The 72,089-nt window shown below is 43.3% G+C and overlaps 1 protein-coding gene across 1 annotated transcript; it reads right to left on the minus strand.

Moving 5' to 3' along the window:
• Positions 1-3,633: 3,633 nt before the first annotated feature.
• Positions 3,634-24,155, minus strand: eml2 (EMAP like 2). Its single transcript, XM_080844861.1, has 19 exons — positions 24,025-24,155; positions 19,903-19,931; positions 18,942-19,071; positions 16,104-16,253; positions 14,031-14,100; positions 13,511-13,621; positions 12,744-12,839; positions 10,846-10,980; positions 9,204-9,303; positions 8,667-8,821; positions 7,989-8,114; positions 7,197-7,328; positions 6,738-6,805; positions 6,390-6,478; positions 5,963-6,060; positions 5,712-5,799; positions 5,274-5,369; positions 4,628-4,758; positions 3,634-4,194 (listed from the first exon to the last, which is right to left on the minus strand). Exons 1-19 carry the CDS (start codon positions 24,039-24,041, stop codon positions 4,069-4,071), a joined length of 1,947 nt encoding a protein of 648 aa, XP_080700987.1. The 5' UTR covers positions 24,042-24,155; the 3' UTR covers positions 3,634-4,068.
• Between the last annotated feature and the right edge of the window lie 47,934 nt (positions 24,156-72,089).

Genomic DNA, 72,089 nt, shown 5'->3' on the forward strand with positions numbered 1-72,089 from the left:
TCCATGGAACTTTGCAACATTCTGAGAGGCCTAATAATAAGACTGTTTCTATACAATGTACAATATACGATAGCAAACACATTCTGTGTAGTCCATAGGAAGCAGTGTGTCATCTTTCTTTTGAAGGATATGTTATTCTCTATCATGGGCCACTTGCATCTCAGGCTAACAGTATGGCCTACAACACATCTCATGAAGACCATTCTTGGGACTGTGAGAATTCTTCTGTAACAAAAAAGAAACCAATTATCATACCAGACAAAACATGAAATGTCATCTTACAACTTTTCATCAAACTGAAACTTTTAAAAGGCAAGTTCATTTGTAATCTGGGGTGCAGCCGGTTTGGGCTTTCTTCAGAATAGTAGTGAATAATACTTTGTCCTGCATTACTCAGAACCAGGTCTAGGAAGGGCCACCGACTTCCCTGTGTGGGTTTTAGTTGGAATTGGTTCATCAGTGTTAAAAAAACAAAACCCCATTCAAGGAACCATGTGCACACCTCCAAAAAATGTCTATTGAACCTGAAATTAAATTAAGACGCACCTACAAACACTGCAGAGACGTGACCTAACATCCTCCCAATTTCCCAACTACAGAGCAATTAGACAACAATGGGCCAAAAGACAACAGGATTCTGGGAAATGACAATCAATGCCCTCCCGAGAAGTGTGACTTATGCGTGTGCATTCATGGGAGGAGACTTATTACGTATTCAGTTGTGTGCATGAAAACTGCGGGGGAAGGCACACGTCTGTCTTGAGTTGAAAATGCCTTTAAACAGCAGGCTTAAAATTGATTGTGTTCATAGGGAAACAATGGAAGCAGTATTCCCAGCACAAGTTTTTCTCATTTTGTATCATTTTAAATGCAACCTTGACTGTTGTGATTTTATGTCTCTTTATGTCTTCCTATCCTTTCCCCACTTCATCCACTTCCCTACACTGCCTGCTCCTCTCCACTGCCCTTCCATTCAAATGCTTCCATTTCAGTTGCAGGCGCAGCAAATTATGGTTAGAGGGCGGTAATCATGAGTTGAGCACGGGATCGGGATAGTACGTGAGTTGGTGCGTTTAAGAGCACGGGATTGGGATAGTACGCAAGATGGTGCGTTCAATGTCAAATGAACAGACACAGTGGGGCAGATGTACGTCTGTTGGAGAGTTCAACGCAAACAGTGACTTGGCCAGAAAGAGCATGATGTCTTTGCATTGTGTTGAATACAATAATATTCATGACCTTTGCCTAATGACCATGCCTCATTATGAGACCTATGTATTTTGATGATTGGCCTATTTTATATTTATACAGGTTCTTTTGTTCAATCCTCTTTAGATGGTGTAGGCCTTCTTTACAAGTAAAACACAAATTAAAATGTGTTCTGTCTATGTGTGTCATGTTTGGATGTGTAATTTTGGATTTCCCCGGACTTCACTGTTTTTTTAAACCCTGTTTACAGCTGTGCTGCTGCTAATTCTTGCTAAGAAAAATATCTGTGTACACAACCTGACACATTGCACACATCAATGCAAAGAAAGACTGACAAGATTAAAATGGAAAGAGCATCTCCATGATTGAAACACTGGGATCTATTTCCAGACTCCGTCATTTACCGAAATCAGAGCCTATTGACAAAATCCCTTTTTGAAGACTGGCTCAGTAATACAGCAGCTGTACTGTACCCCCCATCCCCCAAACAAACACGCACACACACACACACACACACACACACACACACACACACACACTTCTTTATTCCCAATGCTAATATTAAAACACCGTGAGAGCTTGTAGATTAGTGTTCCCACACATAAGGGCACTACCCTGCCTGCATCCATTCAGCTGTTGCCAAGCAACCAATCACCCAAAGATATGTACTTCCTCTTTGAAGATTAAATCCTGTAAACTAACCCTTGTGCTTGAAGTGGTGATGCTTGATGTGGTGTTTGGAGCATGAAAAAAGAGAAAAAACAGTGCGGAAGTTCTTGGGTTGTATGTGAATGTCACAGAGTCTGCTTGAAGAAAAATTGTTAAGGAGGACAGTTGAAGGTTGAAGGTCAGTGCTTATATGGTACAGTACAGTTTCATGACAAAATTAACCCCTGAAGCAGAAATGTTTTAGTATTTGTGGGGTAGAAATGTTAATGTAAATATAAGGAACCACAATCAGGAGAATAATAATATTCCACTGGAAAGTGGGTCCCCAACCAACCACCAACTGGACACTACCTTCATATTCTCCCCAACCAACCACAAACTGGGCACTTGCACTATGCATATCCTCAGTATGCATAGCTTGTACAGTCTAAATGTAATGTTGTGAACCCAAAGATTTAGTCCAGGGCCTTCTTAAGTCCAGGGATCAGTTCAGGCAGTGTATCCACACATTCTTTGAGGTTCACTGTCTCAGTGATCCAAAATGTCCTCTCAACCTCTCAAAATTTCCATCCACCATCTTGTCCCCCTTCCGCAAAATTCAAACCTCTCTGTTTCCGGGTACCATTTCAAGACACCACGGACAAACATGCTGTGAAGTCAGATTAGTGTCAGTTGGTTGGAGTTGTGCTGCCACTCAGCTGATGACTTTCTTCTTGCTAGAAGCCAGGTGTGTTGACTGTAAACTAAAAAGACGCCTACACTACCTGCGTCTGATGTCAGAGAGTGAGTGAGTTAAAGAGTGTAAGAGAGAGCGAGATATTTTAAGACTGAGTAGCAGAAAGAGAGAGAGAGAGAGAGAGAGAGAGAGAGAGAGAGAGAGAGAGAGAGAGAGAGAGAGAGAGAGGAAGTGGGACACTCCAGATCCTGGAGTTACAGGAATCAACAGGTATGGGTCAGGGGCCAGATGGCTTTAGCCCACAACTGTACAGCTGCAACAATTCAGCCCCCACTCACTTAACAGACCCACCCACTCACTTAGACTTAGCAATGGGCCCTTAACCTCCACAAACATGTGTACGCAAGGTCAACCCAGAGTCTCTGAGCTCCTGACAGACGTTCTCAGAAATGAGGGCCTGGCTTGCTGTGGACACAGCTGTGCTGTGAACTCTATGAAACCTGCGACCCTAAGTACGCCAACCTAGTCCGCATGGTCCGCTGGTTCCTGAACACGCCAGCCCTCGTCCGCACGGCCCAGTGGCTCCAGCCGCCAGCTCCCATCCTCAGAGACGCTGAGTGCCGTTTCAGGTGTTTCCTGCGGCACTGAGACCAGCAGATGATATTTCAAGAAACAACAAAAAAGACTCACACGCTTTAAGAGCTAATTGCTGCAGGCACCCGTATTTTATAAAAGCTTTATTTCTTGTTTATCCTTAAACAAGCTATATACTCATCTTGAAATTATATTGTTGTTATTGTAATTTGTTTAGTTTTTTGACCTTACCTGAAATTGCAGCACCAACAAATGAACCGCTTCTGACCCTTCAGGATGTAGGTTCTTCCTATGTAGATTGAGGTTCTCAAATCCTTGTTGTTAATGTGGTCGCAATATAGCGTGCTTTATTCGACTCTGGTGTGGTCAACTAAAGTCAGAAGAGTTTTAATAAATAATACTAATGACTGACTGAGCACAGGCAGAGGGTCAGTGTAGCCTTTAAAGAACATTCAAACACAGCACACTTCAGGTCCCTGTAAAAACTTTATTAACCAAACCGAAAAGGCAAAGCACAGCTTAAGCTCAACTTCTAAATATTGAATGCAAATAAGGTGCCACAACTACATTCGTCACTTCTGGATATTAAAATACCATGGTCACTCAATTATATTACTGCATCACATGTATATATCTCTATCGGCTTCTGCAACACAACAGCAATTAGCAGCTAAAACTGGAATTTCTTAAATAGCCTTTAAATAGTGTGGATTGTCAGGACTGTCATGCTTCTCTTCCTGATCCAGTGCTCCCTCTGGTGGCGCTTCAGCAGAACACTCATACAGCTACACAGGCGCTGAGAGGACTAAAGGGTGATGGGGGGGATTAGGCACAGCAGTGCTGCCCTCTACTGGGCAGGAGGCTACAGTGAAGATGCAGCAGATTTTCCAGGCTAGTGCTAGCGGTAGGGCTAGGTTAGGCTAAGCTAGCCCCCACTGCAGGATGCTTGTGTCCTTCCCTCCAGTAGAGATGAGGTGACTGTCGTCATGTAGAAAGGCAACATTGGTTACGTGGCTGCTGTGGCCGCCATACTGATGGCTGGGAGCCTGAAAAGAGGAGAGAAGAGGAGAGGAGAGAAGAGAAGAGAGGAGGAGAGATGAGGGGAGGAGAGGAGAGAGGTGGAGAGGAGAGATGAGGGGAGGAGAGATGAGGAGAGGAGAGATGAGGGGAGGAGAGAAGTGAAGAGATGAGGGGAGGAGAGGGGAGATGAGGGGAGGAGAGAAGAGTAGAGGAGGAGGAAAGAGAAGTGGAGAGGAGAGAAGAGGAGAGGAGATATGAGGGGAGGAGAGGAGAGGAGAGGAGAGGAGAGATGAGGGGAGGAGGAGGAGGGGAGGAAGAGGAGGAGGAGGAAAGAGATGAGAAGAAATGAAAAGAAGAGACGAGGAAAGACATCAGTAACGGTGTTGGGGTTTGCCAAATAATTAGTGATAACTAGATTTTGCCTTCCCCTGTTAAATAAAAACAGGTGTCTTTTCTCACCCTGGGCTGGGAACAGGGGCTGGAGAACAAGTGCACTTTGCCAAAGTCGTCGGCGGAGGCCAGTAAAGCACCATCGTGTGACCGGCACACGGCGTTAAGGTCTGTTCCGTCAGCACCGTCTGGCCAGATGCCTGTCAGGGTGAAACATATGGAGGAACCATGTGGTGAAACAGAGAGGAACAGTGACGTCAACAGAAAGCCCACCTGATGAGCGTGATGAACCTGATGGCTTTCCACAGTTTGCAATGACACAATCAGTCAATCAATCAATCAATCAATTTGTTGATTTGATCAAGAGGGACATCAGGCCTCATTTCTACGATCCTCACAATGGATATTATGTCATATTGATAGTCAAAAAAAGATCATTAATCATTAATTATTGATTGTTACTAAAGTAATTATTTAAAAAATATCAAAGTAACATGCAATCTCAACATTGTATGTTGATGCCTGTGTTATCCTGGGGACTACAATTCTTTCTTGAAGGTGGATGATTAATTAATTAAATTATAAGATTAATTTCGGCCTGTTAGAAAAGAAAACCAAGTACATGATCCACCTTGGCACTGATTTCTACCCCAGTATTACATGTAAAAACACCTTGCAGCCAAACACACTCTGTATCCCACGCGCGGGGACTCACCGAACACACCGAATCCCAGGACACAGGTGGAGGAGGCCCACTCCAGGTTGCGTACGGCATCCATGCTGGTGATGTGTTTGCCACTGGACGCTTCCCCTGGAGAGAGAGGCAGGGGCAGCAGGTGGTGTTATTAGTGTGTGTGTGTGTGTGTGTGTGTGTGTGTGTGTGTGTGTGTGTGTGTGTCTGTGTGTGTGTGTGTGTGTGTTTGTGTGTGTGTGTGTGTGTGGGTGTGTGTGTCTGTGTGTGTGTCTGTGTGTGTGTCTGTGTGTGTGTGTGTGTGTGTGTGTGTGTGTGTGATAGAGATAATGTGTGTGTGTAGGGGTGGGGGTGGGGGGCTGTTTCTGAGCGAGAGAGAGACATAGAATGAGTGTGGATGTGAGAGAGAGACAGAATGCGCACGCGTGTGTGTATGTTTAAATGTCACTGGAAAAAACTCACAGAATAGAATCTCGTAGTCTCCTGAGTTGGTGACAATAAACTGGCTGTCAGCGGACCAGTCCAGATGGGTCACAAAGCTGGAGTGTCCCTGTTGAGCAATATTGAGACATACACACACACAAACCAGGAAACACACACACACGCACACAGTCAATGGAACACAGATACACATACACATTTCATGAGCACTTTATGAACACAAACCAGAATGGGAGAATAAGCTTAAGGTGTCTGTCTCCATGGTTACTCACAGTGCATTTTCCCACACGGCTGTACTTCCTGCCGTTCTCTGTCACGGAGTAGATGTACACAAAGTTGTCGTGGGAAGCCACAGCCAGGTACGCTCCATCTGACACGGAGAACACAACACATACTGACTCACAATACGAGCAGGGGCAACAATGTATACTAGTAGCACCAGAGGTGCGTCCAAATTAGCAAACTATGGCAAATATTGTTTGCCTTCAGTTAACTAACATACGTGGACGCTGGACTGAGAGTTATCGTCTGATCAAACTATTTGGAATATTTACACAAAAACGTTCAACGTTAAACATTTTATTTCAAGTTCAAAGAAAATATGTGGGCCTATGTTTGTTAATATGAAGGCACTTCAACTTGTGGTTGTGCCTCATGTCTGTGACTGACAATGCTAACGCTAATGCTGTCCTGCCGTACCTGGGGAGTACTTAACATCAGAGATGATCTCATTGCCATCAGTGTGCACAGACACCAGGTCCCTGGTCTCAGTGTCCAGCACCACCCACCTGCAGCATAAGAAGAGCACATGACAAGTTAAACTCTGACCTCTAAGAGGGGTCCTGCAAGGTACTGTCTGAGTGAAAGTGCTGATTGTTAGTAGCTGATATTCAAATAGCTCGTAGCTACAAACGACACAGAAAAAGCTATCCTGCTTTATCTTGCATATTTAGTCCCAAAGCTGATGGCTTAAAAACACATTTCATAGTTGTGTGTAGATGATATCTCTGATTCTCTTGAAATAGATGAGAAAAGAAGAGAACCAACCGTCCAGTCATGGTTCCCACGGCCAACACAGCACCACTGGGGTGGAACCCTGCAGAACGAGCGGGATCCTGAGGAGAGAGAAGAGATACAGTTGATCAGTCTGAAGCAACATCAAAGACCACTGGCATAGAACACGTCAGAACATTAGCATCACTCTACAAAGACCGTTATCTTACCTCACACAACCTTCATCAAATGAACATGGCATTTACTTTGAAATATACGGATCTTCTAAACATTTAGGCCTGTTGTATTTCTTTTGTATTTAATGTAAATTAAAAATAACAGAACTGACTCCTGCCAGCGGCCTGCAGTAGTATCCTTACTACAGGTCTAAGAGCCTGATCTCTCTCTGGGGAACAGCCACTGATGGCAGCAATAACTGGACATATAACTGTACGTGGTGTGGTGTATTAGAGTGCGATGCAAGCATAGGGATGCGGCGGGTGCATTAAGCACCTCGATGGCTTTGCTCCAGAGGGGCTGGTGTGTGAGGGTGTCCCACAGGTGGACCTGCTTGTCCTGGCCGCACGTCACAAACTGCTCCAGGCTAGGATGCACGTCCAGACCCCACAGCTCGTCTGTGTGACCCTGAGACAGGAATGGAGCAGGAGGAGGAAGAGGAGTGAGAGAGAGAGGAAGGCCAGAGGACAGGAGGAAAGAGAAGACACAAAACAGCCAGGAGGAGAGAAGCAAAGGAGGAGTAAATCAGGGTAAGAATGAAGGATACCAACAGGAGAAAATGGAATGTAAAAAAAAAAAAGATACAATGACATTTATCAATGACATTAACAAAAGTTATTTTAAGCATTAGTTACCCAGAGTGTTATTCCCTTAACAAACTGCTGCAGCTGCTTTAAACTACCTAGGAATGAACAGGAAGTGGTAAGCAGCTAGCAGCTTTGTGAGCGTAAAGTGACTGCTTTTGTGGATAGAGCTGTTTGTGAGCGTGAAGTGACTGCTTTTGTGGATAGAGCTGTTTGTGAGCGTGAAGTAACTGCTTGTGTGGATAGAGCTGTTTGTGAATCTAGAGTGACTGCTTGTGTGAATAGAGCTGTTTGTGAATCTAGAGTGACTGCTTGTGTGGATAGAGCTGTTTGTGAGCGTGAAGTGACTGCTTGTGTGAATAGAGCTGTTTGTGAGCGTAGAGTGACTGCTTGTGTGGATAGAGCTGTTTGTGAGCGTGAAGTGACTGCTTGTGTGGATAGAGCTGTTTGTGAGCGTAGAGTGACTGTGATACTGTAACTGTACCTGTACGATGGGTGAGAGCGCCCCAGAAAGGGAGCCCTGCAGGATTGCGTTACGGGTCGTGCCCACAAACAGCTCCTCCTGTTTCCCCTCAGCCAAGGAGCGCACTGGCCCAAACGCCTCAGGAACCTTAAGGACACACACACACACACACACGCACACACACACACACACACACACACACACACACACACACACACACACACACACACAAAATCTGAGTCTGCCAATATGTACACCGCTGCTTTTTGTATCAAGGTCAGCAATGTAATGATATGTGCTGAATATGATCCATAGCAACAGGCATCACCACAGTAACACAGCACAGTAGAACCCTTTGAACAAAGAGGAACAGGCCATTCTTCTCTTCTGCTTTTCTCCTTGAAAGGTGTGTGTGTGTGTGTGTGTGTGTGTGTGTTTTAGATGTTTTTAGGGACATGAGTTTGTCAGAACTCAATCTCTCTCTCTGTGTATGTGTGTATGAGTGTGTTAGTTGTTTTTGAGCATAGGGGTCAATCTCAGTTCAATTTCTGTGTGTGCGTGTGTGTGTGTGTGTGTGTGTGTGTGTGTGTGTGTGTGTGTGTGTGTGTTTCTGTTAGCTGTTTTGAGCACAGGTGTCAATCTCAGCTCAATCTCTGTGTATGTGTGTTAGTTGCTTTTGAGCACAGGGGTTCATCTCACCTCAATCTCACTCTGCTTGTGGTACTCGTGATCCCACTGAACCACACGGCGGTCCTTGCCCCCGCCTGACACCAGCGTCCCGTCCTTCAGCACACACAGGGCAAAGATCCCGCCCTCATGAGCACCTGTGACCGCATAACTGATCTTGTGCCCACCTGTCAATCAACAACAGATGCACCAATCAAACACCACAATGAGTGTAAATTCACTTCCATGTGAGAATCTCAATACACAATGTCAAACTACTAATAGGTAAGTTTGTGACTGTATGAGTTTATAAGAAAATGGACAAAAAGGGTGAAATCTAACACCGTTAAAGGTTCTTTGTTTGTACTGGAACCTAGAGAACAGTGTGTGCTATGAAACAAAACATATGTTTACATGGCACCATTTTTTTTTAAATGTTTCCTTGATCTCCTTATTTGCTGGGTTTGTACCTCACTTGTTATGAGCTTTGGATAAAAGAGCCTTGCATTTGACCAAATGACTGAATGTGTAAATGTTGAAAAAGGAAATGTAGACTTGTCTTAGTCAGACCTTTGGCCCAGATGTAGATGTTTCCGCTCGAGTCTCCCGTGATGGCGTCTCCATTTTCAGCAAATGCAACACACAGGACGTACTTGGGCTTCTCGTGTTTCTGAAGGGGACAGGAACAGGACGTTGTTATAACTCTCACATTATTAATATAAAAGCTTCTGCAAGAAATTCCATGCCTGATGTAGAATGCAAATGTCCCTGACGACACAAAATATGGGATTTATGACATCACAGTAAAGTACCTCCTCTGTGACTGTTTTAATTGGACAAAGCTGGCGGATCAGCATGTGCCTCTCACTGGGATGGATAAAGATCCATTGCTTTTCCTGTCCGAGACTGCATGTGTTTTCACTTCACTTGAGCCCAACACAGCTTATTTCACAAATCACTGCCTCCCAGCTTAAAGAGGTGTTAATGCATACAAACCAGCCGCTAAATGCCTGCATTGCTCTATCGCCAATGAAAACCTGCATCATATCTGCGCTCCACAATGGCGTATCTTTGTAAGCCTTCAATGATTTAGGCGGGCACAAGCCTCACAGGGCCTGACGTGATTTTGGCTCTTAAAGGGAAACTTCTGGACTCAGGTGTGTCTTTGTAGGGATGCTTTCCATGCTGTCAGACCCTTATAATAACATTTACAAGCCTGTCAGTGGCGAAAACAAGTGGTTTACTCTGAAAATCTGAATCAGAATCAGATTTATTGTCAAGTAGGTTTACACCTACCTGAAATTTGCTCTGGTGTATGGGTGCATAGAGTAAACATAAAAACATACACACACCATAATATAATAAATAATACAATACACAATAGGTACTACACATAACATAAAACATAGAAACACACTAAGTACTACACATAAGATAAGTACAGATAGAACACAGTATATATGGATACAGATATATATAAAAAAAAGAGTGTATATAAAAAAGTAAAGTGGAAGGTAAAATGCAAAAATGCAGGGCAAGAATGCAAAAGTGAATGTGCAATGTGCAATGTGCAGTGTGCAATGTAATGTAATGTGAGTTAAAATAACACAGACTTGAAGTGTATCATGCTTGCCCCATAAGATTGCCCAGGACCGATTTCTATCTTTTTTGTCCTTATAATAAAGGTTTAGACCCAAAAAGGTCTTGAAATAGGAGAAATGACAGTCTGGAGACAATATGCTGGACAAGACAATGAGTGTTCAAGGCAACAGGCTTCAGCTACTAGATTTTCCTGTAAGACCCATGCCTAACTGTGATGGAGTGCCGTCGCGACAGATGAGTATGTGCTCTGACTGCCATGCCATTGAGCCTCATCAACTCTTTGGCGTTGCAGTCAGAGTGCAGGTTAGATACCATGTAGACCTGGGTTCAAGGCCATGTGGGGTGACTGCTCTCTCCCTTCACTACAATGCACATATATTGTGGTATTCTATTTAAATACTTGTACTTCTGTTGTTGGAATGTGATGTTTTTTATTTCCACATTTGTAAACAGACCACGTAAAAAAATGTCATACCATTAATGCTGTCGTTTGTACCATCCTGTCTATGGACCCCACCCACATTTAGTCAACTATTTACCACACTTGTCTCAAGACATCATCTAAATATACATCTGGCTACGTGATCCTAGAGGCTAATCAGGAGCGTACCTCAAACAGGCCTTGTCTCTTGGTGAGAGTGCTGCCCTCCATGGTCCAGAAGTTGATGTGGGATTTCGCCCAGGTGACGATCAGGTTGGCCTCCATTGGGTGGAAGGCAGCTCCCAGCACGGAGTCATTCGAACACTGAGGCATTCAAATACAGGAGTGAGTGGTTTATGAATATGGTCAAATACAGGAGTGTCTTATTGATTATGTTCAAATACAGGAGTGAGGGTCTTATTGATTATGGTCAAATACAGGAGTGAGTGTCTTATTGATTATGGTCAAATACAGGAATCTCTTATTGATTATGGTCAAATACAGGAGTGTCTTATTGATTATGGTCAAATACAGGAGTGTATTATTTATTATGGTCAAATACAGGCCTTCATACACCATCTAGCACCCAGCAGAACAACTCCTAAGACTCAAGTCTGAGGTATAAGTTAGATACCAGGTACATAATTAACCGATTAATGGATTACTAGTTGAAGCGTAAACCCACATAAACACTGCATAACACATTCAAAAGGCAATGCATGTTTGTTCATGAGGATCTTATGTTATTATTCTCAGCATAACAAATAATTCAAGAAACAGCACGGTATTGACCATTCATAGATAGTCATGCTTTGACTCTTGCTTTGATATTTTTTCTTTATGTCCATACGGTGTAATGTATACTATTACATGCAATTTTGCTGAATACTGACAAAAGCTCTCCATAAATGTCGAAACATCTTTTTTTAAACAACTTATTTCATTGTGCGTAGGTACAGTTCAAATAAACTGTCGCCGACATTTGTGACTAGTGTTTTCGCTTTTGAACCTATATGGCTAGGATGCGTGTTAATGTTTGGTTTCTGGAGTTACCCTGGTGGCCTTTGGGAGTAACTGCTGCACCCCTCATGAGGTAAACAACAGATTTCACTCTGATCTACCATCCAGCGAGTCATCGCTTCTCTGCAGACCACGCCACTGCAGAGCCCACCTTATTGCACTGGCAAATGGCAAGCGCCATGGCAACAGACACATAAAACACTTAGACATTTCAATTAACTGACTGTCTGCTGGAAGAGATGGGGAAAAAGCCACCTTTAGGTTTTATGGCTTCACCTGCAGAGAGCACAATTAACACCCCAGTGGCCTTAACCGCTCGCATGAAATGAATGAGCTCTTAGGACAGAGTGTAGGGTGTAGAGTTCCTGAATGTTGTTTAAAATCTTAATGATACGTAATGGCAGCAGTCTAATAGCAGTTATCTACTTATCTGAATTGTTTTTTTTCATACTGTGCTCACACTTAATTTCCTGTTTATGGCTTGTTGTGATTGCACATATTACCTCAACTTAACACCCACAACTTAACAACCAGAGACAGTTGTGGTTTAACAGTGTCTTATAGTAGTATTATCCTCAGAAGGGAATTGGCAAATATTGGCAACTACACTATGCAACCTGCTGCCCACTTAGCTGATCTTGCTGTTGATGGCCTAAACCTAAAGCCTTATGAATTAACTACTTTTTAATAAAATGTCCAGTCCCCGCTCCTGGTGAAAGATTATTGAGATCTGAACTCAACAACCAATCAAATACATCCCTCATCTGTGTGCTCCTGAAGCAACGTTATTAATAATCATCTTGAATAGTGTACTGCTCAGTCCAGGCCACTTTGATTATTTCCCGTTGACAGAGCAGGGACTGAGGACAAACACCAGAGATGTTTTTGAGCGCACATACAGAAGAGAGCTATAGGACTGTGAAGAGAGATTAGTAGAGTTTGACAAAAAGTCTATTGGACTAGAATCGAGGACTACACCTTCCTTGCATGAAGTAGAGCTAATGAGAAAGGACAATAATGAATGGTTGAGTGTAATGACTATGAAGTGAAGTATGTGAGTGTCGGACCTTCACGTCAGCCAGCTGCTTCTCCTTCTGCCAGTCCCACACAGACAGGATGTGGTCGTTGGCATCGTCCACAGCGCACAGGTGTGCCCCTCCGTTCTACACACACAAACACACACACACACACACACACACACACACACACACACACACACACACACACACACACACACACACACACACACACACACACACACACACACACACACACAAATTAATGAATGAATGTCAGCAAGGTCATAACCCTTCAATACTCCCAGTAAACCAACAGAAAGCGGATCAATACAGACAGTATATATTCTATACAGAGGTCAAGAGGCTGGCACACTGATGAGATGACTTTCATTTAATCAATCAATACATGTCATTTTCCCCTACCATTACTGCAGTTGAATGAGGCACAACACCAGCTAATGGACACTTAAGATCATCTTCTCTTGTAGAGATTCACAAGTATCTACCAACCTGACACATCCATCAGCACTGAACATGCAGGACATGGATTTATTTGTAGATGAATTTAATTCATTAAAACAAAGCAGTTCTGAAGGGACGGTGTGATGAGAGTGCTTTTAGATTATGCCGTCACATTATACACATCTTGGTTGTTTGTTTTTACGGGCAGGAGAGACGAAAGGAAATTGCTTAAAAGGCCTGAAAGTACTGTAAGAGAGTCGAGAAGCATTTTTATGACCTAACAAACTACCTATAGCACCTCTCAAACACAAGGTAAGTGCATGTGTAAGTGTGGAGTGTGTGCTCCCGCGTACCGATTTAGAGAAGGCCACACAGGTGACAGCGCGGTCAAACACGCCCGTCCCGATGACATGAAGGGTATTGAGGCTGACCGAGTCCCACACGCGCACATGAGGAGCCAGCGCCTACAGATACATCAGTAATAATGCATTCACTTATACAACACTTATACAGCAATAATATATTTACTTATACAGCACTTATACAGCAATAACACATTAACTTATACAACACTTATACAGTAATAATATATTAACTTAAAAAACACTTATACAGCAATATCACATTAACTTATAAAACACTTAGACAGTAATAATGTATTAACTTAAACAACACTTAGACAGTAATAACACATTAACTTAAACAGCAGTCATAATAAATTCAGCAGTGACTGTACACATCTCCCACATCCCTGCTGCTGTTTTTCTGCCACCAATGCCACAGGAGGTTTATGCAAGGCTTGAATGAATGTGATGAAAATACCACAATTGATGAACATACCACAAGTGATGATAAACCACAAACAAAGATTACCTTGCCATCTTTAGAGGTTCCGGCAACTTGTCCCGTCGCTATGGTGACCATGTCTGGGTGGATGGCCAAGCTAAAGAGAGAGACAGGGTCAGGGTCAGAGGCTGAAAAAGCCAAAGCTTTCTTAATGGTCGCACAGGGAATAGAATCTGGCTTGCATCCACTCAATAAAACAAACAGATATTGTCCAACTTGGCCTTTATAATAAACCATGTTCTGAGCCAACATACCCAAGCATTTAAACGACTGAGACTGAACTTTAGCGAACAGTAAATATTTGGGAGATTGCAGGAAATGCATCTTGCAAGTTGAGTTGAACGATGAAACTGGTGAAATGTGGACTGCCATCGTGACATCTTATAATGCATGCCGTGGCTGTTTCTTTAGGCCTGTGCTACACAAGACCCTGTGATCCTGTAATCACAGACTAATTTGTCATTCCTTTATCAATTCATCTGTGTGTGATCTTGGGGAAGAATGAGGGTGTATCTCTGTTTTCACTCTTGGGAATGTTTTGGCTAAAGCCACTGTGAGAGGGGAATAGTCTATCTTTATATGACATGAAAGAAGCTCAGCCCGATGAGAGCTTAGGACTGAGGCTTGGCAAAATAGAAATTTTGCCTGGAAACATTCCATGCATCCCTGCTAAACACCATCTCATTTGGTTGTGTAAACGGTAATGCTCTGCCAACTGTTCCTGCCAGCTCTGCACAGGAACAAACACAGCTCACCAAACACACATCTCGCCCTTGACAACCTTTTTTTTTTTTTTTTTTACTTGGCTCCATGTCACGATTGTCATGTTTAAAAGGACATTTTCTAAAGCTCCCAGACTTCCCCTGGTGGGGGACTGTTCCTCCTTTGTGGGGTGTTACGCAAGTGTCTGGTTTTTGCAATGTGGATGAACACCACAGGGAGTTGAAACCGCTTTTAAACTGAGGGAGGAGGAGATCTCCAGCCCTGAACTTTAACCTCTGACACACACAATAACGCTTACTTCTAGGGTTTTCAGTTAGCCTAATGAGTGCAAGCTGACTGCTGGGATACCCAAACATAATAATAATCCTGTCTATTTATACTACCGGTATACTTTGGGCTAACGTGGCCAGTGCCTTTGAACTACACTGTAAACCCAAACAGTTCTACTAAATTATTAACATTATGTATTCAGTACTTAAAACCTGGTATTTAGTTGACCCAACTTTAAATGTATACGTTTTCTGAGCAAGTGAAGACGTTTTAATTGTATTTGGGATGTATTTGTTTGAGTAAACAATGCCTGATAACTCGTATTTTTTTAGTATCTGACTTCCTCAACGTCTTTGAGAACACCATTGCAGAGTTCTTGTGATGAGAGATGGAGACAGCAGACTTAAGGTAGTGGAGTCGTTTAGTAATCGAGAGGTCGGAAGCTTTCTAGTTCGATTCCCCACTCCTCCTTACCAAGTGTATAAGTGTGAACCCCTAAACTGCTCCTGATCTATAAATGCAAAATTCCTTGTAAATCGCTTTGGATAAAAGCGTCTGCTAAATCACAGATGTATATGTACATCTGGCAACACTGGGAAGGCGGTTGACCAATGACAGTTCTCTCTACAGTAAGACCTTGTGCAAGAAGTTGGAATGTAAGGGAGATACCCTTTCAAAAACTTGAAAGGGGGTAATAACTAGTTTGTGAAAGACCCAGAGAAACACAAATATCCGACGAGGCAAAATCCTCTGAGATTTTGAAATAATATGAGTTCAGAGAACTTAAAAATTATGAAAATGATAACAAAATAAATCAGTATAGCCGATGTATCATTTCAAAGTTAAGTTTACTTAAAAAAAATTCTATATGTACTCATATTATGTAATCGGTTACATCAAAAGTTTTAAGTACTCTGAACTTGTTCAGGTTTACAGTGTGCTGGTGACCGTCAAATAACAATAACAATAATAACACAGTTTCACTTTCATCTAGCCTTCTGGGTGCCACTGAACTGTCTGCTATTATGGTCCATCAACCTAACCCTTAAAGGAGGAGGAAGAGGTGAAGGAGGAGGAGGAGGAGAAGGAAGAGGAGGATCATCTCACCACTTCACGTCGTCGTTGTGTCCCAGGTAGTGGCGCTGCTGCTGCTCCTCCACGTTGTAGAGCACCACCACGGAGGCGTTGAAGTAGACGATCTCGCCCGTGGGCAGCAGGTAGAGGTTGGAGCGGCAGTCTCGGCCCCTGTACCCATATCTGGGCCGCAGGGAGTTAGGGAACACAGAGCCAGTCTCAAGGGAACAGGGGAACGTTTGCAGCAGGGTTCCAGAATGGAACACAGGGCCAGTCTCTAGAGAACAGGAGAACGTCTGCAGCAGGGTTCCAGAATAGACATGAGGCATCAAGACATGCTTTGAAGTTCCTTCATAATTCATTTTTTTATCACATTCAAATCCTTTTAACTGTGTTTCAGCCTACAGCTGGAAAGCAAATGTGCTGATAAACACCAGAGTAGATTCAACCTCCACAGAACCATCTCTTAAACTATTAATAGTAATAATACAATATTTCCCATAATTCACAGTAGAGTTCTAAAAAGGGTTCCTCAGACACATTTCTCGAAAAGGAAGACCTTCCACACTACAGGACTATACTATTAAGTGATGCAAGACTGACATGGCATTGAAACAGCATCTCTATGACATTTAAAATATGTCAACAAGCTGCTGAGAGTCATGCATGTTCAACAGATGCCTTACAGCATCCAAATCCCAACGGATATAGCAACCACTCTAACACTCTATTTTGACCACAACAGACCCTGCAGTGAATGCATTACTTAGCAATGCCACATATGAGCTTTAAAATGGTGTGGCGTTAAAATGCCTACTTTAAGTGCCACACAACTGAGCCTTGATAAAAAGGGTCAAAGTGTACCATGGCCATGTTAACTGAGCAAGTGCTGGGGGCTCTGTGGATTTTCAGAGTGCACTGCATGCATGGAGTGGTTTTTGAATGGTTCTTTGATTCAATCAAGCCTATTTGATTAGATTTTAAACTAGTTTAAATGTATTCAGTTCAATGTGTTGCATGCTTTTAACATAAGAAGTGCTACACCACAGCTTAACAATGTCCACACCTAACCCAACAGATGAAAAAAAAACAAAAATCAAAAATTAATGTTTTCATTGCGGCTTTGTACTTTTAACTACTTAAACATCGTCGTGTGAACAACTGTAGGAATCCGGGAACCTGGAGAAGACAGAAGAGGAGAAAGACACAAGGGGCCCTATCTTGCCGATCAGAAACGCAAGTAGGACGGCGCCAAGCGCAAGTAGCTGTGTGGGCGGCTCTATGGCGCAGTTACTATTTTAACGGCGGAAAAAACACACTTGCGTCCAGCGCAAGTGTCAAAAGGGTTGGTCCAAAGGAGGTTACTCAGCCATAGGTGTGGTTTGGGCGTAATATGCAATAAACCAATCCGAGCGTCATTTCACATTCCCTTTAAGAGCGAGAAGCGCATAGTCCATAGCGGCTTGTTATTTTGATGGCGGAATTACCTGTTGGAAGACCGGAGAAGTTCACAGCCAAGGAGACCGACGTGAGATTTACACACATTTTTTGGCCATATATAATTACAAGGAAAATAAAGTATTTACCACTCGAGGAAATCATTGTGATATCCATATCCAAGATATTTTAAAAATAAGCATACATGTAGCCTACACATTGACCCAAATGATTCAGGTTAATTGAAGCTGCGTGACATTTGATTTATTGTATGGCTTTGTAAAAAGCCGGGAGATAGATATATATGGGGATGCGAGAAACCCTCCAAAAGTAAGCAGTCAAGCAAGCATGTCAAGATATTGCCGTGATTGTTTCTGCAACGGGGCACCCGAAAACGTTGCCGTCCGGAGACGTGGGACATCCAAGCTGGAAGGTAACACACGTTCTCGTGCCTTCACGGGAGGTGGATCTGCCTCGACCCAGGATCTGACGGCAGCAGAGGACATCGCCACGAGTACCCTCACGCCTGAGAGCGTGCAGGGATTTGGGGGCATGGAAATCGGCACCCAAGCCAGTGCACCAGCTGACCAAGGTACATAAATAAAGTCCACATACACAGAGATGAGTTTACAAGATTTATAATAACACTGGCATTAAATAAATGCAACAAAGCCATACAATAAATCAAATGTCACGCAGCTTCAATTAACCTGAATCATTTGGGTCAATTGTGTACGCTAGATGTATGCCTAGTTTTTAAATGTCTTGGATACGGATATCACAATGATTTCCTCATGTGGTAAATACTTTATTTTCCTTGTAATTATATATGGCTTGCCAAACAATTGGTGTCAATCTCTCGTGAAGACGACAGAAGTAAAGTGTAGCCTACAGGTCCTATACTGTGCGGGCAAGCACATGCGCCCTTAAAATAGTGTTCTGAATACGCGTTACAGACTTTAGACATTGCGCCTCACATTAGACCAGCTTTTTTTTGGTCAATGGCGCACGGCGCACAGCGTTGTTTTGAAACTGCAAAATACCACTTGCGCCAGAGAAACGCCTTCTCTGTTCCGCCCCCGCCCATGTCGACGCAAGTTCATTTCGAAGCGCGCCTCTGGAGGGAAAATCGCGCTGTGCGCCGGGTGCAAGATAGGAATGATACATGCGTCGGTGACAATGTCAATTGCGCTGGGTGCAAGATAGGGCCCAAGGTCTAATAAGCTAAAACTTGTGTGACACTTTATTTGGATAGTCCACCTGCAGATCTAATCTGAGCATCTGTAGATAGTCTTTACGGGACCATCAAAATAAAGTGTGACCAAAACTTGACACATAATAAAGTACCATTTCATCTTTAAAAAACTTAAAGCAAAATAAAAATCTTAAAACAAAACAACAGCAACTGTGTTGCCATAAGCGTCTGAAGGATACACCCACTGCAGTTTGAGCTTGCGGTCAGGCAGCGCCATCTTCTGGTCGAGGCTGTATATGTCCCTCAGGTCATCAGGGATGTGCATGGTGACTGGACGGCCACGCAGAAACATGCGCACGTATCCATCATCTACATTATGAGAGAGACAAGAGAAAATATCTATGGAAGGGTTCTGTAAAAAACACTTCGGTAAAATGTAACAGACAAATAAATGAAGGAAACACAGAACGGGGAATTGCTCATCATTTTGCCCTCCACATTAGTGGTAGTCAAGTTCAATTGTAATTATTAACAAACTAAACTCCTAAATTCATCAATCTAAAATGGCCTCTGCATCTCCTGAAGGTGTAGCCCCACAATGGGCATCTCTGCACTGCGTGAATTCTCTGAGCTGTTTAGGTTAATAACAGTTTAGTTGCGTATTGCTTTTTAGATTCAAGGCCATTTCAGCTCCAAAGTAAGAGCCTTCCATTTTCAACATCAAATTTGACCACATAAAATCTCATTAGGAGGGGAGGCAGTGCTGCTAGACAGGCCAAATCAATTTGGGAAAATCCATCGCTCTTTCTCTCGCTCTCTCTCTCTGCCTGCCTCTCCCCCTATTTACTCCATCTCTCACTCCCTCACCCCTCTCTCTCTCTCTCTCTCTCTCTCTCTCTCTCTCTCTCTCGTACTCAAGGTCTTGGCAGTGACCCCCACTATACAGAACTTCCCATAATTCCACTCTATCTGCTGACTACACAGGGCCTTCCCGTAATTGTCTCATTAAAAATGAACATGAAACGACCTGAATGCACACAGCAGCTTCTTGTTTCTGTAAACACAGAAGTCACAAACACAAAGGCTCTCTCGTTCCCCCGCGCCTCTTTTTCCATTCTGTCCATATCCATCCCATCATCCATCACTCAAATAGGCATTTAGTTTTGGCTGGAATGCACAAATGGAGGACAAAGAGCCTACCTGCGTTCAGTGTGCATTCTTTGGTCTTGCTGAAAAAAGAAAAAGAGAAATCACATATTAATGCACAACATTCATTTATTGCATGTTTGAAGTATAAGGAGAACACATTACGCCAAACTTGGTCTCACTTTGGATTTTGGATGGTCCCCTACTGACTATCTACAGAACCTCTGTTTAGACTATCTACAGATGCTCAGATTGTAAACACACAATAAAAGTCTGTAACCTACAATTTATGGTTAGGGTTAGGGATTAGGGTTGGGTTTGGTTAAGGTGATGTTCAGTGGACAATTGTTAAGACTGACCTTGAATTTCAGCGAGCCATCTGTCTTAGTAGGCGGACTATCCAAATAAATTGTTGCCTCAACAATTTGAAACCGTTTGCATTTTTTATCAGTACACCAACTGTATGTCAGCACCTTTGCTGGTGAGTAAATTATTCATTCACTTCATTCATTTTCTCTCTGTCTCTCTCTCTCTCTCTCTCTCTCTCTCTGTCTCTCTCTCTCTCTCTCTCTCTCTCTCTCCTCTTCCTCCAGACCATCCTGTCAGTTGTCACTGGATGGAATTAATGGCGTCTCCATTCAAAGAGACAGGAACCACAGTGTCAGGATAATTCACTGTACCTAATGTATCTAAGGTATCTAGCTCAGCCAAAGGTGGAGGAAGAGTCATACCTCACTGTAATTATCTTATAGCATGTACTTCTACATTCTGTTTTCATCATAAATATAGAACAGACATTTGTATTATTATTATTTATTTGTATCAATATTATTATTAAAGGAGATTAAAAGGTATGTATTTAGTATATACCTGTGTGTGTGTGTGTGTGTGTGTGTGTGTGTGTGTGTGTGTGTGTGTGTGTGTGTGTGTGTGTGTGTGTGTGTGTGTGTGTGCGTGCGTGTATGTGTACTGTATGTGCCTTGTGTGGGCAAATGTGTGTGTAGCCATATGTGGCGGCGCATCTGAAGCCCTCACTTGGCAGACAGCATCTCTCCTGATGCTGTCTCTCTGCCCTCCTGTTGCTGTGCTATCTGAACTCTGATGTCATGGTGACAGGCTGACTGACAGGTCGTTCCACTCTGCCTCCGACAGCATTTTGACTTGCATTCTGCAAGAGCCAGCAGCACCCTCAGTGTGCCACGGAATGCATTCTGGACTATCAGGACCACCTCTCCCTCTCTCTCTCCATCTCTCTCTCACCCGCACTACCTCTCTCCATTTATCTCTGCTTCTTTCTCTCCATCTCATTAAATCATTCTCTCTCCCTCCCTTTCTCCCTCACAGTCTCTCTATCTTTCAGCCCCCCCCCCCCCCTCCCCCCCGCCTCTCTCCAACGGAATAAACAAGACATCACATTAGACTGTTTCAATGCTGTGCCATACCCACAGGGCCTGATTGTGATTTGATTGTCTAATTAATCTCATGGCTCTAACGATCACACAGGGACATGAGGGACACGTGAGGATAAGGGTAAGCATAGGGTTATGGGACGGATGGAATGGCCCCTAACGGAACTTAAACCACGAAGTGCATATGAATATGAGGCTCCATATGGCCCCCATTCACTCCCTCAACAAACACAGACACATAGTGACACGTAGCTTATCTCTCATCTCTTTCACCGCCTTAGGTTGGTTATGTAGGTAGATACCACACTATGCGATCGGCAGAGTGCACCGTCTCTCATCTCTCTCACCGCCTTAGGTGTGTTGTGTAGGTACATACCACACTATATGATCTGTGTGTTATGTAGGTAGATACCACACTATACGATCGGCAGAGTGCACTGTCTCGCCTTCTACTAGGCCCTCCATCTAAGCCAATCCATAGGAAAGAACAGCCATCATCACACACATCAGGGAGAGTAGCAGATGATAGATAACTTCTCAGGAACCATTACCATTGAAGTGGGTCTACACAGTCGAACTGTACAAGAGTAGCTGTATAAAAAGGATGAAAGCAATGACATTAATCTGCATAATTGATGTGCTAGTGTCTGCCATTATGGATAACCTATCAATGCTAAAGCTTCCCATCACTGACATCCATTTGCTCCCGTCTGACAGGCAGAAGAAACAGGGCAGCTCGGGTAAAAAAAAAAAAAAAAAACCTGCACTCTCATTAGACATGAAGTAAAATCTTTAAATGACAGCCTACTCTCTCGCAGGGGCTGAGGGCGGAGTCCTCTGAAACAGAGTTCACAAAGGACGTTTTGTGTCCTGGTTGTCCCCCCCCCCCCAAAAAAACCGCAGTGGGACGACTGCAAACAGACTTGATGCTAACGGACGCTAATTGAAGTACGTGTCACACTGGCATAATGGATTCCCTTTAAAATTCCTACGAATGAATGCAACTGTGGCAATGTTATTTGTCATGGTAAACAGTCAGTACAAGGCCATTTTAAGAAAAGCCATACTTGGGTTTTACGTATGACATCTCAGCCTTCAGTCTTCGGTCAAAATCATTCATCCAGTCTTCCGTAAAGAATTACAGTCATTGAGAGAATGGACCTGGCATGGACCTGGTGTTCCACAGTCAGACAATTACTTGGTAGTGCTTCAAATTCATTTTCGAAAGTCAATCACATTTGCTTCCATGCAAACAACAGATCCCTAGAACAGGGTGAAAGCCTGAAAGGTGATTACGTAAGAGGGGCTTTATTTTTTCGTGACATAACTGCAGAGCACTGCGGCTCCAGGCCACTGCAGCGCCAGGGCGACCACATAACTCAGACAGAATCAGTGAACACGATCCGTCTTTACAAAACCACATTATCAATATCACTGCATTAGAAAAGCGCCATTTCATACTGATAGAAAAACATGACGTTGTAAAAAGGCTGCCTTTCTGACAAAGAAGGACTGTGGAGGAAGCGCCCTGAGGCCGGATGCCATCAAACACTTTGTGGCTTTAACCTAAATTATAGAAGGGTTTGACTCTCACAGCAAGGACAGCACAGGCATTTTAAGGGAGTCTCACGCGATGCAGGCTAACAGAGTGATGTAGCACAGACAGGCCCACACATCATCACAATAATGAGCACTGAGAGGCTGCGTGATAAAGTGGGCTTTTGCACAGATTGGGGAAAAAAAACGTGTGTTCTTCCTTGCCAAGGGTTTGCCAACGCCCAGAGCCTTCTAGGGCATTTACATGAAAACCAAGAATCCTTATGCCTTCTCAGCTCTCTGCCTCAAGAGCAATCAGCAGTCTGGTAACACTCAAACACAAACACACACACACACACACACACACACACACACAAACATAAATACACACACACAAATAAAAACACACACACACACACACAAGCCAATATGTCTAATGCATGTCACTGAGCAATGGTGCAAATCAATATCCATTCTGCGGTGCAGGACGAGCCCAGTCATGCATCAGACTGCGGAACCTCCCCATCAACCAGCTAAACCCCCCCCCCCGCGGGCGTGCGCCGAGACCCCTAACACGATGGAAACGTCCCACATTGTGTTCGTCTGACATCCATTTTCCTGTCTTGCATGCCAGTGTTGTTTTCTCCAGCACCTCTAAATTAGTTCCAGACACGGAAATCAAAAGATCACCCCTCCTTTTGCCTGTTGACTCACTGGCGTAATGAAATTACTCTCCTGGCATAAACAGAGGACAAAAGCCTGAGTTGCTAAGAGATAGAGACAGAAGGCTTTTTAACATTCCGCACACACAGCTGACGGTATAGGGTCGGATACATTCACAGAGCTCATTGCATGGCAGGAGTTTGAATGAACATTCCCATAGACTTTGTAATGAAATGCTAGCAACTAAGTGATTACAGATGTAGACTGAAGTTAAGCACAGAAGATGAAAAAAATGAAAAAAAGTTTTTTCTTTCAGAAAGCTGCAGCTTGCAAAACCAAAACCAAAAGCCATCACTTCCCTAGCTTCCCTAACACGACTAAAGCAGTGATTACCAATCCCCTAAATTCCCTAACACGACTGAGGGAATGATACCAACCCAACCCAGAACTAAACACCACACCAGCTGCCCTAAAAAAAAAATACTTTCTTCCACTTAAGCTCTACCCCAGACTTCCTGGAAGAGTTTGTTTTTAACTGCAAAGTGAAGAAAACCATGGATGCATTTACCTCTCTGATCTCTTCATGGTGAGTGTTCCGTTATGCAACAGCGAGGCGACTAACGGGAAGAAACTCTTGCGTTGAGGGAAAAAAAAGCAGACAAACCGGAGTTCCTGGTTGTCAGAGCTTCACAACTTCAGCTGACTGTCTGAACTAAGTGAGAGCGTCCTCAAGCCCTGCTCAGCTAACCAATCACAGGGCACTTCCTGAGTTTGCATGACTGCCCCTTCAGAGGAGGGCCACACCTTCCTCCTGACGCTACACTGTGTAACATGAAGCATGGAGCGGCCCTGGGCACGGGAGCAGCACAGAGGGGGAAGGGCTGGACACACACACACACACAACACATGCCAGAGACAGACTTTTACTGATGAAAGGTGTCTACGTACAAGATACCAGTTGGGGCCAGGTGCTGAAGATATGTCAAAATAAAATGGATAAAAAGGATTGTTTTGCTTGATGAACAACTGAACAGCCAAAACATTTCTGAAGGCAGAAAATGCAGAGTGCGACTTTAATCCTTTTTCCCCCCCCCTGGTATACACACACTACCAAGCACATAACAGCTGACTCTTGGCCACGTCTGGCCGGGTTCTGGCTGGGTTCTGGCCCAGATTAGGTTACTGTTGACCAGACAGCAGCAGACTGGAGCCGATCAGACTCTGCTCTTGTCTACAGGCCTGCCATATGCCTCACACGGATCCATCATTACAGGCCATAAAAGCTGAAAAGCTGGCTTCATCTTATCTCTCTACCTCCGTTCTCAAATAGTGGACAGGTGAGTTTTCTTCCTGCCTGCAGGATAAGAGAGCCTGCCCCTGCCCCTGATAGCATGCCCCTGTCTTAGCAAACACCTGGATTGATGTTAATCACAGAGCAAGCAGAACACAAGACCTCAATTTTGCCAGTGGCTCTTTAATTGAACCACTGAGCCTGCACAAACAAGTTACAAACACACTATTCCTGCTTGACTGTTGTCAAATTTGACACCAAAACCCAAGTTGTTTGCAGAGACACACAATTAAGGTAAGTAACCTGAGTGTTTTGTTTCTTTTAAAGCTTTAGTGCTTGCGGGGTCAGTTATCCCCAGCACTTTTTTGCATTGTCTGTTCCACTCCACCCACACACAGGGGACCTTAAATAATTCACACTCGGCATTTCCACCCAAGGATGGTTATTTTCTGCCCTCAGGGGAAACCAGAGCAGGTCCTGAGGGTGACGTGCCATCATTAAGCCAGAGCTCTTCAGCATAGCAGTGGCATCATAAAGCCCCTACAAAGTAGTAGTTCAGCAGCCATTTTGTCAGCAGTAAGAGACAATGTGCCAAATAGAGCACTGTGAAATATCCTAGGCTATATGACATGGCAGTTATGACATGAACTGGATCCCCTATATTTATGAGTGGATTCAAAGTTTCTGGTTAGTGCTGTGTTGCTCGTTACCTGCAAAAGTACTCTGTTATCTAACTGTGGGTTTAAGTTCAAGTTCAAGTCTTTTATTGTCAGATGCTCAAAACAACAGAGTCAGACTGCGCACTGAACTTCTTAAGACAAAACGCCGCACAGCAACCTAACATAACATAACATATAAGTACTCTTTGTCAGGCTTTACTCAGGGATTAAACCCGAGTAGCTGGATGTGGGGAACCCGCGCTTTAGCCAAGTATGCTAGAGGACCCAAATGCAGGATGATGTTGAGAGTTGGTATTTATTTCACACAAAAGTTCCAAAAAACACAAAAGATACTTTAAACTGCGAAAAATCCAAAAACACAGGAGATGGAGGTAAAAGGCTAAAGACTACAAACTTAGGAAGCTACAAAAGGTAGCTCTCGCTCTTAAGGCGGAAAAAACTGAAAGCAAAAACACTGATGGCTACTTGAAGAAGCACTCTCCCAAAAGCGGCTTAAGAACCACAGCACGACACCAACCTGAAACCAGCTGTAGCTATAGGCACCTGAGTGCAAAAGAGGGCTACATGTCCTTCGCACAGACTTACACACCGGTCACACGTACGCGTTGGAATGCGTTGATGCATCAGGCGACACCTATCATTTAGGATTTTCTGTCCTCGGCACTGAACTTCTTAAGACAAAACACTGCACAGCAACCTAACATAACATAACATATAAGTACTCTTAACATAAGTGACACATATAATATACATAATAATCCTATACTGACGTGGAAAACTTAAACATTTTAAATATACTGAATATGTGGTAATAATTGGTAGTGCAATAATACCGGTAGTGCAAACAGTATTTGAAAGTGACAATGTGTAAAGTGGCGATTGAAAAAAAGTGGCGAGAGTGAATCATGGTTAACGTAACTTGGTATGGTAACAAAAGGTTTCAAATGCTTTATGGAACAGGGTTGTTTAGTTTTTTTCTAGTAATTTTCATGAGGAAAAAGCTTTATGTTAGCACAGCCTACATATTAAGTTGGTCCCTCTCAGGTCTCCATCAGGCAAGACTGTGACCTTAGTAAAACACACAAACCTTAGCAGTTCGGTGCCATCTGGGAATCCCTATGGTCCTGCATTGAAAGGTCATAGAGATGCGTGTACAGACGGAGCTGAGACTCTCTTTGCATATGCACCAGCCGCACCGTGTGCCTACAAGAATTGGAAGGTGCGTGTCCAGCCAAAATGACACAAAAGCGCAACACGCACCAAATGGTGTCTTTTTGGACGCGCTGCCGTGCACAAGTACAGGAACGGCAGGTATACGCTCTGATTGAGGCTGAACGTTAGATAGCAGTTTGCACACAGAAGTCCTGAGATGCTGAATGGCCAAGTTCCTAGTTCAGCCCCGATTTGGCCTTCCCTGACTCCAGGACTGAGCTGAGACTGTTCAGGCCATAGCCCCGGTCCAGCCTCAGAGATGGAGACCCTTTTCCCCGGACACAATAAGGGTAACACCCCATAGTGGAAATGCCCCATACGGCGACATCTGACTCTGGTACAGTTCTGGTGCAGGTCTGGCAAATGCCTGGGCCAGACCTGTTTCAGTTTGTGGCTTTACACATGGGTGTAACTGGGAGGTGTATTTATAGATGGGTGTGATATCTATTTACAGATGTAGGCAGTCTAGTGTTTACCTTTCTCTCTCTTTCCTTACTTTAATTCTGGTTTGACGGCACACTCCGCTGGATCCACACAGTCTAATGTCCATATGAACACATTACATGGAAGGTCACAGAGTTCCACTGAAGCTAAACACCTAAACCAGCTCCCATGCAGACACAGAATGACTGGAAACATTCAGCCATCTGCATTACAAAATGCAAATAATATCACAAAAGATTCCCATCTCTATTTATTCCAGCAAAGCAATCTCTCTGTAATAGGACCTGACACCTGGCCAGGGGTAGAGTGGTGGATTGGTTATCAGATTTCCGATAGTAAGTCCATCCATCTTCACTTTTAAGTGGGAAAAATCTATTTGATTCTACTATGCAATCTAACATCATATTATAACTGGATGGGACTATATAGGACTAAAGTCCTATCAATCATACTGTAAGTGTTCCATTTTTCTATTAGCTACAAGATCCTGACTGCCACGCTGATTCAGCATTGTAACGACAACCACGTGATGGATCTCTATGGTGACACCTAGAGTGAGGTTCAGGGTTGAGAGGTACCTGTTTTTGTTCCCTCCGCCGGAGCTGCTGGAGGAGGTGGTCCTGCTGCGCGGGTCCGAGAGGTCCCTCCGGGAGGTGGACAGACGCTCGGTGGACATGCTCTTCCTGCAGAGTCACAAAGGGAAAGACAGCAGGACACAGAGACGGCTGTGAGATGACTGCTACACAGGCAGAGGAGATACAGGACGAAGGACAAAGGGACGCCATGCTGATAGATAGCTGCTTTAAGACAGCTGGTTTGAAAAAGAAAGAATGAAACAGGGCAGAATAGTGACAGTGCAGTTGTGTAACAAGTAAATGCACATTCATGTCAAGGAAACCAGCGCTTGTGAGAAAGCAGAAGTGTTGCTGAAGGTTTCTGATTGTTTTTCTTCGCTTGAAGAGATCTTACCCTTACTATCTGGCACATAAAGCACTGTCCTTTATGAAACTTTGCATTGCCTGTCAGATTTTACTTGCAGCAGCCTGCAAGGCTTTAAGGTAGAGAGTAGGGTGTAGCCTAGTGTTAACACATTGTACACAAGAACATTAAACAGCTGAAGTTCCAAGCCAGAAACATTATATTTCTTCTATATTTATATAGAATTATTATTATATTTCTGTTACTTCATTTAATGTTCATATACTACTGGGTTGTGCGCAAGGGCGTAGGTTTGGTCTCAGCATTGGTAGGGACACTGCCCGGCAGACCCCCCCACCCCAACCATAAATTTAAAAATGTAGTTGATGTTATATTTAACAGGCAAACTTTATTAGAATATATTAACATTTGTGTACTAAATTGTGGAACTTGGAACTGATTTAAACATAATAAGAATAATAAACCCTTAGTTTAAATAAAAAACTAAACGTTCTCCACATTTCTTGACATCACATGTTTTTGTTGTCCTTTTTGGATATCCCAAACATGAGCAAGACCTCATCTGAAGCCCTGATGGTCCAGCTGCTTCTTCCTCAACCTGCACTACATCTGCACTGGATTTCTTAGTTTCCTGAATGCATTTCAAAATATTGCCTTTAAATTACCTAATGAGAAGTGCATTTGTTTGTTCTGAAATTAATTTGTAATATGTAGGTAATTGGTTCAGGTTTTATGGAACTGTACTAAGCCCATCATCTGGATTGCAGTGCAATTAAATAATGTATTCATATGTATATATATGAATTATATGCTACATACATTTGGGCATCCCAATTTATTGCACCTTTTTACTACCTTCAAGTATATCATGTATTCTCAAAATAGCCAGTGTGATTGATTACATTCATGGGTAAAATTGTCTAAACAGGGTTGGGTAGCTTATCCTTCTGGCTTCAACAAGACGAGATGTAATGCAAGAAAAAGTTACATGCCGTACACACTAACAACTTTCAAAACATGTTTCCATTGTACAATGGGTGGCGATGTAGGGTTAGCAGCTTCGCAATGAGGGTAATTTTCCGACTAGCTAACTAACAGCGACCTGGGCTTTTTGATAGCTCTATGGATAGCTCTAAGGGTGGAAAAAACTTCTGGCATCTCTTTTTTATTAAGGTGGCTTTTCCCTATCTACAGCACACAAAAGGGTCAAAATATCAATGCTGAGACCAAACGAAATACTGATATGAGGCGTTATTATTTCCTGGCGAATTTAGTAGCTTACCGTATCAAACTCTAGCAGCACTCTTTCAGGATTCACGTAGTGTTTCTGACTCTGCCACTTCAGCCAATTAAATGACAGCATCTTGTCTCACAGGCTCGAGGGCGCATTGGAAGATTTAGAAATGTATTTCTAACTCTTCTGGGCCACGAACATTGTATTGATAATAATACCAATGAGTTTGCAAATATATTGTGCAAAATATTTTTTTTTCTGAAATTAACAAAATAGTGGTAGGGACGTTTTTGTCTTTCCCAAACTTTGGCCGTGAATAGTCCCTACCGACCCTATGCAAACCTACGCCCTTGGTTGTGCGCAATGTTAAGGATACTCAGACCAGTGCACCTTTCCAGGGACGTGCACAGGAATTTTGAAGGGCAGTTGCTCTGCCCTGGAAAAAAGGGGCAAAACTTTTTGTCACTGCCGCTGCCACGCCCCCATCCCCTGAACGCATATTTTGCCAATATAATTTTAAACTCTCACAAACTGCCGCTGCCAGGCCCCCGTCCCCTGAACGCATATTTTGCCAATATCATTTTAAACTCTCACTAACCGCCGCTGTGCACGTCCATGCACCTTTGCGTCTTTCATAGTTAATGAATAGTCTGCCATAAAACAGTTAGCGGTATGTCGATGGAATTGCCTTTAGTATTCACTATACGGACCCCAACAAGTAGGCTAAACCATACTGCAATATTTGTGGTCTCCCTGTGCCCTCTACTGGCCAAATATGGTTAAAACAATACTCTGACAATAATTACATTCCTTTGAATAGCCTATTATCATCAGTGCAGTGTATTAATACCAGCCATAGTTAGAAAAATAGTCTTGAAATTGTGCATATCGTGGGTGATTACCCAATAGGTAGTTGATTGGGTCATACAGTTATGGCTGGATTTAGATGGGTAAAGAGAGACTTGTGTATATTCAGCCTGAAAAGATGCGTAGAGAACGAAATATGCTTAATGTAATGAAATGCATGCACAGAAGAGAGAGCTATGTATTGTAGTCAGGCAAAATGAAGGATTTTAGTTTTTAATGGAGATGGACACAATAGTGCCAAACTGCAACACCATCGCAATGATAGGACTCCATTGTGTCCATGGTGGTGCAACGGGAAAAGGTTATGGAAATCTAAGCCTCATGTACGTGACAGGCATATTTGTTTAGTTTAAACATCCTCTTCATTTTCCTAAAACCCTGATAAAAACTAGAGGGGCACTCAGAGAGCGCAGGCCTCTGTCATGGCACGTCAAATGGCACATCTTACAACGCTAGCGGAGTTGAAGCTACACTTCTGGAGACGGCCTGTGCTTTGGATCGGCGCCATAACTTCATGGAGCCTTCCTTGGCCCGTGCTACACCCTCTCCACATCAAAATCAGGCCCGTTCATTTTGCGTAATTATGCTGACAAACAAACAAACAAGCCACACCAAAACATGACCTTCTTGATGGAGGTAAAAAGATTGCACTGCCAAGCATCACCCCTTCTGGCCAAACTGGGGAGTTACAGCCTCAGACAGGTTTCAAGTCAAAAAAAAAAAATAATAATTAACGGATGTTGGTTTTTTGAAGAACTGCTTTCACCTTTTGATGGACATCAGTACCTCCTTCTTGGGCGAGGAGGGAGAGGAGGGGTACCCCCCAAGTCTCTTCTGCTGGACGTAGCCATTGCTGACAGGCTTGGAGGGTAAGGCTTGCAACAGCTGGCGGACTACAAAGGCAATGGAGATAAAATGTAATAAATATCCATTGTTTAATTACAACAATGACAAGAGGTCTTCCTAGTAATCATGGACAGAAACTGCTAATACATGAACCAATGCAAATACAAACAAAACCACATGGCCTGATAAGAATAATGAAAACAGGAGTTCACTCTCTTCAGTCAAGGATCACATGATATGGTTTTGCCACCCAAGGTGGCAGTGACCCCATCCCGCCTGTCACCTTTGACCCCTGACCTTTGGTGGGAGTAGCCCTGCGTGGTCCAGGATGCGTCTGATCCTCGCAGTGCCCGAGCCTGCGCAGCGCATCTGCTAGCGCAGCCTTCAGCAGCTGGATCTCGTCCTCCTGCAGCTGCAGCCGCTGCTCCAGGTGAGACAGCCGGTCATCCACCTCCATGGTGCTCCCCCCAGACAGGTGATCATCTGAGAGACGGAGGGAGAAGGAGGAGTAAAGGAGGGGGAGAGAGATAGAGAGATGGAGGGAGCAGGAGGAATGAAGGAGGGGGAGAGAGATAGAGAGATGGAGGGTGAAGGATGAATGAAGGAAGGGGAGGAGGGTTAGAGAGATGGAGGGAGAAGGAGGAATGAAGGAGAGGGAGAGAGATAGGGAGAGGGAATGAAGGAGGGGTGATAGATGAAGAGAGGGAGGGGAGAGAGAGATAGTGAAGGAAGGGATCAGAGACAGAGGGAGGCAGGGAGAGAGAGAGTGAAGGAAGGAGAAGGAGAGAGGGAGAGAAAGAGAAGGAGAGAGGAAGAGAATGAGGGTGTGGGGGGGTAGAGAGAGGGAGAAAAAGATAGAAACAACATGGAGTGAGGGAAGAAAGAGGGGTGACAGAGATGGATGGGAAGAGAAAGAGTGGGATATTGGAGAGAGGGGGGAGGAGGTGAGCAATGGGGGACAGAAAGGCAGAGAGGAGAGAGTGGATGCATGAGGTGGAAGGATAGAGGAAAGAGAGGGAGGAGCGAGGAAGTGTAAAAGGCAGGGGTGGAGGAGAGGGAAAGGGCGGGAGAAAGGGACATTGAGAGGGAGAGAAAAGAGAGAGAGGGTGGAGGGAGGGGGGGAAAGACAGAGGGAAGAAAGGACAGTGGATGAGGAGGGAGGAAGCATTTTGCATTTGATAATAGGACTTTCATCAATTTGCATCTGATGTAGCAGTGAATTTGCATGGGATTGCATGTTTGTAATCCACACGGAAAATAACCAACTACTTTCCCTAAGTACCTTAGGTGTAGCTCAGCAGAAGCTAGACAACGATAAGTATCACAAGAAAACTTTAAAACTGGTTTCTCTTTAGTATATACATTTTGTAATACATGAAGTGCACAACATTTCATAGAAACACTTGAATATCCCACTAGTACTACATGCTGTTACAACACGCACACAATCAGTGATCTGATCTGACTGAACCCTCTGCACTGTGGCTTCACTAAAGCACAGGAGGAAAGAGGGAGACGAGTACATCTCAAGGTGAACCTGCCACATAAACTCCAGTCCTTCCTCTCCCTCATTTTAAATCAATGACCAATCCCTCCCTGCCCCCACCCACCCTAGATGAGACAATTAACGAGATAAGCATCATTCAGTGCTGGTTTGTCGTGCTCGTTTGTGTCTCACACACTCTGAAACGCCTTATCTCTCCTCCCTGGGGAACAATTAACAGCTGGGCTAAATCTCTCCGCAGACGAGCCACCAACCCAAAGCTCAAACATCTTCAGGGCATCTCAGCAGGATGTGGTTGTTTAAGCTGTCATGCTCTAATTTACAAGTCAATTTGAGATGTGAGACTAACTGTGCCTCCCATAGGGGCCTAATGCTTATACTAGTTATCAGAAATAGAATCTCACTACAATATACTGTAAATAAAATGCTTCACATTACTGATGCACATAAAGAAATATTACACAGCCCTTCTATACAATACTATGAATTCTACAATACTTCTCCTTCCTTCCTTGTGTATTACATGTAGTAGGAATACAGATGGGCCAGACCAGTGAGGTGAATGGTAAACATAGATGCTGAGAATACAGCGGGCCACTGCATAATGAGGCTGCCTGATTCTCTTACATCAGCCAGCAGTCCGAGATGCAATCAGCCATGCTGACGTATTCAACACCGGAGCAGCATCTCGGGGCAAGATCGTTTAGGTCACCCTGCCAGCAACTGAACTAGCTTGTGCATTCCAAAAAAAAAACCTACACATTATTCAGAAGCCGTCCGTCTCAATCACAGCAACAGATTGTCGAGTGACAGCAAACACTTATTATCACTTTTCCAAGCAGAGCAGCTATCTATCTGGTCCCCACACACAGAGCACACACACATACACACACACACACACACACACACACACACACACACAAACATAGAGCACTACTGGAGCTGCCTGCCGGGCTCTCAGACAAACTGTGCATATCTAATGACTGAGTGTTAAGCATCTGACAAACACACACACACACACACACACACACACACACAGATCACAGCCTCGATGAAGGCAGCAGGTGGTGGTCATATGAAAGATTAACGATGGCTGTGATGTGAAAATGAGGATGAAACCCTATCAACAAGAACAGAGGACGGAGGGGAGGAGGAAGAGGAGAGAGGGAGGGGAGGAGGAAGAGGAGAGGAGGAGTAAGGAGGGAGAAAAAGGAGTGTTGCCCCGGGATGGCGCTCCACAGAGGAGAGGACAAAAGGAGGTCTGCGAGGTGGAGGCACGGGCGGAGGCTGGAGGCTGGATGTCCGACACCTGCTGAAATATTCATCTGCCCTCTCCACCTGCTTCACTTCATCTTACCTGCCATGCCAATGAGGAATCAGCTCAGTCATCCAGTCAGTCAATCCTCCCGCAATCTCTCTCTCTCTCTCTCTTCTATTCTCTTTCTCTCTCTCTCTCTTCTCTCTCTATCTATCTCCCTTGGGTCTTCATTTCAGAGGTTCAAGAGTTCCAGTAAGGGGTGCTGCTCCTTGCCGGACTTCCCTGGCAAACAGGAGGCGCCTGTGGGCTGGACCTCCCCTCTTCTCCTCCCACTCTCTCTGCCCCTCCCCTCACCCCCCCCCCCCCCCCCCCCCTTCTCATGTTATTCATTGGAGAAGAGTGGAGCGTGCTCAGTAACAGAACACCCTTCCCTTGAGTCAGCTATCGATGCAGTGGCTGTTATTACCCGTGCTGCATAGAGGGGGGGGGGGGGGGGGGGGGGGGGACGAAGAGAGAGTGAAAGAAAGAGAAAGGAGGGACGGATAGAGAGATAGAGAGAGACAGAGAGAGAATGAGAGTGGGAGTGAGATAGAGAGATAGAGGAAGTGTAAGATTGTTGTGTGTAAGAGAGAGTGCTATGAGAGAGAGAGAGAAAGGGGGACAGAGAAAGAGTGAGATAGAGAGGGGGGGGGGGGGGGCTGGATTGGCATGAATCCAGACCTGCTCGATGCAGTAGCCAGGCACCACCAGGAAGTGCAAGAGCAAGGCTTCTGATCAAACTCTTACGTCAATGACACACACACACACATACACACACACACTGTCTGTATCCCACACACACACATACACAAACAAACACACACACACATACACAACAAACACACACACACACACACACATACACTCACACTATCAGCACCCAGCCACCCACACACACACACACAAGCACACATGCAGGCACCCCAGTGCGAGTCAGCAGAATCTCCAGCAATGTCATTGTTGTGAGTTTTGATGAGACAGGATGATAGCGGTTTGTCTGATGGCTTGAATCTGAAACCTGCAGAATATAGCCAATTGTTTGACTTTTTATTCTCAATAATAAAATCTGAATGACATGTTAGCCTACATTCTATTTCAAATAACTAATAAAACCGAGACCATTTCAGTATTACAGTATCATAGAGTATGTAATATTGAAAATCTAACTTAAATCCAAACTAACCTTCCCATGGAGTGAGCAATGAGGATAAATACTGTGCACTCGCACTTAGGCTGCATAAAGTCATTTGACATGTCAGATTCTACTCAAAGTCAACCTTGCATATAGGTACAAAACTGCTCCTTGTTTTGTTGATTAAAAGCAGGAACATTTTCCTGAAAGAGCTTACATTTTCTTGTAAGCGTATACTGTAAGATACATTTGTATTTACCTTTATGACTTTTTGTTCTAATAGTCTTCAAACAATCATGTGGAATATGAGAAGACACTACTTTAAAGAGGTTTTTTCGTCAGCACTCTTCCCAGCTCGTAAGTCTGCCTCCCTAGTAGCCAACCATCTGCCATGGTAACCAGTCACTTATGCACAGGTGGTCAGTAGGGTTCACCGGGATGGCAGGTGCCTCTAGCCTGGATCTGTTCCGCAGAGCAGCAGTTACCAGGAAAGGGCTTAGCCAGCTCCTGTGGCTCCAACTGTTCCCAGTTTGGGTATCACTTACAGCTCAAGCCTTGGAACCAGGCAAACACCCATAAACAAATCCTCCAGCATGTCTGTACTGGAGCTTCTGCACTGAATCTGACTGAACCCTGACCAACATGGCTGCTATAAACTGCCTCTGCTTCAGATTGGCTCTGGAAAGACTATTTCATGACAAAAAATTATCTTCAACAGAGTCCACCTGGCCGCTGATAATGATCCTCACCAGACTGGTGTCAGACACCAACCTTCCATGTAGAGGAAACAGGCTAATAGCCTGACTTGCCTGAAGCATCGTTGCCCAGGCCGAGGTATCCACTGGGGTTACAGTAGTATTTTCTCGTGAGGTGCAGGTAGCTGCATATGTGATGGAGGCCAGTGAGGACAGAGCGGTTCAGCATTTAAACATCACTTCACTTTCACTCTTTAACAGACATGCTAGTGACAGACTCAAGCACAGTGTGTTTTAGTCTCCTTGGTTGGCACGCCCACCTCTCATGCCCATGGCTGCGCGTTCAGGTCAGGAGCTAGACAGTGCGTGCGTCTCTTAACGCAGGTCACACAGACACTGCAAAAAAAAATAGCCACCTGGAGATCAATACATCTCTCTCATAAAGAAAGAGTGGCAGGCGAGGGAAAGGTGAGATCCCACTCATGGTTTAATAAGAGCACACAGCCCAGGCAGCAAAGCTGTGTTAAGCTGTGTGTCTCTTTTGTTTATCAACAGGTTTTGCAGCAGCATGGATTTGAACTGGGTGGGCATATAACATCACAAGACAATAAAATCCAAATTTTCAATGATTAAACCTGAATTAGTCTGCTGCACTGTAATCTAGCTAAATCTCGCTAAAGTGTAAGCGTTAAGTGTTAAAATGGGTTGACAAAGAACATTGCATTAAATAATGAGGCCTTGTGATTTCTTGCATGTATCATCCAACAAATATATTAACACCTTTCCATTACATAACACCTTTCCATTACAAAAACCACTGTAGGCTACAGGGCAGTGTTACGCAATAACAAGCCAGCGATTTAGACCTTGCATGTACACACAAAACATGTGCAGAGCATTTTTTGCAGCAGGCCTATCTAAACATGTTTCATAAACAGCATTTAGACAGACATTTCTCTTAAATAAACAGGAAACCACTTTATCACACACACATACAATACACACACTAGTCCTTCATGCCAACATAGCCTACCTTCTCTAGCAGTAAGTGGACGATTTTCTGGCCACTGAAGAAACGCACTATTCTCCATATTGTACAGTCTTTACAAGCGCCAGTTGCCAATAGACGCAATCAAGATCATAACATGAAACATGTTTGACTCAGCCATTGTGTTTTACATGTATGCAAATGTAGCTGTCTATTAAAGTATCTGAATGCCTCCCACACATCACAGGGATAAAGTTAGCTTAGCTTGCATTAGGTACGATACAGAATGAAACTGTGTTGTCTGACATGGACATTTTTATGATAGCCTAATAGATTGTGTGACAGGCTACAATAAAACTGCACAGTTGTCCTGATATTAACACGTCTTGGTGGTATGTTACTGAGTTAACTGATATTATCAGGAGATAATTTGCATTGATAACGTTACCTCTCGCCTTATTTATGAGGAAATCCTGTCTCAACTAACCGTTGCAATATTGAAGCAGGAGAGAGGCGTTATCCAGGCTTCCACACGATGCGATCCTTTCCGACATATCTGTCAATTTTATCTAATCCCTCTTCCTCTTGCCGTTTCCCCCTATCCCCACTGTCCGTCACTTTCTCCACATCCACAAAAGCCAGCTAGGCTACCGTCACAGCACCTTCTCACATACAACCAACCAGCCAACCAACCCCCCAGCTGCTTCACGACTCAGTAGCGCTACCTGTGAGTCCGTTGCTATGGCAACATCCTCACTATCCAAGCTACCACTTTCATCGAACCACAGGCGGAATGCTTGGCACGCGTTCGGCACAATGACCTGTGGCTGAGGGGGATCTGGATAGCTAAGCTCTCAATTGCCAAATAGATTATGAAGATCAATTTTTTTCAAATTACGGAAATATTTAATTTAATGTAATTTAATACATTAGATATACGTCTACTCACTGTCTGTGATGTGAGGGTATCAAATGGCCACTGGTCACCACCGAGTGGTAAACTGATAGCGATGCTCTTTAATTCCCCTTTGTCCCATGACAGTAAAGTGAAAAAAAAAACACATGTGCCAGGCCACTGAACACAACCCATTGCAGTGTTTAGCGCAAGTTACTTAACATGTTGTAGCAAAATAATCTTGTGTGGCCTAATTATCATGAGGCATGAGCAGGGGCGGACTGGGACAAAAAATCGGCCCGGGCATTTTGAACCAGACCGGCCCACTAAATTCGATAACACACCTTTTCAGTCCTTTTGGTCTCTCGAATGTCTACACCAACCAGGCTTTTAGCTAGCAGGGCATCTGCCCTATAGTCTTCTAAAAATTAAGAAGAAATGGGACGCCCTACTTTTGGGCAGGACGGCCTAAAGACGCCCTATTTTTCTCCCGTTTTACCTGTTAACTTCTCTGAATGTGACAAAATTCACAGTTTCAGTCGCTTCAGTGCTTAGCAAAGTCTAGAATCATACATATGCCCTGCCAATTAGAAAATAGCATTGCTGTATTCCCGCTACAACAACGTTACATCATGATTCCAACGAAACATTGATTCACGGGCTCGCAGAAGCTCCAGAAGACAGCTGTCTCACCGCACGTCACTGAACCTACTACTTTATGAGTTCAACAAGAGTTTGTGTGTTAAGGTGGTGGTCAGGGGCGGACTGGGACAAAAAAATCGGCCCGGGCATTTTGAACCAGACCGGCCCACTAAATTCGATAACACACCTTTTCAGTCTTTTTGGTCTCTCGAATGTCTACACCAACCAGGCTTTTAGCTAGCAGGGCGTCTGCCCTATAGTCTTCTAAAAATTAAGAAGAAATGGGACGCCCTACTTTTGGGCAGGACGGCCTAAAGACGCCCTATTTTTCTCCCGTTTTACCTGTTAACTTCTCTGAATGTGACAAAATTCACAGTTTCAGTCGCTTCAGTGCTTAGCGAAGTCTAGAATCATACATATGCCCTGCCAATTAGAAAATAGCATTGCTGTATTCCCGCTACAACAACGTTACATCATGATTCCAACGAAACATTGATTCACGGGCTCGCAGATGCTACAGAATACAGGTGTCTCACCGCACGTCACTGAACCTACTACTTTATGAGTTCAACAAGAGTTTGTGTGTTAAGGTGGTGGTCTTAATTAATCTAAATTCAATACAATACAATATACATCATACACTTTAAAGTTGTGTAGAAAGTTGTTACTTTTTCTTAAAGTTGTTACTTGAATTTTGTACCTTGTTACCTAGTTTCAGTTACACTCACTGTTATTATTAGGGTGACCATATCCATAACACCAAATAACACCAAAAAGGAGGACACTATGCGGAATTTCGGAATGCGGAATTCCGGAATCACGGAATTTCGTGGTGCTGTGAATAATTACATAGGACTCTGGCGTGCTCCCCTCTACAATACAACTTTGTGTAGTAGAAACAGGTTTATTTGTGTTTAACCTCCAGCGGGTTGATCAAGTGCATTAAGTGTTTGCAGTGGAATAATCATACATTAAAAGAAGTATTTGTAAGTGTTTGTGTGGTTTCTATAGAATAAAGAAATACAGAATATAACATAAATATACATAACTCGCAATCTGTACTAATTTACGTAAATATATAAATATCTGAACAAAATACACAATAACCTATCAGTTATGAATAATGTATAATATATAATTCACTATTATGCACATCAGTGTATCAGCAACACTGTAATTGCAATGCTGTCACATTACTATACCACAAGGTGGCACTCTAAGACCACAAATGGCCTGGCAGTCTGAACTCTAAGCTACCAGCAATATCAAAACAAATGGATCTCCGTATTAGCGTCGTATACAGGCTAGAACAAGTCTGCGATAAATTACTAGTTATAGCAGCTAGTGCTTGTAAACATTAATATAAAGAAAGTAAAGCTAGCAGATACATGAATTACACTTACATTGTCGTTAACGCACACGGCAACACAACGTTAATTGTATGCTAGCATGATACAGTGAAAGCATGTCCACTCGTATTAGCAGCTGGCACGAGAAAGAGGAGGAAAGTTTGTGCGCGTTTACCTTGACTACTTATGTCAATGTCACAGCAACAGAAAATGCAGAAGCCATGCAAGGAGTCTCGACTGCTTTTTGATATAAAGTCGTGTTCTTTTGCCCACTCTGGATTGAAAGACGTCTGGCGTTTAGGCACGTTTCTTCTATGTGTGTTAACTGTCCTTATGTCAATAACAGTTTCTGTCAATGTAGCCAGCAGCATATGTATGACGTAGCCAGCACATGGAGCCTTTTTACATTTTTAACCAATGATATAGGGTTAGAATTGAATTTAAGCCAATCAGATATTAATCAGACACAGCTTTAAGCCAATCATGTGTTAGACTGCGATCCAGGCAAATATTCTAGAGCGCAGCTCTTTAGGCCCAGTGCAACTCCAAAAAGGAGGACGAATATGCGTCCGGTTTGATGCTGCGCCGGACGCCGGACAGGGCATTGGAAATCCGGACTGGCCGGCATAAATCCGGACGTCTGGTCACCCTAGTTATTATGTATTAAATTACTAAACATATAAATAAATCAGTGTAATTGCTCCAGACTTGTCTTGTATTTACAATGCAAACGAACTTGGCCATAGAACATAGGTCCTAAGTCAAACATATTTTAGAGACGTTTTAATTCATGATCAGTAAGCTTACCGTAGGTCGTTGTATCGTATCTCCCTGGCTGTCATCCACGGGAGCTGATGATGGCCCTGCCGTGGCAAACATTTCTGATATTTTGGCACATTTGGCAGCGTTGGCTTGAAAAGCAAGCCTCTTCTTATCTCGCGGTTTCTCTGCACCCCCTTTTCGCTTTCTCTCCATTTTGGACTGGAGGATTCTAACGAAACGTGCGTTTCTGTGCATAGACCAAGCTAAAGGTAGAAGGTGTTTGGTGATATGATTGGACGAGCCCCTAGTCACTAAAGAAGACAGCCAATGGGCCGCAGACTAGCGTGCACCTGTCAAGCCATGGGCCAGGCTGAGTTTGTTTACCGTCCTAATGCATTATGTAGGCAGGTCCAAATCGAAAGGTGTTGGTGTTGGGTCAGCCCAGGGGATGTGATTGGGCCAGCCCAGTGTCAATAGGGCCGCTGATGAACTACTTTCGTGGGCCAGCCGGTTAGACCATTATATGGGAAAAAAAAAAAAAAATTGAGTTTGTTTACCGTCCTAATGCATTATGTAGGCAGGTCCAAATCGAAAGGGGTTGGTGTTGGGTCAGCCCAGGGGATGTGATTGGGCCAGCCCAGTGTCAATAGGGCCGCTGATTAACTACTTTCGTGGGCCAGCCGGTTAGACCATTATATGGAAAAAAAAAAAAAAAAAAAAAAAAATTTTTTTTTTTTTTTTTTTTTTTAAATCGGGACTGTCGGCCCATATTGCACGTCGGCCCACCGGGCAAACGCCCGGTATGCCCGACGGCCAGTCCGTCCCTGGGCATGAGCCCTTTACGACCATGCCATCCATTGAACATCATAACACCATGCAGTATACTTTCTAACCACTAGGCGGCGGTGCTTTAATCATCATTTGCCACAACCTTTGCAATCCCCCTCTAATGAGACGTAATGATGCAGTTATGGAGCAGTGTTCTGGTGTTTTGCCAGGAAGCAAATACATCCAAATGGATGCTTTTATTCCTGTTTTGGTTTTCATAGTTAAATCTTCCTCTCTGTGTTCATCTGAGACGAATTGGCACGACATGACCTACGATAATCGTTGTGTTACCAGAATTTTTAAAGACCCATAAATTAATGGGATGTTCAAAATCTATACTTCCAAGCTTAGTAGGCTATTTATCAGTTTTCCATTACACAGACTTAATATACAATGATAAAAACATTGCTCTTGAAAGCTATAATACTATATTTCATTTCTACTAATCAATGCCACTAAAAACTACACACTGTGCCTTTAAGAACTGTCTAGCGTTCAAAAGGCATACAGTGCTGTCACTATTTGAAGGGTGAAAAGTTGCCTTCGGTTACTGAGAATAAGAACATTTGTGTGACATCGCTCCCTTAAATGCTCATTCCATTTGTCCTGCTGTGGCCACAAGGTGTCACCATCAATCTGTTCTTTGGCTAAAGTAGCTGCTCAGTCTGTTGTACGGTGTACAGCAAAGTAATTGTATGATTACCAGAGGCAGCTTCCCCATACTTTGAACAGATTCAGAACGTAACCGGACTTAACAGTCCAGATATTATTTCCTTGTCTGCTGTGATTCCACTCGGTCCCAACAAACAGTTGGTATAATAGATAAGCTGGTTCAAAAGCCCCGGTAACCACCTAATTAATTGAGTTTTTTTGAGTACAGTAGAGCTGACAGGCGGACTGCTCTACAAACATTAAGTAATGGCACTGTGAGAGGTGATACAACCCACTTATAAGACTCTGCACCTATCACACTAAGGCTAATTATCAGTGCAGTATCAAGCTTTAAAACATTGGTGTAAGGTTTCCTGTGGTTCCCTGACAGATAGACCCCAGGGTTGAGCATCATGCAAAGACCCCCCGCAGTTCAGACCAGTGGGAATAAAGGCTTCGCACATACACATCCCTCCCCCACACACGCACACACACACACACACACACACACACACATAAAGACACGTGAGTCGTGGGCCCACACACATTTATCTTTATTTGTTTCTTCGTAGTGAGTTTGTTTCTTTCCTACTTCATTTATTTACCCCTCTCTCTCTCTTGCTCTCATCACTTTCAGTCTTGCTCTCTCTCTCTCTCTCTCTCTCTCTCTCTCTCTCTTTCGCCATCTTTCTCTCTCAGTTAAATCCATACTTTCAGCCATCTGTTAGAGAAAGATAGCCAGCCAATGGTTGAGAGTGCTTCTTGCCATTCCCTTCCCAAATCCCACATTAAGACTTATCCTCTTTTATTATGAAGTTGGGACTCTTGCAGGCAGCTACGTCAGCGGACATATAGATAAACCCCTCGTGCCAGAGGACGGACTCTCATTGTGTTGCTTGGGCTATGCTCTGATTAGACATTGTGTGGGGGATTTGTGCTTTTGCAGGGACAGTGAAGTGCTTCTTCTTCTTCTTCTTCTTCTTCTTTTTCTTCTTCTTCTTCTTCTTCTCTGTAATTACACAGCGTAGCAAGCGGTGGGGCCATTATGGTCTCTGTTATTTGGTGAATCTAAGCTGTTGTGTTCCATTCCATCCCATTTTATTACGTCATCCAAATATACAGGCAAGTGGAGAAATACTGTGCTTAAGGAGTTGTGTCACCTCTAAGCCTTAAAGCTTCTTTTGCTGATGGCCCAACTGAGCATTCCCTTGGAATTAACCCTAAAATGATAACTTTTCATGTTATTTGGGACACATAGAAATATTGCATACTGAACTACAACTCATTTTACACTTCATTTGTAGCACAGCTGGTGTGTGTATACCATGAGTAAATAAAAGGCCTGTACAAACAAGATGGAAGAACACTCTCTGCTCTGCATGTAAAATTTGTTTCATAAAATTACTTTTTTTTAAATGTATTTATAACTTTAATCAAACTAAAACTCCACCGTGTCTTAGGTACTTATTCTGCATTGGAGCCGTGTGAAACATGTACAAGCATTGTGCATTTTAGTAGCAGCAGGCTACAATATGGATTAGGAGTTATGTTTAGGAACTTCAAGATGGCCGCCATAAATGCTGATTGTGTGTGTCACAAAATATGTATATATTTAATATGGTGTGATCACTTCTGGTAGCCTTTTTTTTTTTTTTACTGTAAGTTGTTATCTACAAATGCAGCTAGCCAGAATCCCATATGGATCAGGTCTGTTAAACATACAGTAATCACACTTATACAATACTTCTATAAATCTGAGGTAAAGAGCTTGCAAATACTGTATATTTCACACTAAAATGGCATAATGCCCTTCAACATGCATGGAAGGTTATACATAAAACAGATATTTTTTCTATGTTACTGTATATGAAAGTGAGCATAATTGTCTGTGTTAAGACACTGTTATCATATACTGCATACTATGTAATGTGTAGAATTTTACAGACTTTTCCATATAGGATGTCACTATGAATGTCAGTTTTTCAGCCTGTTTGTTGTGTCAACTTTTCAACTTGTGTGTTGTGTCAACTTTTCAGCTTGTGTGTTGTGTCAGCTTTTGTTTAAAGGAATGAACAGTCTCAGTTAGGTGTACATTTTTACAAGTACAGGAGCTCCTTGAATATGGCTTCCATGACTTTTATGTTGTGAGCCACTTGCTCTCTGACCAGTGTGAGATGAAAGCTACTCTGTTGTGCGTAAGGGCATGTACGCTATTAATATTATCACTCAACATCTCAGCTCAGCTTTCTCTTTACCAAGCAGAATAGCCGTACAGAGGCAGAGAGCCACTTCAGAAAACCACCAGTTTCTGCGATCAATAAGATCAGTTCAACAAACCTCTCCACATTTACACCTTGTGGTGTTGAGGCATGTGATGCTGCCTTGAGGGGTGTATGGGCACTGGGCAGTCAGTGAAAGCCTCCTGCCATGGCATTTCCACTTTGATCAGAGAATTTCCATAGACCCATCACCTTCTGTGTGAGTCGATGAGTTTCAAACGCAGTTTGTTATGGTATCATAAGAGGGCCTTGAGGGCCTCAAAAGAGATGTGGCTGATGCCATAATCAGGCAAAAAACAAACAATGCCTGATTCTTTGATTGTTTTGTTTGTTTGTGTGTTTGTTTGTATATTCTGCAGGGGTGAACCAGTGTTTTATCACCACTAACTGACTAAACTGGTCAGCTGCCGTCCTGTTTCCATCCTTGGGGCATGGACCTCATCAGAGCAGTTAGGAGTTACCACACATTACCCCTCTCTGTGTTGATCCAGAGGTGTATGTGTCATAGTTTGGCTAATGTGAAAGTCCTAATTAATTGGAACTGAATGCTATCTATAGTTCTAGCCACATAAGCTCTCTCTCTTTTTTTCTCTCTCTCTCTTTCTCTCTCTGTTTCTCTCTTTCTCTATCCCTCTCTGCCGTTGTCTTTTTCATCTATCCAAATCTCTTTGTCCCTTTGTCTCTCCTTCCCCTCTGTAATTTCCTCTTCTACTCTCCCTCTCTCACTCACTCTCTCCCTGCCTTGGTTAGATAATGCCGCTGCTGTGAATAACACACGTGGTACACCCTCTGCCTCCCTCACCCAGTAAAACAAATAAAGTGATGACTTAACAGTAACTTATCTGCAAACAAAACTATAACTTTCCATGGGGGTATAGCTCAGTGGTAGAGCATTTGACTGCAGATCAAGAGGTCCCCGGTTCAAATCCGGGTGCCCCCTGCCCTTTTCCCATGAGTAAACAGCGCACAAGTAGCATGTAGTTAGCTGGCAACATTTGTGATGGACACGTTTAGGTGCGAGGGGCAAATGGTGAAGTTAGAGTGTTCGATCCCGACTATAAACTGATTTGCCTTGACTGCAAGATGCGCCGCTGCAGCAGGCTCTTGTTCCCCTGTCTCTATAACGTTAAGCTTCTCCCCTCTCTCCAGAAATACTTTACAGAAACAGATGTGAATCTCTAATAATAGAAAACTGCCTCAAATGTGAGCAACCCGTAAAGAAAGGTTGTTTTGACGGCCTTTACTAATCGCGTTCTCTTCCCGCTTCTACTGTACCTTGCCTCTACTCCATTTCCATTCTCCCATTCGATTCCTGTCCATAAATACTATACAAAGCTCCGTGACTTTGAGATGATCGCTTCATTTATGGAATGGAATAGAAGGGCTCTGTCTGCTAGCTGGCAAGAACTATGAATATATGAATGAAGTGTCGTATGGTCTTTAGTGTGGGCTGGTATTCTCCATCTCGGTCTCCAGGGAAAGTCTGTGCACTCTGCCAGAGAGTATTTTCACACATTTAAGGTATACATGTGTACAGTGTTTTGTATAAAGTCCTAAAAAAAAGTGTTCTTATTCAGTGCTCAGTACTTTTTATATTTATATTTAATGGGTTTTCTTACATTATATGTGGCACTGGGGTCCACTGTGGAATCCAATCCAATACATAATTGAAGCAGAGAGCTCATCGCAAAGCCACTGAGCTTGTTCCCTTGTCTATTAACTGCAACCACCAAAACACTTCATACATACTTGCCCCAAAAGTGACTCATGCTGCCATAATTATGGCATATCCTCTCTTCTATTAAACTACTTTATCATCCAATGTGCAATCAACTAAAAAACACAGAGAACTTAAAGCTTTCAAAACTGCATATATAATGTGTTGCTGTATCCTCTAGTTTTGACCAGTTTAGTGTTGCACTGCAAAAAAAAAACCCTCAAAATAGTAAATATGAAATTCAGCAAATTCCTCAAGACGGCTCCATGTTAAATGATCTGTGGTATACTATACTGTAGTACAAAAAAGTGTGCTGACACCTATCGTTCCCAGTGTAGTAAGTTGAAAACAAACAAAACAAAGCAGAAAACTCAATACATTTTCAGCAAAAATGTTGAATAATCAGCTGTCAAGTTTATAATTTAATTTAATATAATTTGTCTGTCAAAATACAACATCTTTCCATCTACAATAATCTAACCTTTGTCCTCTTTTGAACTGAAAGTTAACTGTTTGAGAAGAGTATCTTAATGTTGGCAAAAGTAGCTGTAGTCATACAGATTTTTGCTATCGGTGAACATTGACTCAGGCATTGAATGCATTTTGTATCTAAGCAATGGAAAAGTATCCACAGTTTAGATTGCATAGTCTTCTGATATGCTGAATGTGTAAAGTGTTTTCAAAAGTGGACATGGTATTGAGACAATTGTGAAAATGATTGGAAAAAACTGTAGTAACGTCAATTTATTAAGGCATTAATGAAACTGGCTCGCCTTGGAAACAAGGTTTCGCACGAGCCACCACTAACAGGCTTCCATCAAATGTTAGCATAACCCATTGATTGCCAAGCATGGGCCTAGTCTATTGTATCCTAGTCTAATAGTGTCTTGGTCTAGGCTAGTAAAATAACAGACAAATTGTTCCATACGGTGATATTCATTTGATTTATAGCAACAAAATAATTAACCCTGGATTCAAGACATCTTTCTTTATCTCTTTTACACACACACAAACATTATGAATCCTTAACATCTCTTTGAACATTGAATGTTAGAAAAATATTAGCCTCCATTATCTCTGCCTTGTCTCGCTAGTGGTAGCCTCTTCATGGTGACCAACAAAAATGTTTTGGTGGTATAATGTAAACAAAATGCTACAGATACTACTTAGGGGGAAAAAACTTTAAAACACAGCTAGCCTATGCATTGAGCAAAACTACAATCACAAATAGATGATCAGATGTGTAGAGACGTGTGATACTTAAACATTTCGGAAATGCAGATTATTGACAATCGGGACGTTTGACTGGACCTGTACCCACTGTTGTGTGTGTGTGTGTGTGTGTTTAAGAGAGAGAGAGACAGAGAGAGGGTGAGGGAGAGAGAGAGACACAGAGAGAGGGGAAGAGAAGGTGGACATCCCACTAGTAGCCTAATGCAGAGCCTTGGCTGTTGCATGCAGTTCTATGCAATACATTTTCTGTAGGTTATTTATAAGTTAGCTCATAAGCAAAGCTTATCTGATGTTGGTAAAGCCATGGAGGTATTAACGCCACAATGCCCCTGCTCCGTCTCTCTCTAATAGTGCCAATCTCTGTGGTCAACAGGTTGCCACACCACCCCTGTACCGTCTCTCTCTCTGGTGACCAATAGTATAAGATTGAGACTGGGCCTCTTGGAGGAGGGTAAGACAGAAGGACTTGTTTGGCCGTGTTGTCTTAAAGCCTCTGGGGTGACTGGTGTCAGATGAGCTAACTTGGAGAGGAGCCTCCCAAACATTTAGCACTGTCTGTTATCAACTCTGTAGAGAAAGAGGAGGGTGAGGGGCTACTGAGAAGAATTCAACCCCGTTTCACCCACTGAGTCGCCTTCAGACAGACGAATTAACCCACTCTGCCGAACATCACAGAGCTCACAGAGTGATGATGTCCGCTGCAGTAGTCATCAGATCTCTATCATGACTCCCCCACCACCAACCCCTCTTCAGCCCCAAACACTGCTCCCCTCTGCGTGGCCTTGTGATCTGCATTAGTCTTAATGTGATCACAGCGAGAGGGAGCCTCGCAGACCAAACTGTGGCTGGGGGCCAGTGCTTGGACGCTGGATGGGTCATTGCCCAGGCCAGGAGCTCGTCACACTGCATAAGAGCCCCAAAAACAAAGCTGGCGGTAGACGTAAGTGAGTCTCTGATGTTCCTGCATATCTGTGAAAAAGCCTCACCATCAGATAGTCGTTTATAAGTGACCGGGTTACAATCTCTTTCTGGCCTTTAGCAGTCACGCAGCTCCTTAAATGTTACCCTAATGCATATCTGTGAAAACGCCTCGTGGCCATTTAGACATGATTAGCACAATCGTACAAAAGCCTGTGAGAGCAGCCACTGAAATGAGATAAACGGCTGCGATGAGGGTGGCCATTTTGTCCTCCTTTACTGCTGCTGCTGGTACACATGAACACAGAGAGCAGAAGCAGTGAAGAGAGATGTATGGCCGATGCCTTTCGCTGGGGGATGTAAAGCATAAATGATTGTGTGTGTTTGTTCACATGTGTGTGTGCACCTATGTGTGTGTGTGGGTGGATGCATCGGTGTGCATCTGTGTGTGCTTGTGTATGTGCTTGTGTGTGTGTGTGCTTGTGTATGTGCTTGTGTATGTGCTTGTGTGTGTGTTTTCACACGTGTGTGTGTGTGTGTTTTCACTTGCTTGTGTGTGTGTCTGCGTGTGTGTGTGTGTGTGAGTGTGTGTGTGTGTGTTGTTTTCTCTACTGGTTTGTACACTAATTTGTACAGTGCATGCGGCTCATGTGAGTGCTCCACTCTCATAAATGTAAGCCTGTGTGTGTGTCTGTGTGTGTGTCTGTGTGTGTGTGTGTGTGTGTGTGTGTGTGTGTGTGTGTGTGTGTGTGTGTGTGTGTGTTGTTTTCTCTACTGGTTTGTACACTAATTTTTACAGTGCATGCGGCTCATGTGAGTGCTCCACTCTCATAAATGTAAGCCTGTGTTACTCAATTTAGTCACAAAGGAGGAGAAGCCCACAGCATTCAGCAGAGATTTCATCGGTTGAGCCGGATCACAACAGACACAAAAATTATGAAAAGAAACCTGACAATATGAGTTACACGGGTGATCATGTCAGACTAACTGACCGAAAAAAAAAACTTCACATTGCCATGGAAACCTTGTGTACATTTCAGGATGCTTATTTCCGGACACAAAACGGAGAAGGAGAGCTTGTCAGACATGGTAATAGAGCCGAAAGGCAGTTTTATACACTGTTGGAAAGCAACGTAGCAGGCGACATGGTGAAATAGTTTTTTAAGGAATGTGTTTTGATATGCTAAACATTCTGACTACAGGAGACTTGTTGAATAGAAACAGAACTTCTGCAATCGGAAAGTAACGTCACTTTTAAACAGAGGCCAAATGAATCATTTCATCTGGATGGGAATCTAATGAAAGCTTATGGAAAATCATCTGCTTTGTGTTTCACTGGGGTTCGCTTTCTCTGTTTCAGAATCATTCTTTTCCATCACGACACTATTTTGATTCTAATCTCTTAATTAGATCAAGAAAGCGACTCCTTTTTCAACTCTGGCAACTAAAGATAGAGGCCTGTAGATAAGAACCGTTGCAGTGCCAGAATGGCTGTATTGTTCAAGCGGGTTAAATACGTTCCTTAAATAGCAAGGCAAGTATAAATGACAGCCATGACAGAGTGAAACATCACAATGTGAAATAGATTCAAACAAAGCAGTGGGTCAGTTTGGACATGATCTGGCCGACATATGGCATGCATCTGGCCCACATCTGGCATGCATATGGCTCACATCTGGCATGCATGTGGCCCATATCTGGCATGCATCTGGCCAACATCTGGCATGCATCTTGCCCATATCTGGCATGCACCTGGCATGCATCTTGCCCATATCTGGCATGCACCTGGCATGCATATGGCCCATATCTGGCATGCATCTGGCCCAAACGTGGCATGGCCAGGGTGGATCTGAGTCAGGGGAGAGTCAGATCTGTGCCAGAGTCAGGAGGATATATGAGGAGGCTGCGAACTTGAGCTTAGGCAGGGAGAAAGAGCCATGTTTAGTCTGAAGATGCACACCAGGTTCACTTTGTAGGAAGATTTTATGTTACAACTGGCCTGAGCAGAAGAAGCTCATTCTCCTTCTCTCTCTTTCTCTCTCTCTCTCTTTCTTTCCTTCTTTCTCCATCTTAGACTCTTAGACATTGAGACCGTCACTTATCCAAGACATAAAAGACACGGCGAACAAATGAATTCCTTGACAACATACATATACCTGACCAGGGATGAGAATTGATAAGAATTTAGCAATTCCGATTCCATTTTCGATTTCTGCTTATCGATCCGATTCCTCTTATTGATTCTCATTGGGCAAGGAAAAGAGTACAAACGGGTTTATTTACATACATTTTCTGTTATATAATATTCTCTGAATAGATGATGCACAGCATTTACCGTATGTACTGTATGTATACATTAACATATTTTTAATAACCAAAAACAAACCCGAGAATAGGTCAACAAACTCTCAAAGTTGGGTCCAGAAACCCATAGCCCAGGGATCCTTTCTGTTGATTGGGTGCCAGGGGGGTCCACAGAAAGAAAAAAAACATTAGTTTTGACTATAATTCCAACCATAAGTAACTGAATGTATGAAAGATTTGGTAATGGAATTCATACGATTTTTGTAATAAAACATCTAAGCTCAAAAATCTTGATTGGAAAGCCTGGATTACAAATTACAAATGGCAGGAAACGCACACACAATGCATAATGCATTGCACACAAAATGCACAATGCATTTCAATAGGAACATACAAGTGCTTTCATTTTAGCAGGTGCTGAGTGCCGCATGTTTAATCAGGGACCTGTTCAGTCCTGGACTCAGCTTTTGTTAGTGGTGTGTTAGGGGAAAGGGTGCATTAAGCTGATGAAGGATCGATGGCTCTCTCGCCTGAGTAGAGGCTGTTTGTGCCTCAGCAGCCAATTAGGTGTCATTGCAAACATCCCACAGACACCTAGATAGACTGACAGCCACACACACACACACACACACACACACGCACACAAAAGTTCTGATCTGCATAGCAACAAGCCAGGTTGACACAGTTAAGAAAAGTTGGTATTCAGCATTTTTCATCCAGTAGAACAAGCACTGGCAAGAGAGAAGGGGGGGGGGGGGGGTAATCAAACGAGAGAACCCTGTCAGCTTTTTCTTTTAGTTGGCTCCTCTGACAAATGGAGAAATATAGGAGGCATTGCCTCAGATAAAACACGGAAGTTCTGAACTTTAGAGACTTCCTGCTGGCATCTCTACTAGCGTCTCGTAGCAGAGTAGGCTGGAATGTGATAAAGGCAATGGAGAAATCAAAGGCCATGATTCTCACAGTGCTGTTTGCTTGGCTCAGGTCAGAGGTTGTTGTAGCACATAAACGATGTGCCAGAGAGGACACCCTTTCATATGTGGGATGTTCGGGCAACCAGTCTGTAGTCAATTACGGCAGATGGACATGACTTCTTTGGTACCGGAACAAGGCAGGATGCTTTTAACAACCCCAGAACATTTTCTGACTCAAGCTAAGGTTGATGAGGCGCTGTAGAAATCTCTCGTCACTGGTCAGCACAGACTGATAGGTCTACTACTGCTACCATTGCCTGGGCATTCGCCTGTCCTATCTTCTCTGAGCTTCAGCGAGCTTAATCCCCAACACTGACTGAGGAGTGAAGTCTGGCTTTTTATGATTTCCTCACATCAAAATTAAAACCTTCTGTTGAAAAGAAAGTCAGGAAAAGACATGAAACTTGAAATGGTGCTTGTGCGGTAAAATGCACACGATTTCGTTCATGTAATCTCACTGCATGAGACATGTGAGTCAGCATCAGAGTCAGGTTGGGTCCGTGGATCTTCTGGCCAATCGATTTTCGTTTTAAAACCAGGAAATGGAAAACGGATAACGAGCCGTCTCCCGTCTCGGAGTCGGAAAATGGGAAACGAGGAACGTGTTAGGCTTTCTCACGGCAAGGACCCAATCGCAAACCAGATTGCAAAAAACTCAGGCTTTTCTTCCAAAAACAGAAGACAAGCAAAATATCCAAAAAGGCAAAAACAGAATTCCAAGGGCAAAACACAGAAGATCGCAAAACACGATACCACTCGGGAAAAGACAGAATTCGGGCATAGATCTGCATTGAAAAGAATTACAATCCGACAGTGAACTAAAGAGGGACAGAACAATTTATAGCAGGGGGAACAGAATTACACAGGTGAAACATTTCAGGTAAGGCAATAAACGATAAATTGGGGCAAGGAAAATGAACACAGGTGAAACGAATTCAAGCACAAACTGTCAGCGAAATGAATGTGAACAGAGCAATACACGGGTGAAAACAATAAGGGGAATTAACAAGGCAAAGGAGAAACAATTTGGCCAACAAATCACGGGTAAATTGGGAAACCGGTGAGTTAACTGAAAGGTCAGGGGAAGGCAAAGGGCGGAGTCAGCAACCAATAATAAACGCACATGGCCTGATCACAGGAACAAAACAAACATAGGAAAGCACGTAGCAAAACAGTAGCAAAACAGAACACAAGCAGCGATCGCAATAAAAATGTCTTAAATCACTGGGATCTTAACAGAACGAACCTATTTCCCATTTCCGATTTCCGATTTCAAAACGGGAAACGGGGAACGGGTCGTTTTCTGTGGTTCGTGTGCGTGGTTATGAATGGAAATTCGGGTAAATAAAAACAGGGGCAATTTTCCATCACTGATTTTGCATTAATATGACCCGGAACTTGATGTCTTTTGTCAGTGTCTGTTAATCATGGCTACCGTTGATGAAGTTGTGAGCAACAAGTGTCCGAGAATAGTACACCATCAGCGGACTGGCCCCGAGCTGCTAGACCCCTGTCTCCATCCTCCACAGGCACCAGGATGTGAAGATAATGTGTCCGAGGACAGTGCACCATCAGCGGACTGGCCCGAGCTTCTAGGCCCTTGTTTTCATCCTCCACAGGCACCGGGATGTCAAAAATATGTGTCCGAGGACAGAGCACCATCCACGGACTCTCTACGTGCTTCTAGGCTCTTGTTTTCAACCTCCACAGGCACCGGGATGTCAAAAATATGTGTCCGAGAAAGATGCACCATCAACGGACTCCCTACGAGCTTCTAGGCCCTTGTTTTCAACCTCCACAGGCACCGGGATGTCAGAAATATGTGTCCGCCAAAGATGCACCATCAACGGACTCTCTACGAGCTTCTAGGCCCTTGTCACAGAACCAGTTCCGGGTCATATTAATGCAAAATCAGTGATGGAAAATTGCCCCTGTTTTTATTTACCCGAATTTCCATTCATAACCACGCACACGAACCACAGAAAACGTTCTAAATGTTTTGAAATCGGAAATCGGAAATGGGAAATAGGTACGTTCCTCGTTTCCCATTTCCCGACTCCGAGACGCTCGTTTTCCGTTTTCCATTTCCTGGTTTTAAAACGAAAATCTATTGGCCAGAAGATCAACGGACCAGGTTGTATAGTATCTTGAATAGTAGTATCTTAATCATTCTGAAGGGTGTTTTTTACCAAGTCATTCCTCTCTGATTCAACCCCTTAGACCTCTGCAATCATGCCTGTTGCCTCTTCTGCTAGAGACCACCTCTTACTAAGCCTGAATTGTATGTTCTGAATATCTCAGGACCCTCTCTACATGCAAGGAAAAGCAGTTGGGGTCGAAGGTAATGAATGGGCGGATAGGTTTGGAGAACAGCAGTCTGTCAGCGCAAAATTAAACGTTGAATATTTGTAATTAATAATTCAGAATATTTATATCCTCCAGGGGCATAAACCGAAATCTATTTTCCTTACAGCATATGACCCAGTGAGCAATGTCTTCACATTAGTGTACTATGCTAGTGTACTTACTAAAGCTTCTGTTTCTCCGCTATGGGAGTTGTAGGCCACTGATATAATAAAAGGCTCCTCATACCCCACTGCATAAAATGGCCACAGCGTGACACAAAAGAGAGACGGCACGACAGCGAGCAGCTGGGTTCGGCCCGGTTCTGTTCTAGCAGGTCTGTTCCTGGGTCGAGTACAACTTACCCAGTGGTATAGTGGTCCCTGGAGAGATGGGTATACTCTTATTTTTTAAATTCTTTTAAGCAGCCCATACAGCACAGGATACACGCCCTGTTTTGAGAAGTGGGTATACGCAATGCTGACTGAAAAATAAGTGGGTATACTCCGTATACCTGCGTATACCCTGGACTACACCACTGAACTTAACAAAGTGATGAGACAAATTGACAAATATAAAAAATGGATAATGTAAAAAAAAGCGTTATGAAAGACACATGACTGATTTGTGTTTGATTTGCTATAATCAATCTTCCGTCAGTCTCACATGCTGTCTTGTCTCTTCCCGGTGCCATAGTAACAGGCAATACAATAGAGAGGCCAAGCTAATGCGCTTATTGAAGCTAAGCCAAGTTTTTAGCTGTACACAGGAAACAATGTTACATTTCTTGTACTATTTGATGGGGACTTCCCCCAACGGCCAATCCTCTCACTGTCACATGCAAGTACTCATACCCAGCAACCTAATCTAACCAGTATAACTGTCCAACCATAGATCCTGAGCAGCAGGATACAACAACAACGCACAACTAGCTGATGTTACACATTCCTGGATCAGTCAGGGCCCTCGTTCACAGCGCAATATACGCTGTCTATAGCTCAGACCTGCTAAACACAGCAACATGACTGCCGAACCATAGAACAGCGACAAAGCTGCCTTCGTGAGCACTCCACTGACGTTTTTTTAAGCGGGCACCATCCTTCATCTGCGTTTCGTTGAATTATGCCCACCCCTCTAGAAGGCTCAAAAGTGGTGACTGGCGTCCCAGGCTCACTCTCCTCCAAACTCATGATGGGTGAGAACACAGGTCCCTACCAGAAACAACAACACATACTACTCAATGTACTCTTTGACAAGATTTCACATATCGCAGTTAGTTCAGGTTAATTTGCGACCCCAAGTAGTCTGCGAACTCCTCAGCCACAACCACTGGCTAACTTTTTCAGCCATCAAGGACAACTCCTTTAAAGCTCCTTTGAGTGACTGTCCTTGAAAACCAAAATCCTACAGAAGTGGTGTGGTTGATGCAGTGACACAGCCTCCAACACTTATCTCCACTGGGCTTGTGAATGCTTGCCAACCTCAATTCCTTGCTTCCGCTACCAGTTCCGCATACTCTAGCTTCCTTCTTCCAAAGGCTTCCTCAGTCACATCTTCAAAGGGAATCATTAACTAAATAAAGTAAAAAAAAATGCACGCGCACTCAGAATACAATATCATGTCTGGTCTCATGGCAGTCACGAGACGACACTGTGGAACTTGAAGTTGTCCTCCAACATCAACTAGCAAGCTCCAATCCCGTGCTTTGCCCCATTTGCCAGTATTGTTTGTACATGCCTGGTGTCCACATTTCTTTTCTGCAAGAGGCTTAGCAAAGGGCTTGTTACCTGATAATCTCATTTGTGTGCCTGAGAAGATACAGGAACGCATCCAGAAAGGCTGTCCAGGTACCGAGGAAGCTCATAGACGTCTACTGAGAACCCCCTGGGTTCTGGGTAATGACTTTGGTTCTGTTTCCTATGGCCTAATAGCCACATCTAGGGTCAATTAGCCAGCACACCTCCACCAGCCATTAACTCCAGTTTATAATAATGTGAGCTGAGTCCTCAGGCTCTGTGAGCTTGGTACAGTTGGCATGTAGTCATTTGTGCACAGGGTGTGCTTCTAGTATGTTTTATTCCCATTAGCTCTGTCAGGTAGACCCCAGGCTTCATTTAATTTAATTAACTAAATATTATTGCTGCCAATCAATAGAATAAATCAATTCAATTTGATTAATTAATCACAGAATTTTCTGTGATAAATTATGATTAATGGCTTTTTTCTTCTTATGAAAGAAGCTTGTAATAATGGATTTTTAAATGTAAAATCACTTATTTATTGTAAGGAAGCATATTTAAATTCAAACACTATTGTTTAATAGCATATTTATAACTTCAAACAAAGATTCTCTCCTGTGAACTACAGATTTCCAATAAAACTATCAAAATTGACTGTCAGCTTGAAAGGCATACGTGGATGCCCCTAGATATATTAACCATAACATATGCATAGATATAGTAATAATGTATTATAATAATTATAATATAAAAATAACAAAACTCAGACTGCTGCATTCACTATTGTGATGTTAAATATTTCATATCAATCACAAATTTTGACAGCACTACTAAATATATAACAGAAATATAATATGACAGAAACAAGGCTGCTCTTTTCTTTTCCATATTGTATACATCTGTACAGAGACTGATCATGCTTGTAATTATTAGCTAGTGTTATATTGTATTTGTGTCCACACGCACACACATACACACACATGCACACACACACACACACACACACACACACACACACACACACACACATGTTGCATAACTGTTGCAAAATGCCATCAATCATCACAAAGTGGGCAGTCAGCAAGGGAACCATTCCATCAGTAATGTGAGTGTGTGTGTGTGAGTGTGTGTGTGTGTGTGTGTGTGTGTGTGTTTATACTCTGTGTGTGTGTTCCTGTCACATCCACTTTTTTGTGTACTTTTCTGAGATTAATGATTTGTCTAATTTGGCTGTGGACTTGTTTCTGTAAATTTCTCCTACTCCATGTAATCATAAACACACACGCACACACACACACACACACAGACACACACACACACATACATTTCTCCTACTCAATGTAATCATTAACCTTTGCTTTTTAAGCCACATATTTGAAACAAACACAAAAAAGACACAAACGCACACACACACACACACACACACACACACTTCTAAAGAAAAAAGGTCTGTACAGGGTCAAACAAAACCATTATGTCGAATGGATCTGGCTAAGGACTATGTTTCCTGAAAGCAATGATGGGCAACCGTGGAGAGAGAGTGTTCAAAACAATAGTCTCTCTATCACTTAACTATGGTAGTTGATCAACGATGCTTTCGGTAAACGCATGACGTACCTTAGTCTGGCATGGGTCAGGTCACCATATTGGGGCTAAGTGCACATCAAAGCCATGCAGCGTCTCTCAGCCTCTCTCAGGGTGTGCATTCATGTTCAGATTATTTATAGATGATGTATTCCAAAAATGAATCATGTTTTAAACATTTTTTCTTATCCTCAAGCTTTAAATGCAGACAGAGAGACACCATCACTTACACAGATAGGGAGGAACATCAGGAGATAACATCTTTACAGCATTACATTTCACTCCAAGGTTTTCCATGCTCAATGCTAATCTGTGGGAGCAGTGTACGATGAGAACAGAGGATGAACCTCGTGACCAACAGGATTCTCTCTGGAGTCCTCTGACATGGTTGTTTGTTTTGCCGAGGAGTGAAGTATTCCATTGCGGAATCGTTTTCTAAAATTACACACATTTCTCCCCGATTTTCCTGTTGAAAAAAAAAAGAGCCACAATACCACCCATGGCAGTGCAATTAGTTTGGCTTATTTGCTTCTCCATCTGTTTGTTTGCATGCCGCATTAGTGGACAAACTCCATGGAGTCTGCTTGGGGACGCAAACTAGAGAAGGACAGGCAGCCTGCTCTCTTGATGATAGCCTCATGGTTCACCTTTCACAGCTGGTCAGGCATCGATTCTTTTATGTTGAACGGGCTTGGTTTGCCTTGTTCTGGGAGTCATTTGAAAGGGTAATTGTTGGGTCGGATCCCAGAACAGCTGGCAAATTGCCGCAGAGAGGATGCTATGGGAAAGCCAATGAAGTTGAGGACTCTGGCCTGCATCTGGCTCAGATCCGGCCCTGATCCGGTGTAGTCATGGTTAGTTGGATTCCCCCTAGCCTCTCAGGGCTTGGGGGGGGGGCTATGTTGGCCACCGTTTGGACGTAAACAAAGCCGGATGCCAAGCTGTAAATCAAACAGACGAGTTTAGCTTTGGATTTCGTGCGCTCTCTCACATTGCTGCTGTTTGTGCAACCTGACAACTGTGGTCATTAGGCTCCAGTGGGGAGCTTGTACATCCACCACGTCTTCTACCCATCTGTTTCTCACTTAGGTTTGAGGTGATATTAAGGTTCTGATGGGTGTGTGTGTGTATGTGTGTGTGTGTGTGTGTGTGTGTGTGTGTGTGTGTGTGTGTGTGTGTGTGTGTGTGTGTGTGTGTGTGTGTGTTTGGAGAGGTCAGGGTAGAGCTTGTCAGCGCCTCACTTCAATTTGCTAGCAAGTTGCCGAGTGGAACGAAAGGGAGATTTGACTCTTCTCCTGGTTTAACGACCTGCCAGCATGCAGCCTGTTCAGAATGAAAACTCATTTTCTTTTGCCTGAGTATGAGCAGGAAATCACTTCAAAATCAATCAACCCTTCAATTTAAGATAGAAAAAAGCTATAGCGTTTGAAAAAGGTGTTTGACTTCTGTCCAAGCCCAGACCCTATTCTTTAAATAAGCTTGCACATTTTCAAGCAGAAGGTTTCAATACATGGACCGAAATTTAAGCCTCTTACCTTGCCTTGGGCAGGCGCAAAGATGACGGAGATGTGCTCACACCTTGTTTGTTTACTAACAACATCAACGTGGATCCGCATAGTGCACAGGCAGTGTAGTGGCTAAAAGTTCCCTTCTTTCTATCAGAAGATAGTTCTTAACAGTTTCTTTGAATAACCACTCTCGAGTCGTATGTGTTTCAACAACGGTAGGAAAACTGTGTTTTCTCCGTCTTTTACTGAATTCTGGCCAGTGCAGCAAATGTGACAGTTGATACATTAATGCGCGAGCTTCCAAGCAATGCAATGCATGAGCACTCAAACGTATTTTCAAGCTGAGCGTCAGTCACAACATAGACATAGTCGGTCAAAACCCACAGAAAGTTAAAAATGCCCGGCATATGTTGTGCTGATGGATGCGACAACAGTCGCGAAAATAACCCAAAGAAACAATTTAATTGTATACCAAAAGATTAAGATCGGCGGAATTAATGGTTAGCTATAAAAGTTGGTTGCAAATTATAAGAGACAACTAGCAGCGAACTCCCGATTGTGCAGTCAATACTCTGTATTTTCCTGCACCACTATCCATTGAGATGTTGATTTTGTGTTCAGAGCCTGGGAATGACTGACATGTTAAGTGAAATGCAGCACGTTGATACAATCGTGAACAATTGCTGTGCCTTATCAGAGCTAAACTCTCCTGACTAAGCTAGAGTGCTAATAGTTAGCGCGCTACCAATGAACTTTACTAAGGGCTCCACCTAGCTAGCCCACATTGGCACTCTTAACCACCACTAAAATAAATCGGTTGATAATCGCTGTTTGAGTAACTTAGATGTCCATACATGTGTTTTGCCTCCAGATGCCATTTATTGGTGTCGTTCACCCATCCTGCAACTGCATATTGATATGCATCTGTACTCTTGAAAGCCTTCAGGCTATCTTCGGTGTATGGGGATGGATTGTGTACAAGCGGTTGGGTCATCTCCACGCAGTCACGCTCGCATGCGCATAACACTCCCTATGAGTGACTTCCCTGTCACCACTAACCCCATCTTACATCGGCCTAGTTTGACCCGCCTTGTTTGAGCTCACCGATCGGAGTAGGCCACCTCTCTCGAAAGGCTCAGACTAAGCCGGAAAAAATGAAACGGTTTAATTTAGGAGTGAGCTACATGAGGCAATTATAAGCGAGTTACAAGCTTTTACCGGCTTAAACACGATTTGGGTTAAATTGAGTGGGTTAAATTGACACATGTATCCGGGGCTACTGTATGCCATATGCTTATGCTCCTATGAGTCTTTCCTCTTAAAGCTGTCATTTCTACAGCATTGCTGTTAGATGCCAAACAGCTCTGCTGTGGGCTTTGAAAGAGCATTATTAAAGGATTTTTTAAAAAGACTCACTGCTTTAATGTTTTCACAATGTGCAACCTCACACCTTCACAAGCTCCTTTTGTTCTTTAAAGGCTGTGGTGGAGGACTTGCTGATAGGGATTGGAAAATAAGGATGTTATCTAGATGGCTGACAAAGCAAGGCACTTGAGATGATTGCCTGTGTTGGTGATTTTTGTGTAACGCCATACGTTTTGAATTTAATTGACTACTGACACTCAAAGCACTTCAGTTGCCTGAAACGAAATGCAGTAGTTATCATTAATGAAAACAGACACAAGCACTTAATATTGTTTAATGCTCATTAAAGCTTAAGTTCATGGTTTTCCTGTGGTGCCTAATAAGAAGAGCAGTGTCACTCTATAAATCCTAGATGTACTGTATAGCATAATGCGCATTGACTAACCATAAACTTTAGCATTTTAGCAGTGTTAATGCTCTTCACAATTAATTTGAAGGAGACACAATCAGTGAAAATTTGCCTCTGGAGCATGGGAGATAATTGTGATTACCTATCACAATTATTCATTATGTAGTAATGGATTAACTAACGTCAATTGAGGAATATTTTGTAAAGCATAATCTAATAATTCTCTCCACTACTGAGAAAATAAAACTGTTGTAGGCATTAATAATGCTAAGGGCCCTATCTTGCCGATCAGAAACGCAAGTAGGACGGCGCCAAACGCAAGTATCTGTGTGGGCGGCTCTATGGCGCAGTTGCTATTTTAACGGCGGAAAAAACACACTTGCTCCCAGCGCAGGTGTCAAATGGGTTGGTCCAAAGGAGGTTACTCAGCCATAGTTGTGGTTTGGGCGTAATATGCAATAAACCAATCAGAGAGTTATCTCACATTCCCTTTAAGAGCGCGGAGCGCATATTCCATAGCGGCTTGTTATCGTAATGGTGGAATTATCGGGAGGAAGACCGTGAGGCCACCAGAACGTCTGTTACCAGAAACAATCACGGCAATATTTTCTCATGCTTGTTTGAAGAAATGTTTCTACTTTTCATTTCTCGTTTGTATTTTTTCAGTTACTAGCATTCGTTTTTTGGTGGCAACATATTTGAAATAAAAGTCACAAAAACATACTTTCCGATGTTTTGGGTTCACCCTCACTGAATCACTAGGTTATGTCCTATGCATGGTAATAATATTGCAATTTGCTCAAGCAATACTGGAGATGGCAATGGTTTGCTTACATCATTATAGAGGAAGTAGCGCTTCTGAAAGTTGAGCTCTCCTCTCTCGTGCTGCTGCTGGGGCATTTCGGTTTAATGGCATCGGCACATGCAGTTCAACCTCACGTCTTCTAAAGTCCTCTAATCTATCCTCGTTTATGTCATTGTCACATCCATGATTCATGGCAATGTTGTGTAAAACACAACATGCCACAAAGAATGCTGCGACTTTTTGAGGACTGTACTGTAAAGTACCACCTGACCTGTCCAAACACCTGAAGCGCATTTTTATAATGCCAAATGTGCGCTCTATACGTGTGTGTGTGTGTTGTGTGTTGAAATTAGTTTCGCGCACTGTTGCAGGGTTGATAAAGGGCGTCATCAGCCAGGTTTTTAATGGATAGCCGTTGTCCCCCAACAGCCACCCATCGAATGGAGGATTCCCCTCGAAAAGGGCCGGAATTGATGAGTTTGCCAAAATGAACGAATGGTGGCTTGAGCCAGGATAGTTGTCAAAAACGTGACAGACATGTTAAGTGGCATCGCAAATGGTTTGGATGTTTATGGAATGTGTTCCCTTGCGGTTTACATAAATCAGTGCGTTTACTGGGGGGGCACGTATTTGAACATGGGTGCAGTCTATAGCGCCAAGGACGCCAGGGAACCCATACTTCTCCCAGAACGCCTGCTTAGCTCTCTCTTGGCTGTCGGGTTTTACGGGAAATTGTATGAATTCCCCAGCATGTCGGACTAGACCTGACGTAACTGCATGTATAGCCGAACTTATTGAAGACTGTGAAATGCCTCCAATAGAGCTGAGGGGGTGCTGGAACGACCCAGACGCATAAGAATGCAGTGCCGTTGTCACTTTCACCGCAACGGGGAGGGCATAGGGAGAGTGTGCGTCTGTCCCCAGCTCATCTGCCAGGAGATGGCAGATATCAGTAACAGCCTGACGGGTCAGGCGTAGCTTTCACCTACATTCCTCCTCAGTCAAAGCAAGGTAGGTCTGCCTGGGCCGGTAATCCGTTGGTGGAACGACCTGCCTAGCACTACCAGAGCAGGAGCGTCCCTCCCTACCTTTAAGAAACTCTTGAAGACCCAACTCTTCAAAGAGCACCTCCCTTCCTAAACTGGCACCTTGGCTCAACCTGCACTTAAGCAGCAACAGGCCCGCACTTCTTTTTTTATTCTTTCTATGTCGTTTTATAAGCAATATTTATTGTTACACCAGGTTTTTTAATGCTCTGAGCTTGATTGTTCTCCCTTGTACGTCGCTTTGGACAAAAGCGTCTGCTAAATGACTAAATGTAAATGTAAATGTAATGTAAATGTAATCCCTCTCCCTCTGGCGTCCGATCCTCTGCCCCAAGACAGGTGTCTTTATATACCTATGTGTCATGCCGCTATTGGCCAACCAGTCTGGTTTGAACCGCCATTACAATTAACCTGAATCATTTGGGTCAATGTGTACGCTAGATCTATGCCTATTTTTAAAATATCTTGGATATGGATATCACAATGATTTCCTCATGTGGTAAATACTTTATTTTCCTTGTAATTATATATGGCTTGCCAAAAAATTGGTGTAAATATCTCGTGTAGACAACAGAAGTAAAGTGTAGCCTATAGGTCCTATACTGTGCGGGCAAGCACATGCGCCCTTAAAATAGCGTTCTGAATACGCGTTACAGACTTTAGACATTGCGCCTCTGACATTAGACCAGCTTTTTTGTGGTCAATGGCGCACGGCGCACGGCGCACGGCGTGGTTTTGAAACTGCAAAATACCACTTGCGCCATAGAAACGCCTTCTCTGTTCCGCCCCCGCCCATGTCGGCACTAGTTCATTTCGAAGCGCGCCTCTGGAGGGAAAATCGTGCTGTGGGCCGGGTGCAAGATAGGAATGATACATGCGTCGGTGACAATGTCAATTGCGCTGGGTGCAAGATAGGGCCCTAAGCAGGGACGGACTGGTCGTCGGGCATACCGGGCGTTTGCCCGGTGGGCCGACGTGCAATATGGGCCGACAGTCCCGATTTAAAAAAAAAAAAAAAAAAAAAAATTTTTTTTTTTTTTTTTTTTTTTTCCATATAATGGTCTAACCGGCTGGCCCACGAAAGTAGTTCATCAGCGGCCCTATTGACACTGGGCTGGCCCAATCACATCCCCTGGGCTGACCCAACACCAACCCCTTTCGATTTGGACCTGCCTACATAATGCATTAGGACGGTAAACAATCTCAAATTTTTTATTTTTTTTCCCCATATAATGGTCTAACCGGCTGGCCCACGAAAGTAGTTCATCAGCGGCCCTATTGACACTGGGCTGGCCCAATCACATCCCCTGGGCTGACCCAACACCAACCCCTTTCGATTTGGACCTGCCTACATAATGCATTAGGACGGTAAACAAACTCAGCCTGGCCCATGGCTTGACAGGTGCACGCTAGTCTGCGGCCCATTGGCTGTCTTCTTTAGTGACTAGGGGCTCGTCCAATCATATCACCAAACACCTTCTACCTTTAGCTTGGTCGGTGCACAGAAACGCACGTTTCGTTAGAATCCTCCAGTCCAAAATGGAGAGAAAGCGAAAAGGGGGTGCAGAGAAACCGCAAGATAAGAAGAGGCTTGCTTTTCAAGCCAACGCTGCCAAATGTGCCAAAATATCAGAAATGTTTGCCACGGCAGGGCCATCATCAGCTCCCGTGGATGACAGCCAGGGAGATACGATACAACGACCTACGGTAAGCTTACTGATCATGAATTAAAACGTCTCTAAAATATGTTTGACTTAGGACCTATGTTCTATGGCCAAGTTCGTTTGCATTGTAAATACAAGACAAGTCTGGAGCAATTACACTGATTTATTTATATGTTTAGTAATTTAATACATAATAACTAGGGTGACCAGACGTCCGGATTTATGCCGGCCAGTCCGGATTTCCAATGCCCTGTCCGGCGTCCGGCGCAGCATCAAACCGGACGCATATTTGTCCTCCTTTTTGGAGTTGCACTGGGCCTAAAGAGCTGCGCTCTAGAATATTTGCCTGGATCGCAGTCTAACACATGATTGGCTTAAAGCTGTGTCTGATTAATATCTGATTGGCTTAAATTCAATTTTAACCCTATATCATTGGTTAAAAATGTAAAAAGGCTCCATGTGCTGGCTACGTCATACATATGCTGCTGGCTACATTGACAGAAACTGTTATTGACATAAGGACAGTTAAAGGCACCCAGTGCAACTTTTGAGGCTTAAAAACAAACATTCAATTTCTAGTCTTTTTTACACGTAGTAAGTTTCAATAACTCCATAACATTACATACCGACATTCAAGCAGCAAAGATGAGACGTCGTTGTGTGGTGAGAACTGATAGAAAATCGATAACAACAACAATCGTCGCCATTTTCTTTATTTTTTTTAACCTACAATAAATAAAGCAGGCTTCCAGTCAATGGAAAAATGGCTTCTCCCCACCAGCGATTGTTGTTGTTTACGATTTTCTATCAGTTCTCACCACACAACGACGTCTCATCTTTGCTCCTTGAATGTCAATATGTAATGGTATGGAGCTATTGAAACTTACTACGTGTAAAAAAGACTAGAAATTGAATGTTTATTTTTCATTGAATGTTTACATAAAGTTGCACTGGGTGCCTTTAACACACATAGAAGAAGCGTGCCTAAACGCCAGACGTCTTTCAATCCAGAGTGGGCAAAAGAACACGACTTTATATCAAAAAGCAGTCGAGACTCCTTGCATGGCTTCTGCATTTTCTGTTGCTGTGACATTGACATAAGTAGTGAAGGTAAACGCGCACAAACTTTCCTCCTCTTTCTCGTGCCAGCTGCTAATACGAGTGGACATGCTTTCACTGTATCATGCTAGCATACAATTAACGTTGTGTTGCCGTGTGCGTTACCGACAATGTAAGTGTAATTCATGTATCTGCTAGCTTTACTTTCTTTATATTAATGTTTACAAGCACTAGCTGCTATAACTAGTAATTTATCGCAGACTTGTTCTAGCCTGTATACGACGCTGATACGGAGATCCATTTGTTTTGATATTGCTGGTAGCTTAGAGTTCAGACTGCCAGGCCATTTGTGGTCTTAGAGTGCCACCTTGTGGTATAGTAATGTGACAGCATTGCAATTACAGTGTTGCTGATACACTGATGTGCATAATAGTGAATTATATATTATACATTATTCATAACTGATAGGTTATTGTGTATTTTGTTCAGATATTTATATATTTACGTAAATTAGTACAGATTGCGAGTTATGTATATTTATGTTATATTCTGTATTTCTTTATTCTATAGAAACCACACAAACACTTACAAATACTTCTTTTAATGTATGATTATTCCACTGCAAACACTTAATGCACTTGATCAACCCGCTGGAGGTTAAACACAAATAAACCTGTTTCTACTACACAAAGTTGTATTGTAGAGGGGAGCACGCCAGAGTCCTATGTAATTATTCACAGCACCACGAAATTCCGTGATTCCGGAATTCCGTATTCCGAAATTCCGCATAGTGTCCTCCTTTTTGGTGTTATTTGGTGTTATGGATATGGTCATCCTAATAATAACAGTGAGTGTAACTGAAACTAGGTAACAAGGTACAAAATTCAAGTAACAACTTTAACAAAAAGTAACAACTTTCTACACAACTTTAAAGTGTATGATGTATATTGTATTGTATTGAATTTAGATTAATTAAGACCACCACCAGGGACGGACTGGCCGTCGGGCATACCGGGCGTTTGCCCGGTGGGCCGACGTGCAATATGGGCCGACAGTCCCGATTTAAAAAAAAAAAAAAAAAAAAAAATTTTTTTTTTTTTTTTTTTTTTTTTCCATATAATGGTCTAACCGGCTGGCCCACGAAAGTAGTTAATCAGCGGCCCTATTGACACTGGGCTGGCCCAATCACATCCCCTGGGCTGACCCAACACCAACCCCTTTCGATTTGGACCTGCCTACATAATGCATTAGGACGGTAAACAAACTCAATTTTTTTTTTTTTTTCCCATATAATGGTCTAACCGGCTGGCCCACGAAAGTAGTTCATCAGCGGCCCTATTGACACTGGGCTGGCCCAATCACATCCCCTGGGCTGACCCAACACCAACACCTTTCGATTTGGACCTGCCTACATAATGCATTAGGACGGTAAACAAACTCAGCCTGGCCCATGGCTTGACAGGTGCACGCTAGTCTGCGGCCCATTGGCTGTCTTCTTTAGTGACTAGGGGCTCGTCCAATCATATCACCAAACACCTTCTACCTTTAGCTTGGTCTATGCACAGAAACGCACGTTTCGTTAGAATCCTCCAGTCCAAAATGGAGAGAAAGCGAAAAGGGGGTGCAGAGAAACCGCGAGATAAGAAGAGGCTTGCTTTTCAAGCCAACGCTGCCAAATGTGCCAAAATATCAGAAATGTTTGCCACGGCAGGGCCATCATCAGCTCCCGTGGATGACAGCCAGGGAGATACGATACAACGACCTACGGTAAGCTTACTGATCATGAATTAAAACGTCTCTAAAATATGTTTGACTTAGGACCTATGTTCTATGGCCAAGTTCGTTTGCATTGTAAATACAAGACAAGTCTGGAGCAATTACACTGATTTATTTATATGTTTAGTAATTTAATACATAATAACTAGGGTGACCAGACGTCCGGATTTATGCCGGCCAGTCCGGATTTCCAATGCCCTGTCCGGCGTCCGGCGCAGCATCAAACCGGACGCATATTCGTCCTCCTTTTTGGAGTTGCACTGGGCCTAAAGAGCTGCGCTCTAGAATATTTGCCTGGATCGCAGTCTAACACATGATTGGCTTAAAGCTGTGTCTGATTAATATCTGATTGGCTTAAATTCAATTCTAACCCTATATCATTGGTTAAAAATGTAAAAAGGCTCCATGTGCTGGCTACGTCATACATATGCTGCTGGCTACATTGACAGAAACTGTTATTGACATAAGGACAGTTAACACACATAGAAGAAACGTGCCTAAACGCCAGACGTCTTTCAATCCAGAGTGGGCAAAAGAACACGACTTTATATCAAAAAGCAGTCGAGACTCCTTGCATGGCTTCTGCATTTTCTGTTGCTGTGACATTGACATAAGTAGTCAAGGTAAACGCGCACAAACTTTCCTCCTCTTTCTCGTGCCAGCTGCTAATACGAGTGGACATGCTTTCACTGTATCATGCTAGCATACAATTAACGTTGTGTTGCCGTGTGCGTTAACGACAATGTAAGTGTAATTCATGTATCTGCTAGCTTTACTTTCTTTATATTAATGTTTACAAGCACTAGCTGCTATAACTAGTAATTTATCGCAGACTTGTTCTAGCCTGTATACGACGCTAATACGGAGATCCATTTGTTTTGATATTGCTGGTAGCTTAGAGTTCAGACTGCCAGGCCATTTGTGGTCTTAGAGTGCCACCTTGTGGTATAGTAATGTGACAGCATTGCAATTACAGTGTTGCTGATACACTGATGTGCATAATAGTGAATTATATATTATACATTATTCATAACTGATAGGTTATTGTGTATTTTGTTCAGATATTTATATATTTACGTAAATTAGTACAGATTGCGAGTTATGTATATTTATGTTATATTCTGTATTTCTTTATTCTATAGAAACCACACAAACACTTACAAATACTTCTTTTAATGTATGATTATTCCACTGCAAACACTTAATGCACTTGATCAACCCGCTGGAGGTTAAACACAAATAAACCTGTTTCTACTACACAAAGTTGTATTGTAGAGGGGAGCACGCCAGAGTCCTATGTAATTATTCACAGCACCACGAAATTCCGTGATTCCGGAATTCCGCATTCCGAAATTCCGCATAGTGTCCTCCTTTTTGGTGTTATTTGGTGTTATGGATATGGTCACCCTAATAATAACAGTGAGTGTAACTGAAACTAGGTAACAAGGTACAAAATTCAAGTAACAACTTTAAGAAAAAGTAACAACTTTCTACACAACTTTAAAGTGTATGATGTATATTGTATTGTATTGAATTTAGATTAATTAAGACCACCACCTTAACACACAAACTCTTGTTGAACTCATAAAGTAGTAGGTTCAGTGACGTGCGGTGAGACACCTGTATTCTGTAGCATCTGCGAGCCCGTGAATCAATGTTTCGTTGGAATCATGATGTAACGTTGTTGTAGCGGGAATACAGCAATGCTATTTTCTAATTGGCAGGGCATATGTATGATTCTAGACTTCGCTAAGCACTGAAGCGACTGAAACTGTGAATTTTGTCACATTCAGAGAAGTTAACAGGTAAAACGGGAGAAAAATAGGGCGTCTTTAGGCCGTCCTGCCCAAAAGTAGGGCGTCCCATTTCTTCTTAATTTTTAGAAGACTATAGGGCAGACGCCCTGCTAGCTAAAAGCCTGGTTGGTGTAGACATTCGAGAGACCAAAAAGACTGAAAAGGTGTGTTATCGAATTTAGTGGGCCGGTCTGGTTCAAAATGCCCGGGCCGATTTTTTTGTCCCAGTCCGCCCCTGACCACCACCTTAACACACAAACTCTTGTTGAACTCATAAAGTAGTAGGTTCAGTGACGTGCGGTGAGACAGCTGTCTTCTGGAGCTTCTGCGAGCCCGTGAATCAATGTTTCGTTGGAATCATGATGTAACGTTGTTGTAGCGGGAATACAGCAATGCTATTTTCTAATTGGCAGGGCATATGTATGATTCTAGACTTTGCTAAGCACTGAAGCGACTGAAACTGTGAATTTTGTCACATTCAGAGAAGTTAACAGGTAAAACGGGAGAAAAATAGGGCGTCTTTAGGCCGTCCTGCCCAAAAGTAGGGCGTCCCATTTCTTCTTAATTTTTAGAAGACTATAGGGCAGATGCCCTGCTAGCTAAAAGCCTGGTTGGTGTAGACATTCGAGAGACCAAAAGGACTGAAAAGGTGTGTTATCGAATTTAGTGGGCCGGTCTGGTTCAAAATGCCCGGGCCGATTTTTTGTCCCAGTCCGCCCCTGGCCCTAAGTCTCTATAAGAAGAAGAGTTGAGGATAAAGCTTTACAGCTCCATGTTCTCTGCTTCTCTCTCACACAATCTGCATGAAAGAAAGGACGTCATACTGGTGCAACGAGAAGGTCACAGGAAGTGGATTGTGACAAAATGAGAGAGAGCTCAGTGGAGAGAGCTCATAGGAGAGAGCTCATAGGAGACAGCTCATAAGAGACAGCTCATAGGAGAGAGCTCAGTGGAGAGAGCTCATAGGAGAGAGCTCATAGGAGACAGTTCATAAGAGAGAGCTCATAGGAGAGAGCTCAGTGGAGAGAGCTCATAGGAGAGAGCTCATAGGAGAGAGCTCATAGGAGAAAGCTCAGTGGAAGAGAGCTCATAGGAGACAGCTCAGTGGGAGAGAGCTCATAGGAGAGCTCATAGGAGACAGCTCATAGGAGAGAGCTCATAGGAGAGAGCTCAAAGGAGAAAGCTCAGTGGAGAGAGCTCATATGAGACAGGTTAGTGGGAGACAGCTCATAAGAGACAGCCTCAGTAGGAGAGAGCTCATAGGAGAGCTCATAGGAGACAGCTCATAGGAGAGAGCTCGTAGGAGACAGCTCATAGGAGAGAGCTCAAAGGAGAAAGCTCAGTGGAGAGAGCTCATATGAGACAGGTTAGTGGGAGACAGCTCATAAGAGACAGCCTCAGTAGGAGAGAGCTTATAGGAGAGAGCTCATAGAAGACAGCTTATAGGAGAGAGCTCAGTAGGAGACAGCTTATAGGAGAGAGCTTATAGGAGAGAACTCATAAGAGAGGGCTTATAGGAGAAAGCTCATAAGAGAGAGCTCATAGGAGAGAGCTCTGCAGGAGTGTGGCTCTGCTGCTAGCTGACATCAGAGAGGAATGTGATTAGAAGCCATCTGTGTTCTGTGTAAACTCCTCTCAAGCTTGGAAATCACTTTCCACTTGCTATTAAGCTAGAGCGAAACACAAACAGCACTTGAGATGTGTGGAGAGCCGATCTAAAGCCAGTTAATACGTCCGCATTTATGGAAGTACACACATGGGTTTGTCTAAGGAGACACGTGATTCCATAACGCTTTGCCTTTCCCTTACCTTGTTTCAACCGACAGCTCTTAAAACTGCCTCACATTCCATGTGTGTGAAAGTATTCAGGACAAACGTTTATAAACAGTCCAGGTGGATTGTAAAGAAAGCACCCCCACACTAAATCAGTTTTTTTTTGTATGTCTAAAAGGCCCAATAGTAGCCTGTTCTCATAACATGTCTGCAAAGTGTTGGAAGCAAGGGCAGTAAAGTCAGGCTTGATGATCATAATTCTCGGCGCAAACAAAGATGCGACGCATAAACAAAGATGCGACGCATAAACAATGTGACTCAGCCAGCCGTGGGGGACGTTTCTGTGAGTGCTGGGGCAGACACAAAGCCCTGAGGCTGTGCGAATCCATCAGTGGTGGATGTTTCTGGTGCAGTTTGAGCAATCCACAGTTTACAAAGAAATACCAAGGTACCATTAATGCAAGATAGAGTCTAATTTCAGTGTAATGTGTCGTACTTGACGCAAGAAGCCAGAATACTTAGCATGGTATGAGAATCAAATACATATTTGTATCATCATACCACACCATTCAGAGATGCAGGCTCAGTTTTATGTTGTCTGCGCTACAGGGACATGCACAGGAGTGTGCTAAGGTTGCTTGAGCAACTGCCCGTTTGCCCTCTTGAAGTTGCCCCTCCGAAGGAAATATAAATATATATTTGCGATCAGATGACGGGGGAGCGGCAGCGGCGGTTAGTGAGAGTTTAAAATTATATTGTGAAAAATTGCGATTACATGACGGGGTGTGGCAGCCGCGGTTAGTGAGAGTTTAAAATTATATTGTGAAAAATTGCGATTACATGACGGGGGCGTGGCAGCCGCGGTAAGTGAGAGTTTTAAATGATATTGTGAAAATTTGCGATTACATGACGGGGGCGTGGCAGCAGCGGTGAAAAAATTATTGTGTTGCCTCTTTTTTCCTTCAAAATTCCTGTGCACGTCCCTGCTGCGCTACATGTGTAAGGTGTTTTGGCAAGGCTCAAAACCCGGGCTGCGAGGCTCAAACCCTGGCTGTAAGCAGGATGTTTGCAGATGCGGCAAGGCCCTTTCAAAGACCTGTCAAGGTGCTATGAGTACAAGAGATAAAGATAATCTAGCATCACTTGAGGTTCAGATTTCATGAAACCTTTTCTCACTAATGGATGTTGTGTTTTTCACTATCGAGCCAATGCAGGCTGGGGCTAACTTTAGGCCAACTGGGGCTAATAGCCTGGTCTGCTAATATATTTCCCATATGCCCTAAATCCGCCCATAACATGCTGCCTGGGTTTAAACATCACCCATCCTGCACATTTCACAAGTGAGTGCTGAATGAGAAGTTGATATCATAGCAAGCAAAGGTTACAACCCTTTTTGCTTAGTGCTTATGTTTAAAGCACATTGTGGGATAACATGTTAATCGTTCCTTGCAATAAATAGGCTTTAAAGATCGTCCAATCTGATTTTGATGGTAATTAAACATCTATACATATCACTTGAAGCAGGGGTGTTTTGTATTGAAATATGTTGAGATTTGATTAACAGGGTTTCTGTTTCATGACACACACCATGTATAGCCTGCATGCGTCATGTTTGTAACTAGGGGCAAATGCACTTTTTTAAGTTGTAACAGACTTTGGTTTTGATTCATGCACACCCTACTAGTTGTGCAACTTGAAATGTCTTTGCTTTCATGCCCATCAACCGAGTCCAGACCCCCTACTTCATCAAGCTATGATTGCTCAATTTTATTAGCCCACATATTAAGAGAGCCCTGATTTCGATAGCCGACCAGCTCCAACGATTTTCCATTTTTGATTTTTCAGTTAAGGTAATATCATACAGGGTCGGATACCTGACTCCGCTAACCCCCTCCTTTGGCCTTGATACTGCCCAAAGCACCAGTTCCCCCAGTTCAGCCCAAGGGTTATCAGACGGCTAATAGCTCCTGAAGGGACAATGGAAATGCAACCGGCCTTGGCATGCACTAGCTTGCCTGCATTTTGCCGTATAGTGGAAACACAACTAAGTAAGGTTTTTAAGTGTTACTGAATGGACATGTTAAT

The sequence above is a fragment of the Sprattus sprattus genome (genome assembly GCF_963457725.1).
Source record: "Sprattus sprattus genome assembly, chromosome: 9".
NCBI lineage: Eukaryota > Metazoa > Chordata > Actinopteri > Clupeiformes > Clupeidae > Sprattus > Sprattus sprattus.

Coding starts and splice junctions, on each gene's coding strand:
- eml2 (XM_080844861.1), bottom strand. Junction 16,254..18,941: donor AAGCTCAAACTGCAGTGGGT/GTATCCTTCAGA, acceptor CCTGCGGCCCAG/ATATGGGTACAGGGGCCGAG. Junction 9,304..10,845: donor AGAGACAAGGCCTGTTTGAG/GTACGCTCCTGA, acceptor TGTCCCCTTCAG/AAACACGAGAAGCCCAAGTA.